Raw genomic sequence first — 72089 nt, forward strand, 5'->3', positions numbered from 1 at the left:
TTTAATCTCCAAAACCGCCATCACGTACATATTTAGCTATTAGTTTTACGCAGGAGCGAAACCAGTTTGTTCTTTTTTGAAAACGACCTCGAAAACCAGATGGCATAAATTTTGGCAAACCCTCCCAAAATTTGATACAAGGTTATTTTTACTCGTTGCGGTTTAGGTTTCAGGAGGGATCAAATATAACTTGGAGGGGGAAAAGCTTCGTTTATAAGGCACCAGCTTCGCTCCCGTCAGCATTTTCAACAAACTAGATTACCTTTGAGGGATCCGACAAAGGACTGCCAGAATTTCGCTTTTTTGGAAGCCGTCTCATTGCGGCCAATCATCTCTAAGTGGTTCTTGAACATTTTGAGTTCTGGGATTCGCTGCTACCTCTACTGCTGAAGCCTCGTCGTTCGTCTGCTGAAAAAAAACAAGGTTGAGTTGCGGGTCGAAAATTTCGAAAAGCCATACAGGGAACCGTCCAGGGTTAGCCGGTTTAGTAGTGTTAGTGGGGTTCGGTGATGGTTCGTTAGGTGATGACCGCGATGTAGACGATCACCAGTAGTAGTCCGCAGAAGCAAGTGAAAAGCTCCACCACTTGGTGAGCTTTGGAGTCCGTAAGCCACGCCATCCCGTACTAATTTGGCTAGAGGCCCAGGCCCATCCACTATCGCGTGTGCTGATTCTATTTTTGGCCGATGCATTCTTAAGCCATGGCCTCACCGTTTCGCAAACTATCCGTTTCACGGGTTTAATAATAAAGCCCGTGGGACATATTTGGCCCAAACGCCGCACGTGCGCCAAAATTGGCAAAACGTTGAACCCGATTTTTCTCCAAATTCGCGTTACGTAATGCTGCGTCCGTGCGCTTCCATTCGGGGCGTGTGCCCCGAAATAGCCCGCTGAATTTAGCACCGGAACGTCAAAACCGCTGAAAAATGCGGCAGTAACCAGGGGCAGCGGTGTTCGGCCCGGGGGCGTATTGTACTTACAGGGTTAGAGGGTTAGCACTAGAACTCACTGTACTGACCTAAGTGGCGTTAGTTAACGAGTCGTGGTGAGCGACTGGTGGCGTTCGACACTGACTGCAGGCTGGTGGTTCGCGCTCGGCGACGTCGTCCAGCACAGACGCCGACGTCACGACGCCGCCCCTCCACCGCGCCATTGAGGAGTATTTTGGAAAATCCGCGCGTTTCGGTGGTCGATTGTGTCGAGGTGTATTTATCGCGTTGGCCGTGTTTGTTTAGCCATACGCAGGAATGGCTGGAAATAGAACGCGCGGCCCACTTACATCCGAAAAGTAACAAGAGATTTGAGGGAAGGTCGTGGATTGCGGCGACGGTGACCGGGAGCGGGTCAAGGGTGCGGGATACACGTGACGGGGTTTTTTTACCTGCCGATTGTTACGTGCGGTTTTTTGGCAAGGAACGTCAAGGTTGGATGCGGGGAATGGGCGAGTTGATTTCGGGAGAAATGAGGCTTAAATTGTTGGTTTGGTGTGGGCGAATTTTTTGAAGGAATGACGATATATTCAGCGTGAAAGAAGGGAGGGACTGCTAGTTAAACCAATGTAGAACAGATGATTGTTTGATGTTGTTTCCTGGAGGGTTAGATCAATAATGTATTTAGAACCCGTCTGAAGAAGAGCATAAGCGAGGGCTCTGATGCTAACAGTACATTAAACAAATGAACGTAATAAGTGTTTCAATTGCCAGCATGGCGGTTACAAGTATAAAACAATCTAAAGGCATCGTAATTAAACTTTATTTGCTTTATTTAAAAATCGAATCTATTTATGTACCCTCTGAGATGGGCAAACTCAAAGATATATCTCTGACAAGTTATTTATAACCATTACATATTTTTTTATGTTCAAACCTGTAACAGTAATAATAGACTCATAGTTCACCAATTCAGTGACTATACACTCTAGTTAGGAGTTCACTGACAATTTTGTGCAACTTCAAATTGTAATACTGTTATTCTCATATAAATGACGTAATTATTAAGAAATATAGCTACCGTTTCTGTATTGGCTTCTTTTTTCACTATATGTATCATTCCGGATCGCTTGATCGAGAAATTCTAAGTTCAAAAGTACAGCTGTAGTATTTTTTCATAAACTGAAAAAGCATGTAGTTAATTAATTCTGCACTGTAATGTACGCTTCTTCGAAAATACGTTTTTTTTTATTGTTTTAATCGTTCACCGTTTTTAAAAATGTGTTTTTTTCAACTGATATTCAGATATTTTGTTATTATCATAAGTTATTATTGCAGTTTCTTCGAATGGTTTTTGTTAATATTTTTTAGTTTACAGAAAACTGGTTTAACTTTTTGACTTTACTTATGTACAACAGAGACGAAACACATTGAAAACGATTAATATTATTAATAGCCATTAGTTCATAAATATTAATCTATAAATGATAATCAATAATGATTTATACTAACTGGCATCATGAGTGGTAGAACGTTTAACCATCATAATTACCTGCAGTAATATGACAATGAAGTTACCAGTTTTCAATCCTTTAGAAAAAACCTGTGTTTGGCATATACAGGGTTTTCATAAATGATTCTAAGGGCGTAGTTGACCACGGATTTCCAAAATCTCGCTTCGTTGAAACATGGCCGACTAGTATAAAGATTATGGCCTGTCCAAAAGGTACCATACGTGCTGCCATCTATTAATAATTTAAAAACGATAAAAGAATTATTAACACTTTTTGAAAGGCACAAAGGCATTCATACCGAAACAAACGACCATTGCACGTTTTGAAGTCTCATAATATCAAATCAAATTAAAATTGTGCTAAATTATTAAGTGTTAATAGATGGCAACACGTATGATACCTCTTGGACAGGCCATAATCTTTATACTAGTCGGCGATGGTTGAAATTATGCCTCATTATGGCAGTTCTTACTTGTCATTAATGTCATTTGTTTGCTTAAAGTCATCGTTTTTATTGTTTTAAAGTTTTTCAAGTGTGAATTACAATAATTCTCAACAACAAAATAGTCGTTTTCAAAACTCTGGGTGCTTGTGTACGAAAATGTTTGTTTTTCTTTTCTAGGAAGCGAAGACCGTAAAAATGGTTTCTTCTGTTGAACAAGACACTTTCATTATTATCGCAATGAGACATTCGTAAACGGAGGGTGTATTCTGTAACCGCTTGTAATCAAAAATATCTGGCCAAATACCGTGATTTGATAATTCAAGAAACATCGTTAGAAGCTCACATTAGAGAGGTAATCAACAGATTTGTTCGAACTGGCAGTGTCGACAAAAGGAAATCTCCTGGAAGATCTTCAACATCCGAGGAAGTTGTTGATGATTTAAGACGACGTGAGCAGTATCCGCAAACATCTTTGAAAAGATTTATCATAGTGAAATTAAAACGTATTCTACGCATTACATCGAGCTCCAACAAATCTTATCATATTTATTACCGTATACCATCTTAATATAAAAGTGTGGTGTTTTTTTGAGGAGTGCTCAATGGGCCCATTATTTACCGAACCATTAATCCGGATCCTATCACGTAGAGTGCCTGGGAAGGTACTTACTTCTGGGAGAGGTCATAGGTCTGTTGATTATTATACCTTTTTTTGTTTACCTACCTACAACCTTGACAGTGTTTCTACACTTACGCGAATTATTTAGTATTTTTGCTTCCTTTGTCTTTCTGATACTTTACTAACCCTTCCGTAGCCACCTCAAGTTGTTATTGATGTCAGTCACCCTGATAGGCCGATGAAACGTGTGTCCCTGACTTTTTCCCACTAGAATTATGTCTGTATGTTTAAATTGTGGTAATAGTGTTACAAATGCACATTTACTGTGATGTTTAACCGCAACAAATGTATTTAATGCATTAGCGTTAGTATTATTTTTTAATAAGATATGAAGCATTTAGGCAACCAGTTATACGTGTGGTATTTGTCGTCTTTGGGCATTTAGTAAAGTCAAAAAACTAGAGGTGGCACGTTTTCATGACCTACTTCGACCCTATAATAATTTATAGACACCTGTACAAATTAGAAAGGTTTCAAAAATGTTTCATATAGCTAGGGACCTGTGAAATTTAAATATGTTCCAGATTTGCTAATGTTCATGACGGGAACACTTTTAAAGCATGCTATCAAAATAATTATGATATGTCAAAGTTAGTTTTTATTACTTTTATTTTGGTATAAAATTGTTTCGTAGTTTCTGTGTTTTTGAGAAAATTATCACTAGTTCTCATTGATTACAAATCAGTTTTTTTTAACTAAACTTGTGACATTAGACATTACGTTAACCCAAAGAATAATTTATTTTATCTGCTTGGAATTAAAACACTCCAGCTTACTCGAGTTGTGTTTTAACAATAACATTAGCCTATTTTGAAATAAAACACATTGATTTATCGCAGCGTCAATTGGTCGCAAGGTAAAATTCATCGGGAAGTATTTTCTTTAATTAAAACTAAATATTTTGTATTCTGAATTTTAAGTTGCAATAAATTTAGCAATCAGGTAAGGTGTAAATATCGAGTTAAAAACAATTTGAATATCGATAAGTGAGGAAGTTTGTAGTTGCACTTTCAAAATTAAAAAATACGAGCGTAAACACCTTGGTACATATTTTTTTTAAGAGATTGTTACTATTTATGTCGTTGCTTATTTTACCTATTATATTATAGGAACTAGCTTCATTATAATAAGCACTCAATATAAAAAAAATGCTTATTGTTCTTAACTAGATTTATTATACAATTATTTAAAAAATCATATTTTTAACAACCTTTAAATTTTAACACATTTTGATACAGAATTGCCTCTATTGTCTATTCTTGCCTGTATACATATCACCAAACAGTAAAATTTATGAACTAATAGTACATACATCTAGAGTATCCATATGCAGCGAATGTAAATTCTACTGGACGGATATAATACTTGTTTTAATCCCTTGTAAATTGCAGAGGATTTTTACAGGGTTTGAGAAAGGTTTACGTGTATTGTAAATATACATATATTGCAAAAACTTTTGTAAGAGCGTTAAGAATAATTTTGTGTTATCTAAGGGAAATTTAAGAAATGTAGGTACTTATGCAACTAAAAACTTACTTTTTAATTATTATTATGTGACTAGTATTGTACTGAAGAAAAATTCAGTAGTACCATATGTGGGTGTAAAAAATACATATACAGGGTTAGTCACGAGAAAATTACTTCTGAAAATTATTTTTACGCAACCCAAAATACGAATATCGTGTACCACTCCATACTAACTGAATTTAAAATGAAATGCTTAATCCATGATTGCTTTGAGTTTGGCAATGTCATTTTGACAATTCTGGAAATGGAGGTTACGTGAGTGCCCATGGTGGTACCGCAGCCAGTTGGAGATCTCCGCTGGCGCCACTTATTAGCGGCTGACAAACTTATTAGTTTGTCAGCGCTTGCTTCGAGTGCCTTTTGATCTTTTGCAATCGATTAATCACGAGAAAATTATTTCTAAAAATTCTTTTTACGAAATATTTCTGTGACGTATAAAACAACTCTTAGATCTAAAAACAAGGAAGAAATAATTGGTTCGCAGTTTTCCATTAATGACCCTGCTACGGGCTGCTACCTGATTTTATTATACTCCGCACTTTGCATACTACAAAAATTTACAACATGGGCTGGAGAAGATTAAAGCCGCAGTTTACATCTGCCCAACTACATCCGGCAGATTAAGCAAATAATTCTGAGTGAATAGTCGGCCTTCCGAGTGAAATGCTCCTCAATAAACTTTTCAAACTTCCCAAGCTAAAAATTAGTAACGCCATTGTGAATAACCACTACTCAGGGCGTCGTCATCCTGGTTGTTTCTACTTTTTAACGGTATTCACTGTTTGTACTACTTGTTACTCGTGATGTATTGATTGATTTAAATATTTTAAATAATATTAATTAATAGATAATATATGTAAATCTGTTATGTGCGTTGTTTTATTCAACAATTTTTATTCCATGAGCCGCTTCAAAAAAAAAAAAAAAACTGTACGTCACTGTCATCGGCAGTCTTATCTGGGTAATGAAGGGTACTGTTTATGACGGTTTGGCTCGAAACCATCATTTTAAGTCTGGCACTTCCTCCAGTACTAATGAGTATAATTTTTGCGGTCAAAACTAAGCTTTTTACGATCCTGTTTACACAAATCGCGTAAAAGTGGAGATTGGTATGCAGGTACTTAGCAAAGAGAATGATTTAAATTATTCATTCTTTCGTATCTACAAGCGCCTCATTAACAGTGTGAACGTTCAAAAAAGTTCTGAATGAAAAAACATCTTTGGTTTTATCATGGATTAAAGATAATCCAGAACTAATATGTAGTGACCAAAAAATTTTCTGCAAAGAATGCAGTAAACTCCAAGATTAATTGTTAATATATAAATTGAAATTTCTTTGCACCAAATTTATAAAAAGAAATATATACTTAATTTTTTAAACTATCAAACGTAATGAAAATATTACTTTTTCACTTAAAACTGTAACGAGAGTTTTTTCACGATTTCATTGATTATGATAAATCTATAAATTTTTAATTTGACAGTTACAATAATTTTAAAGCCATTTTTTATTAAAAAAAATGACATGTAACACGTTTTGAAAGCTATTTGTTTCACTCGTTTCGTTGACAAACTTTAAACTTGTGAGAAAAAAAGCATGAATCACTTACTTGAGTGTCTAATTAATAAGACGAATAATCCAAATGAACATTACAGTAGCATACCGACGAAATATGTGTCAGCATTAAAAACATTATTTTACAATATTTTCACTTTTTTGCAACTTTGGTGTAGTCGGAAATGAGCCTAATAGTTACTGTTTTTATGGAACTCGTATGTATTTATTTTGACAGTTTTTTAGAAATAAGGACATTTTTGAGAATATAGCACTTTATTTTATTTCCTGATTCATAACAATTACTTATTTTCTCTATAAACGCTGTAATTTTTCGCCTGCGATCAATTGTCGCATGCGACCTGTCGTACTTGCGACGAATTTTGTTGCGATGAATTGTGACTGCGACCAGTTGTCGTTGCTACCAGTTGTCGCTGCGACCAATTGACGCTGCCATCAGTTGTTTGCGATCAATTGTCGCACGACGAATTGTGCGCGACGAATTGACGCGGTACCCATATGATTGTATTACTCCAATAATCAACGCAATATTCCATAATATCGAAATAATTTAGAATGGCGAATTTTGATTAAAAATTTATCATACATACGATAACTTTAAAACGTCTGCACGATTTTTAAATTAATTTTGCCGTTCCTGATTTAGTTAATAAAATAAATGGCTCATTCAACAATTTTTTGAGTCACCCTGTACACACATTTAAAAAGATATGAACGCAGTGATAAATTACAAGTATAGACTCATCATATTTTGACGTCATCAATTGATTCACGATTTATCACGCTTGCAATAACCTTAAAACGAGTGCGATTTTAAAATATTCGGTTTTGAAGTTTCAAAGTTAAACTTTTTTAAAGATTTTAATTTTAATTTTTTTTTTCAAAAAATCTGGTCGTCTAGGCCATTGATTTAGGCTAAAAACCCAACACGGATTCATAAACTACACTTGTAGGAGTTATTTTATACAGTTTAAAACCTATTTACTGTGTACAATTTTAAGGTGACCTCATCACCATGGGGATGAGTAGGACAAATTTTGGTTGGCGTTTTACCGTCTAGTTAGTAGTTTCAGAAATTATCTGTCTAATAAAAACCCGGATAGTCTGCAGACAGACAGCCAGATCTATGTTTTCGTACTCTAGGGGTCATGAAACGTCGAGAAAATATGAAAGTAGCCAGTCGCCCTTAGATTACGGATGGCAAATAAAAAAATATTCATCAAATATTGTACGTAATAGAACTTATAGGTCTTACAAAAACTCAATGTCCATTTGCATTACGAGGGTTGAATTTTAAAATTTAACTGAATATTTGCAAAGGAGATCTAATAAATTACGATCTACTTCCTATGAAATATTTTCTATGTACTTACACAGTTATCACAATATTATTTGTACATTTTTTATCTAGAAGATAAACTAACATTATGTATTAATGCCTAAACAACATTAGTGCAGATACATGTGTACCCATTAAAACCTTGATATAATTTGTTGTGATCTTTGATGTGGCATTCTATTTGTTAATAGTGTTCGTAAACCTGATTAACCACATTTATTAGATACGAGATAAGGTAACAACAATAAAATTATTTATTGCTATTCTTTTGAAAAACTAGGCTTCTCAATACTTAATTTATTACAGTCGGCAAGTTATTTTACGATGAGTTTAAAAGATAGAAAGTGTTTTTTTCTCATATTAAGGTAACATTTTAATTACTTTTATTAAGTAAACCCTGAGAATTTCTTATAGTTGTCGCCTTTGCAACTTCTTCGCATTATTATTTAAACAACATTAAAAAAATTCTAATTTCGCTGTGATTTTATTAATCATACGGTATAATTATATTGATCGATTAAATCTTAATGTGTTATAAAAAATTCAGTAGTATATTAATTTTTAATTTGATTTCTATGAACAGGTTCAAAATGTCATAAACCATAACGCAGATGCCACTTCTTCTTCTAGTGGGAAAATGAAACCGCATCAACAAAAAAAAAAGTAAACCCAGGTATTGTACACGGTTTCCTTATGACTTTTGCTGCCTTTGAAAAACTTACTTACACACAGAAAATTTTTGCACACAATTTTGAAGGTACATAATATACATAGGTATAGGTATCTATTAAAAATAAAAATTTTAGAAATATTTTTGTACTTTTTATTATTGTCATCGATTTTGGCCTGTACTTCGTTTGATTGAGGTGTCACTTATTACTGACATTTTTAACAACGGCGACGTCCTAACAATTAATTCACCAAAACCGCTGCCAGTGAAAACACAACATTTTTTTTTTATAAATTAACTCATTCTTTTTATATGATTCTGATAACAGCGAATTGATTAAGGCTACCAATTACGAAGATCAGATTTGTAAAATTGAAGGAACATGGATAGGATTTTAGAAATTTAAAAATTGGAACTACATAGTTTGTTTGTGAAGAGATCTGACCTCTTCTTTAGTACAGTTTCGCTAGTTCCTGATGATTAATTTGTTTCCTCACAATGTAAAAACTTTAGTTCAACAAAACTTAATTAAAATGTTTACTTTTAATGAAAAAGCTGTTACACTGTTAATTTTATTATTATTATTGCAATAATTAAATAAACAAATGCGAAACTGCATGATACATTCTTCCTGATCAACTGACTAATTAAATTCAATTTGATTTTAGGTCTTTAAGAACTTTATATAGGTCCTTAATTTTAAAAACTTAAAAAATAAAATTTAATCATGTATACGAAGCTGTTACCAATTATTGCTAGGTGAGTATTTTTTAGTGATGATGATGAGTTTATAGTATTTTTACTTATAAATAATCTAATAAGTACGTCACTCTAAACGTAAATCCGGTTTCAAGGATTAATATCTTATGTTCGTCTGTTTATTTCAGTGTTTTCAACTTTTTATCCTTATTGTTACATTTTTAAAAATCGGTTACCTTTCGAAAGAAAACTGTTTCAACTACACCCCCCAGTGTATTTTAATCCGTAGTGACATTCAACAATAATAATAATAATAATAATCGTAATTTATTATCCAACAGACAAAGATCTATATGGATACTTGTACATAACTCCGGATAAGTATACACAAATACATATTACAAAAAAAAAAAATTGGTCTAAAGAGTTTAGACAGTACTTCCCTCGCTGTCGGAAACTTGACGACTGCATGCCTATTGTGTTTTTTTTTCTCATTACATTTTTGTAGTGGGAATTTAAAAAAAAATTGCGATGACGTCATCAACATTTTTGCAAGGACACGTATATCAGTTGGGATAGATGTAGTGTAATGCTAAGAATAAAATTATTGTATTCCCAAATTTTCGGGAAAATGAATTGGGTCGTTTTAATTATTGATTTCTTATAATCAATAAAATAACGAAACAATTTACTCACGTATACGGCGCCGGTGTGTAATATGTAGAGAGCGGATTTCTGTCGGGCTAGGCAAGACCAAACTCGGTACGGCTCGTACGGGATGCGAATTCATTGCGGTTACGGACTGCACTTCGTTGATTTGAGATTAGAATAACGCTGTTTCGTTGCACTCTGCAGTTAATTCCCGTTCTCATTTACTTAGCTGTTTGATTAATAAATCGTTAATTATATTTATGTAATTAGTACCGATTAAATTCAGTGATTATCTATCACCCGCTACTGAGTCCCGGCGATCCAGCGCCTCCCCACCTATAATCGTGACGTAGCCCGACAGAAATCCGCTGTCTAGTAATATGAGAGGCAACTGAAAATCGTTTATGTATAAACATTCTTAATTTAAGATGACAAGCGTAACAGCATACGTGAGAGTCAAACAGAGAAACTGTAAACAAAACGACCATCGGTTTTATTGCTTCGACTTCCGCTTATTATATAAAACATTGGGTTTTATTTTAATTCTTGACGGTGAAATTCACAATTGGTTGATTATAAACATGTCTATTTCACATTCGCGGAACCAAGTGAGCGTATAAAACAAATGCAGGTCTGTAATGTTAAAGTCGATGTAAATAAGCGTGCTACCCTTATGTTTCAACCGAGTTTTTCCTTTAACAAATTTTGTGTCTACCAAATTGGGTTGGTTGGGGTGTAATACTAATAATAAGTGTTGCCTTTAATTTAATCAATAAAATAAATTGACTTCATTAATTTTTTTGAACCACCTCTTAAGAAAATCTAAAAAATATGAATGGAATGATAAATCACAAGTACAGACTCATCATATTTTGTACATTTTAGATACGATTTATTCGGCAAACTTTTGAGCTGACGTCATCAGTTTTTTGTAGAAGATAACCAAATATATTTTGACTAAAAATTTATTATGCTCTTTATAACCTTAAAACATCTGCAAGATTTCAAAGCATTCGGTTTTGTAGTTCCTGATTAAATCAATAAAATAAATTTACGCATTCATTAATTTTTTTGAGTCACCCTGTATATGCAAATCGAAAAAATTTGAATGGAATGATAAATCACAAGAAGAGACTCACCATATTTTGTACATTTTAGATAGGATTTATTCAGCAAAATTTTGTGGTGACGTCATAATTTTTTTAGGGGGACGACCAAATACATTTTGATCAAAAATTTACCATGCTTATGATAATTTTAAAATATCTTCAAGATTTCGAAGCATTCGGTTTTGTAGTTCCTGAGTAAATCAGTAAAATAAATTTACGCTTTCATTTATTTTCTTGAATCACCCTGTACATGCAAATCCAAAAAATATGAATGGAGTGATAAATGAGAAGTACAGACTCATCATATTTTGTACATTTTAGATATGATTTATTCGGCAAACTTTCGAGCTGACGTCATCAAGTTTTTGGAGGGGATAAGCAAATATATTTTGACTAAACATTTATTATGCTCTTTATAACCTTAAAACATCTGCAAGATGTCAGAGCATTTCGTTTTGTAGTTCCTGATTAAATCAATAAAATATATTTACGCATTTATTAATTTTTTTGAGTCACTCTGTATATGCAAATCCAAAAAATATGAATGGAGTGATAAATGACAAGTACAGACTCATCATATTTTGTACATTTTAGATATGATTTATTCGGCAAACTTTCGAGCTGACGTCATCAAGTTTTTGGAGGGGATAAGCAAATATATTTTGACTAAACATTTATTATGCTCTTTATGACCTTAAAACATCTGCAAGATTTCAGAGCATTCGGTTTTGTAGTTCCTGATTAAATCAATAAAACATATTTACGCATTCATTATTTTTTTGAGTCACCCTGTATATGCAAATCCAAAAAATATGAATGGAGTGATAGATCACAAGTACAGACTCATCATATTTTGTACATTTTAGATATGATTTATTCCACAAACTTTTGAGCTGACATCATCAAGTTTTTGGAGGGGATAAGCAAATATTTTTTGACTAAAGATTTATGATGCTCTTTATAGCCTTAAAACATCTGCAACATTTCAAAGCATTCTAGTTAGCAGATTAAAAATTAAATTTCAAAATGTTGTTTGATAATTTTGATTTTTTTTCCAAAAATCTGGACGTTTCGGGTGAAAAGTCGATTCAGAGTTGTAAACTACATGTGTAGGACTATGTTATTTTATACAATTGAAAACCCATTTACTATGCACAATTTTGAAGTGACGTCATCGTATTAGTGGTGGGGATGATTAGACAAATTTTGGTTAGCGTTTTACCATCTACATGATATTCTTAATATAAGTACAAAATTTCACAACAATCGGTTGAGTACTTTCGGAGATTATCTGTCTAATAAAAATCCGGGACGGCAGACGGACAGACGGATAGACGGACGGACAGACGGACAGACGGACAGACAGACGGAAATGGGAGACCTATTTCTTCGTCTTCTAGGGGTCATGAAAGATCGAGAAAACGTAAAAGAAGAGAGTCGGCCGACGGACTCGATTACAATACTTCCTTTGCTTACGCTCGGGAAGTAAAAATGGAGTACGTAGTGTAATTTGGAAACCTTATCAGCAAATCTACATAAATCTCTTAGAGAATGTTTTACGCAAATTTTGCAAATACTCCTATTATAAGATGTTTGGTTCGTACCCGGTTAGACACTGTGAGCAGCGTGCTCTTCTCAGTATTGTTAATGAATACTCTATGTTGTCAAGAAGTAACTTAAGTTGCTTAATATTTTTTCAAAAAATTGGTCTAAAGAGTTTAGACAGTACTTCCCTCGCTGTCGGAAACTTGACGACTGCATGCCTATTGTGTTTTTTTCTCATTACATTTTTGTAGTGGGAATTTAAAAAAAAATTGCGATGACGTCATCAACATTTTTGCAAGGACACGTATATCACTTGGGATAGATGTAGTGTAATACTAAGAATAAAATTATTATATTCTCAAATTTTCGGGAAAATGAATTGGGTCGTTTTGAATATTGATTTGTAATAATCAATAAAATAACGAAACAATTTACTCACGTATACGTATCAGAGGCAACTGAAAATCGTGTATGTATAAACATTCTTAATTTAAGATGACAGGCGTAACAGCATACGTGAGAGTCAAACAGAGAAACTGTAAACAAAACGACCATCGGTTTTATTGCTTCGACTTCCGCTTATTATATAAAACATTGGGTTTTATTTTAATTCTTGACGGTGAAATTCACAATTGGTTGATTATAAACATGTCTATTTCACATTCGCGGAACCAAGTGAGCGCATAAAACAAATGCAGGTCTGTAATGTTAAAGTCGATGTAAATAAGCGTGCTACCCTTATGTTTCAACCGAGTTTTTCCTTTAACAAATTTTGTGTCTACCAAATTGGGTTGGTTGGGGTGTAATACTAATAATAAGTGTTGCCTTTAATTTAACAAGAAAATAAATTGACTTCATTAATTTTTTTGAACCACCTCTTAAGAAAATCTAAAAAATATGAATGGAATGATAAATCACAAGTACAAACTCATCATATTTTTTGCATTTTAGATAGGATTTATTCAGCAAAATTTAAGGGTGACGTCATAAATTTTTTTAGAAGGGATGAACAAATACATTTTGAACAAAAGTTTACCATGCTTATAATAACTTTAAAATATTCCCAAGATTTCAAAGCATTCGGTTATGTAATTCCTGATTAAATCGATAAAATAAATTCACGCCTTCATTAATTTTTTTGAGTCACCCTGCATATGCAAATCCAAAAATATGAATGGAATGATAAATCACAAGTACAGACTCATCATATTTTGTACATTTTAGATACGATTTATTCGGCAAACTTTTGAGCTGACGTCATGAGTTTTTTGTAGAAGATAACCAAATATATTTTGACTAAAAATTTATTATGCTCTTTATAACCTTAAAACATCTGCAAGATTTCAAAGCATTCGGTTTTGTAGTTCCTGATTAAATCAATAAAATAAATTTACGCATTCATTAATTTTTTTGAGTCACCCTGTATATGCAAATCGAAAAAATTTGAATGGAATGATATAAATCACAAGAAGAGACTCACCATATTTTGTACATTTTAGATAGGATTTATTCAGCAAAATTTTGTGGTGACGTCATAAATTTTTTAGGGGGGACGACCAAATACATTTTGATCAAAAATTTACCATGCTTATGATAATTTTAAAATATCTTCAAGATTTCGAAGCATTCGGTTTAGTAGTTCCTGAGTAAATCAGTAAAATAAATTTACGCTTTCATTTATTTTTTTGAATCACCCTGTATATGCAAATCCAAAAAATATGAACGGAGTGATAGATCACAAGTACAGACTGATCATATTTTGTACATTTTAGATATGATTTATTCGGCAAATTTTCGAGCTGACGTCATCAAGTTTTTGGAGGGGATAAGCAAATATATTTTGACTAAACATTTATCATGCTCTTTATAACCTTAAAACATCTGGAAGATGTCAGAGCATTCCGTTTTGTAGTTCCTGATTAAATCAATAAAATATATTTACGCATTCATTAATTTTTTTGGGTCACTCTATATATGCAAATCCAAATTAGTGGTGGGGATGATTAGACAAATTTTGGTTAGCGTTTTACCATCTACATGATATTCTTAATATAAGTACAAAATTTCACAACAATCGGTTGAGTACTTTCGGAGATTATCTGTCTAATAAAAATCCGGGACGGCAGACGGACAGACGGATAGACGGACGGACAGACGGACAGACGGACAGACAGACGGAAATGGGAGACCTATTTCTTCGTCTTCTAGTGGTCATGAAAGATCGAGAAAACGTAAAAGTAGAGAGTCGGCCAACGGACTCGATTACAATACTTCCTTTGCTTACGCTCGGGAAGTAAAATGCAGGTTTCGGTGTTTTTGTCGACGTTGCTCGTGTTTTACAAGGCCAGAAGGTAGAAAATTTGTAGTTAGATTCAACATTAGTTGCAAAATTCAAATTTGCGCCAACAACGAGTGTGGATGTTGAACGCACATTCTCCAATTTTAAACACATTTTAAATGATCGGCGAAAAAATTTTACAGTGGACAACTTGGAACATATTACAATCATAAATTGTTTTAAAGAAAACTGAAATACATGTGTAAAATATAAAGTCTAGGATTATTATAATAATATTTTATCCAAAGTTCTAAGAAGTGTTCTTTGATTTGTAATATGATTATGTTTTTAATGCTTTTTTGCTTAAAATAAAACTTTTTTAATGAAAGTGTTATGCTTATTTAATGCTTTTTTGCTGAACAATTCTGGGGTAGAATTGTGGGAGTGAGTAAAAAGCCAATAAAGCTTAATACTGATTTTATTCAAAACAACCTAACTTATTTATACAAAACTAACTATTTACAGCGTGTGAGTGGTTCTAAACTAAAGGTAATAAGACATATGAATTTATATTGCGTCCCAGTTTTTTGTATTTTCTTTTGTTCCATTACCGCTGTCTTCGTAACGCTGACGATGGTGCTCTTGCAGTGGTCAGCGTTTCGTAGTTCTGGTGCTTGCAATTCCATGTTTCAGCGTTCTACATTCGCGTCGTTGGTCTTGACCTCGTTATTGGTGACGTAAAGAGGAAATTTTAATTTTTAGAAATTATTGTTTAAATTTAGGATTTAAACATTTGCTTAAAATAAAACTTTTTTATTGAAAATGTTGTGCTTATTTAAGCGCTTATTCTTAATTTTTTTGTGCTTATAAATCCGCTCTCTATTAATGATTTAAGAATCTACTTTGATTAGGTACAATCGATAATTATATCAATATTGAGAATTGTCAATTGTTTGATTTACTCCCTAATCTTCAGTGAAAAATTAAAATCAAACATGAAGAACAATATGTGCTAAATATTATTTACCTACATATACAGCGTGTTATTGAAAGGTACGTACAAAATAAAATCGGCAATTGGTCTCGAAGTATGGGTGCTAAAATTAAAAAAAAGTTCAGAAGAGTGTTCTCCTTTTAGAAATAAAAATTATTAAAATTTATGTCCAAATTCGTAGTACGCCTCTGATAAAAATGTCATCTTTTGTTTCTATAGCAACAAAAGGGTCTCTTATTTTTTTATTATTGTTACAGTTGCTAGGATTTACTAAAATAAATTAATTTTACCTATTTATCCTTTAGTGGCTATCTGGATAGGGGTTAATTTTCCCCTTATAATTTTGATAACACAAAATAAGTTTTTCAGGCTTCTTAGACTTCGTGAAAGAACTGTCAATTTTGTTGTACGTACCTTTCAATAACACCCTGTATTATTCTACTTAATTAATTTCTACGAATATCAGAAGGACCGCATTATAAAACATTTTTCTTGTTATATAAAAAATAAATAACAGCAATAATTTTTCTCCCTTTTAAAATGGACCTTGGTTATTTTACTTGTTTTTAGAAAACATCTACAAAATATTGGTGTAGGGTTATTTAGACAAAACTTACCTTTTAGCTTAATTCTAAAATTCAGACAAATTCAGTGTCTTAGAAAAAAAAATGTCAACGACGGTGGGATTCCACGCGATATTCTTAAAATTTAAAATTTCACAATAATCGAGAAAATAGCTTCGAAGATTGTCGGTTTTTAATAAAAACCGACAAAGGCGGCGGACGGTAGACAGACAGAGATATGGAAACGGGAAAGATTAGGTTATAAACCTATAAATTAATTAAATAATCAGTTGTATACAACAACAACGTAATTAGAATTAAGTACGATCTTATTTATCTATAACTTAACATTCTTATAACCTTTACTTTAAATCGGATATCTAAGAAAATAAAACAAAACAAAACAATATTTCTTCTGCTTGTCATGCTGAACTAAAATTGTCGCCATTCCAACCGCTTACGTTAAATCATGCTAAAACGCCTAATTCCAAATGTGAGGTAAGTTACATCCGTCATAAAAACACACCAATAATAATTCTGAATATGATGGATATGTTTACACGTACATTATTTTATTGTTTATTTATAGTAATAATAATAATAATAATTAGGTTAGGTTAAACCCACTTACTGGGAAATTGTAATTTAAATAGCTGAAATATAGAAATTCTTCTTGTTTCGGAAAAATTACTACACTTATGTTTTATAAACTAACAATGGCATTTCTACAGATGTTTTGCTACAAAACATACAGTTAACCAGGAGCAACTTGAAACGTTCAAAGAGTTGTCTAAACAATGGTGGAATACGAATCACAAAGGAACCAGAATTTTACATTCTTTTAATGATTTAAGAGTACCTTGGATTACCGAACAACTAACTCAGACAGGCCTTCTTAAAAAGAGTGCTGACAAATCTACTCCCTTGGCAGGAATCTCATTTCTGGAAGTAGGCTGTGGAGGTAAAAAATATCTTAATTTCGAATAAAATTTGAACTACAAAGATCTGTTAAAAATGAATTGCAGGTGGAATTTTGACAGAACCTCTGAGTCGTTTAGGTGGAAATGTAACAGGTTTGGATTGTAACGAAGATATGTTTAAAACTGCAGTTGACCATAATACGGAAAATGATAATTTTCCTAATTTGCGTTACGTACTTTCGACCATTGAGGAGTACTCTGTGGGCAATAAAAACAAGTACGATGTTGTAATAGCGTCTGAAACAATAGAACATGTTGAAGAGCAAGATTTTTTTTTGAAATGTTGCATAGAATGCTTGAAGCCTGGCGGATCTATTTTTATAACTACGAACAGCAAATCGCTCTTTTCCAGATTGATTTTTATTAATCTCTTTGAAGATATTCTGCATTATATACCCAAAGGGGGACACAAATATGATATGTTTATTGATATTGAAGACATGAAGTCTATGTTTAAGAGGGGTATGTTGACGACTACAATATAATGTTTATAATTTTATTCTGTTTTCAGAAAATTGTAACATAGTTTTTAGTAGTGGAATGATATACAATATGTTTACGGTTAAGTGGTACTGGATTAAAAATCCCTACATTATGCATTATGCAATACATGCAGTGAAATCAAATGCTACCTTAACTTAAATAGTACTTGACATCCGAGTTGCTACCAAGACGGAGGCAAAATTTGCTGGAACGGCGTAAAATCTTTTTTTCTAAATAGTGTTTTTTAATTTTTTAGCATATTGCTGGAGCATTGTACTAATTGCCTGCCCAAAAATCTAGTTCCAGTTGGTGTGTGTGCGATTATAAAGGGTATTTTGTAGTTCAACAGGCCAATAAATTATTTACAACTGTTTGAATTTAGGTTTACTCTGATTCTGTAATCTAATAAACAAATTTATAAAATTCCTTAATAGTGAGTGTCTCAGGTCATAGCGATAACATTTTAAAATTTAATAGCAAAGAAATATAGCCAAGAATTGCTTGGACTACCGAATATAAATCGGAAATGAGAGGATGAAGGGCAATTAAAATAAAAATTTCTGCAAGTATAGAATTTACTCGTAAGTTGACTCGAAACGGTGAAGAAATATCAAATGTATTATGAAGATAAGAGCTTAGGCAGATTCACTGAGTATTTGTAATCATTATACCGATCGTCTGAAATTAGAGATGTAAGTTGTAGTTCGACTCGATAGTAGTTTCTTGAGAAGCTTGACTCCATTAAATTGACACTTAAATATTGAGTCGTAAAATAAGTTCTAATAGTAATCTTCAAGCTTTTCATCCGCAGGAAATGTTTCACTACTGGTCCGGTACTTCAGTTGTTGGTTAAGCCAAAAAATTATAGTTAACCAAAAAAGTTTTGGTTAAGCGTATTTGGTTAAGAATATTTGATGGTTAAATTTCTTGGTTAGCCAACCAACTCCAGCGAGGTAGGTTAACAATTATTTTCTTGTTAGCACATGCTTTTTAAGGACCTGATTGTATCTGACTAATTATGACGCACGTATTGGATGATATGATAAACTCCTGTTACCTAATCTGTTGATATTGCACGTGATAGGTTGTGTCTTTTAAATGCATATAGCTACATGTATAATGAAAGTTGTTCACAATGAATATAAGTAAGCGTACCTATTTTGAAAAAGAAATTTGCAGCTATAAATTTGAAGGAAAAAATAATCTTTGAGTAGGTATCTGCATTCTAGAAATTTTACGAATTCGTCCCAAGCGTACGACAAAATTAAAAATTCGTTTATCGTCTGAGGGGCCAATTCCAAGTTGGTGGCGCAAGTCACTGGTGCAGAGCAAAGTTTATAATGCTAATTTGGGTATCAAATGCTGGTTGCTAGGGGTGACGGAATCAACAAACGCAGTTGTGTCGAATTTTCCATTGAAATTTGCACCATGGAGTTGCGGCACCTCTAGTAGGCAGTGCAAGTTGGCGCAATTTATCTCGAAAAATTGCGCTTGTTTATTCCGTCACCCCTAGCAACCAGCATTTGATACCCAAATTAGAGGTCTATTTTGTAACTCTTAACGATCTCGCTAGAGCATCGTTAACTTACGATAATCGTTCCCATAACGATTTTGGGTATGATAGCGATTTTGTAACATCTATCGTCTCGTTACATAGCGATCGTATCGTTAGAATGTCATCGTTCCGGAACGATAGGTTTCAGCTCACCGTTAGAAGTGTCAGAACACGTTAGAAAAGTATTTATACAATGAAGAGGAACGTTTTGGTGCAAATATGGGTAGAGAAGGTAAATGTAAGTAATTAATGTATGTTTGGACTAGGTTGATAACTTATTATATATTTTTTTTACTGCAGAGACAGAATGAGAAATTTGTCTCGGGTCTTAAGAGATGTAAACGACCCCTTGATCGTTCGAGAAGAAACCTTTAGGAAGACCTACCAACTGTAATGGGAAGCGGCGAGAGATACATTTCCAGAAATACTGCCGCAGAGTTCTGTATTATTCACCAGAAGTTGCAGGAAAAATTATATACTCATGTGCTATTTCACACAACATCTTACGCATAAGAAATATCGAAAATGACGAGATCAATATTGTCTATGACAAGGAGAACGATAATAATGAAGAACTTGAATATGAAGAACACGTATTTATTATTTTTTTTACAACATAATGAAATTATTAAACAGTTCCTTTTTCATATAGTCTTAAATTTCTGGCCTTCTTTCAAACATTGAATTTCCAATCTACAAATCTCGGGAACACACAGTGACGTTTACTTACCAGGCAGTACATTGTAATTAGAGTGCCCTATGTTATATTCTTGGTGTACTAAAAAACACAGAGGTTATGGTTTATTGTGTAACAGTATTTATAAAGATTAAACATCTCAGTTCTCATAATTGATTGGTCATGACTAAACAAGATGTTCACTTTGTCTTAAACAAAGTGTTGATGTAAGCAGAATAATTGCTAATAGTTGTACGATAAATTATAGTGAAGTACACATTTTTAAAAAGAGTGTTCGGGCGATTAATTAATTACACATACCTCTCTGAACTGCTGAACACTTTTTTGTGGTCCTCCCACAGAATTTAGTTTTGCTACCAACCCTTCCCATATCTTTTCTAAAAGATCTGGCTTGTCCGCTACGAACTTTTGGGCCCTAAAATCTACATTACCTTCTAACTCCTCCACATACAACTCATGTTGCTGTTGGGTAATACGCTGGGCCCTTTTACGTTTTTCCATTGCTGCCATGAACGTATTGTAAACTGAATTTCGTGTTAGTGTGATTATTTTGATGTTTTTCTTTTATAATTATTGTTTACTTACATGTTATAAGTTCACAAATTTGTCCAAACTTCAATCAGTAGCAAAACAAATGTCACATGTCACAACAGAGGACAACGTAATCTAGACGCTACACAAATTTAAATACTACCCATTTTAAAAACATTAGATTCATCGTTCCGCTAACGATTTCAAAGCTTTACGATTACGATAGTGTTTATAAAATTGGAAATTTGTACAATCTCGCTAAACTGATTTTACGATTGCTTCTAACGATTATCGTTTGGGAACGAGATCGTTCCGGAGCGATAAATTACAAAATAGACCCCTTAGCATTATAAAGTTGCGCTGCACCAGTGACTTGCGCCACCAACTTGGAATTGGCCCCTTAGATCCCGATTTAAGTATAAATTATCCTTACGTCTGTATACCACTAAAGAATCAATTGCATCTTGGGCAGAAGAGAAAATTATCTTAAGAGGACGCACTTTATCTTGGTTATATTTACCCAAGCGTACACAAGAACGCATCTTGATGTTATTATTGCTACCATTGGGCACAACTATATTTTGACAACGGGACATATCATCTTCCTTACGGACCGCAAATGATTCTCCCTGAGATTCAGGCATATTGTATAGAATTAAATTATTAGCCCGATAATTTCGGTCCTCAATTTCAACGATTATTTCTTCATCAGACAGTTTCTTTTCCGAATCACGGTCAGCGACATTACTTCCACTCTTTTTTAGTTCAGCCAGCTCATCTTTTAAAACCTCAATTTCAGTTTTCATGTTGTGAATAATGGACACTATATCACATTTTTCGTGTGTATATATTTTCTGCAGATATCACATGTTACACAATCACCACTACGAGCTTTTTGTTGCACAAACTACACGTAGACATGGTGTACAATTAATAATGTAGAATACAACACTACTATATAAATAACGACAATCAAAGAACGGAGTTATTAAATATCACATCCGCCCACCTCAACGGAGCGATTTGTCTAATATACGTTTTTTCTCCGTGCAAAAGTATTGTTATATTTTAAGTGAATCATGTGAAAAGTAAGAAAATGGCAAATATTTACTTTTCTAGTGATAGAGACTCATTACTCCACAACAACAAAATATATCTTATTTGGTCAGGACTGAATATAAACATCGTAAAGAGCAAGGAGAGTCTGATATTTATTTAAGATACAAAAATGGCATACCAAAAATTATTAAAAAAGAAGAAAAAAACGCTTAATATTCCAACAGACAAATAAATACGAAGCCCTTGCATTAAAAGAAATAAAAATATATTACCAAAATAGTAGAGGGTTAAATACCAAAGTAAATCATTTTTATTCTAATGTTTTTGTCAATAACTCTGATATACTCGCATTAACTGAAACCTGGTTGAAGGATGATGTACTAAGTTCCGAATATTTTAGTTCAATGTTTAATGTCTTCAGAGCAAATAAAAAGGGCAGAGGAAGAGGAGTTTTGTTAGCGGTTAAATCTCATTTGTCTAGTAAACAATTAAAACTAACTTCGCCTGTTACGGATGCTGATTTAATTGGAGTCAAGGTGCAGTTAAATGAAAACGTCAGTTTAAATATAATAAATTTATACATTTCACCAGCTTCACCCAGTATTTGTTACGAAGATATCTTTGAGTATTTGGAGCATGAGAGTCTTATATCTGAAAAAACCTTAATAGTAGGTGACTTTAACATCCCTGAATATTATAATCAGATAATGCAAAACGAGAATGTTGGACATTTAACAGGGTCGAATATTCCACTGTGTGATTTTATTAATTTTAATGATTTACAGCAGCAGAACTTAGTAACTAATGCTAAAGGTAGACTTTTAGATTTAATCCTTTGTTCTACGGATTTGAAATGTACCGTAATGCAGTCCAATACTCCAGTAGTTGATCAAGATGTTCACTATCCTGCGTTATCTATCATTCTACAAGTTCGTGCAGCTAATTTGAAAGAGTCGAATTTCAACTTTTCGAGAATTAAGACCAAATATAATTTTCGTAAAGGAAATTATATAGAGCTATACAGATACCTAAATAACACAGACTGGTCTCAACTACTAGTTATTAAAGATGTCGATGTTGCTTGCGATTATTTCTATTCCATTATTTATGACCTTTTAGATAGATTTATTCCCAAGACTCCAATTAATACTACGACATATTATCCTGTTTGGTATACACCATCTATCATAGGCTATATTAAACGTAAGCGTCAGTTATGGAAGAGTTATAAAAAAAATAAATTTGAAAGAGTATTATCACAAGTTAATGATCTTAGGAGACTCATTAAGAAAGAAATCAAAGTGGCATACATCAACTTTATAGTATCGGCGGAAACGAACATCAAGCAAGATCCAAAAAATTTATGGGCATATATTAATCAAAAGAAAAGTGTCTCGAGTATCCCAGGTCATGTGTTCAATAAAGGTATTGAACCAACTGATCCACAAGAAATTGTCAATCATTTCGCGATTCATTTCAGTGACATCTTTAGTAGTGATAATATCTGTGATAGTTTCCCAGTCTGTGATAGAGAAAGTGATATGGTGAGCGTCTTACACAATTTCGTAATAAATACCTGTGATATTTTGGATGCCGTCAAAAAAGTCAATTCTAATTTTACTATGGGTCCTGACAATGTGCCTGCTTTCCTTGTAAAAGACTGTATTTCTTGTTTATGTGAACCCCTTTGCTACTTGTTTAATTTAATTATTGCTGAGGCTGCATATCCTAATAAGTGGAAGTCTACTAAAGTTATCCCGGTCTTCAAATCTGGTGTACGTAATAACATCGAGAATTGTAGGCCCATTGCAATAGTTTCAAATTTTAGTAAGATATTTGACAGAATTGTAGCTAATAATTTATATAGTCATGTATCTAATCAACTTAGCCCCAGTCAACATGGTTTTATATAAGGAAAGTCAACTTCAACAAATCTGTGTGAATACATCCAATACATATCTGATTCTCTTGAAAGTAAAAAACAAGTTGATGTTATTTACACAGATTTATCTAAAGCTTTCGATGTGGTTAATCACTTGATTTTGCTTGATAACTTGAGCAAATTTGGTCTGTGTAGTAATTTAATAAAGTTATTTCAATCCTTTTTGTGTAATCGCATTCAGTATGTTGAGTACCGTGGTTTTCGCTCTCAAACTTATGTAACTATGAGTGGTGTAACGCAAGGGTCAAACCTTGGACCTATTTTATTTATTATATACTTCAATGACGCACTTTTAGAATTTAAATGTCCTATCTTTGTGTACGCTGATGACCTGAAGGTGGCTAAAACTATTACCACGCTTGATGATTGTTACTCGCTTCAAAATGATCTTAATAATTTTATTATATGGTGTCACAATAATAAACAAAATACTAATGTAGCCAAATGGAAAGTAATAACCTTTTCTAGATCACCTGATACTACACAATATAAGTATGAATTAAACGATACAGAAATAGACAGAGTATTCCAAATTAAAGACTTTGGTCTTGTGGTTGATTCACAATTGTCATTTATACCTCATTTTCAACATATTTGTGATCATGCTAATAGAATGTTGGGGTTTATTATAAGAAATACTGTCGGTTTTACCAATGTTGATTCATTGCTTGTATTATATTATTCATTTATTCGTTCTAAACTGGAATATTCATCCGTCGTATGGGATCCATACTACAAAATTCATATATCTTCAATAGAGCGTATTCAAAGAAAATTTTGTAAACAATTGTTTTATGTTAAATTTGGCAGATATCCCGTAAGAACTTGCTCGAGCGTAGTTCTTTTCAATGAATTTAATCTATACTCGTTGAAGGATAGAAGAACGGTGGCAAATATTGTATTTTTACATAAGCTGATTCATGGGAAAATTTTTCCACAAAATCTGCTTAGTAATCTTAAGTTTCACATACCGCGCTTAAATTGTAGATATACTGGAACATTTGCAATAGATTGGTGTAGAACTAATCAACATTTCTATTCGCCGATATATAATACTAGCTGACCCCGTGAACTTCGTTTCACCTACAATTTAATTTTGAATTTGCAAAATCGAATGCTTTGAAATCCTGCAGATGTTTTAAATATACGATAAGCATAATAAATTTTTATTCAAAATATATTTACTTATCCCCTCCAAAAAATTGATGACGTTAGCCCAGAATTTTGCCAAATGAATCCTATCTAAAATGTCCAAAATAGGATGAGACTATACTTGTGATTTATCATTCCATTCATATTTTTTAGTTTTGCTTATAGGGGGTGTCTCAAAAAAATTAATCACTGAGTCAATTTATTTTATTGATTGAATCAAGAATTGCAAAACTGAATTTTGAAATATTGCAGACGTTTTGAAGTTACTGTTTGACATGGTAGGTTTTCAATCAAAATATATCTGTTTATTAAGCCCAAAAACTTGAAGACTTGAATATTTTTTAGATTTGGTTTTACAGTGACTCAAAAAAATACATGGATCAGTCAATTTATTTTAGTGAATAACTCAAGAGTTGCAAAAATGAATACTTTGAGATCTTGCAGATGTTTTAAAGTTATTGTAAGCATGGTAAATTGTTAAGAATATTTATTTATTCCCCCCAAAAAATTGATGGAATGGCTCACTCGATTTTCGCAGATAATTTTGGGAATACAATACAGTTATTTTTAGTATTACACTGCACCAATCCAAGGTGGTATACGTGTTGATAGTAAATGTTGATTAGGTTATCACAAAATTGTGTGAAGAAAAGACTCAACTCGAAAATGCTGAATATGTTTCATTATACTTTTGGTGCGAAGGAAGTTCTGTCGAAACAACGTTCGATCAATTTTTTGACAATGGTTGATATAAATAAAACTCAGTAGATGCTCATACTCGAAATACGAAGTATCTACTCGAATATCAAATCAAAATATTTCTAGTATTTCTAGATGATACTAATACTTCAGTAAGTAACAGTTGATGCTCAAGTAGCATCTCGATACAACAAAAAAGGACAACAGTGACACTGTTCAACCATCAAGGCAAAAATCGAGTCACCAAAATATAAGTTAGTATGGGGTAGACACCTTGAGATGGGAATCTCTATGGCCAGTGTTACAAAAAACGCACTGCACAATTTATGCATAAATAAAAGTTAATTACATGAAAAGTTTTCGATATTCCTGCTCCTAATGTGTTTTTCAAACTGAATGCACCTTTTGACGACGTTCCACGTTCATGAAAGTCACTATGTTTAGTTAAAATTCACTCTTACAACGATCCTACTCGTTTTCTAAGCTGCTTTACAGACAGCTCAGTTATTTGCTACGCCGATGCTCATTTCTAAATTAAATGCTCACAAAACGCGTAGATGTTCAGTTTCAGTGTCTGGGGAGATACAATGTTTCCAAGTAGGTACTCAGTACATAGAGTAGATGCTCAGGTATGTAAGAGTAATAATGAAGTAGGTACTTCGTACTTCGAATATGAGTATCTACTCAGTTTTATTCATACCACCCAATGTCTCGCTTCAATGTTTGATTATGTTGATTATGAGCACAACGCTGATCAACTTCCATATCCGAATTACCCATGAAATAAATCATTGTGGTTTGCACCTGAGGTAGTTCGTCGCACATTTGATTGACTTCGTGGACCTATGTGAGCTTGTCGTCTTCTCGGCATTTTAATGAACTTCATAAAACGACACAGAATTATTTTCACAGTCAATCAAATCTGTAAATTTTGTCTTGAGAATTTTAAAATATTGAAAACTTCAAATTAAATCCTCGAATAATGGTAAAGTTTGAGGTTTTGTCGAAACCAACAAAGTGAATATAGGTAAATAGAATGTCAGATCAAAATGAATAAGAAACTTTCGCAATGTGTAATTAAATTCACTTTAACCAAGACTTTTTTTTAAATAAACGACGTTTTTTTTTTACGAAAAAACAAAGAACGATTTGAAATGCAATATACTTTTCACAATCGCACGGAAGAATTAGTTTTGTATGACACGTCGGTGAGACGACAGGTCCGTCAGAAACGCCAACTATTGAAATTAATTCGAAGTGGCGATTCCCATACAAAATTTTTAGAATTTTTTTTATTTTTTAACTGTTCTTTTAAGTTGTCCTTATTTTTTTTTATTTATAAACCATCCCCGTAATATAAAAAATGTTTCAAATCGGTCAAGCCGTTTTTGAGTCTTAGCGAGACTAACATGAACAGAAATTGATTTTTATTTTATAGACGACTAGCTGTTACCCGCAGCTCCGCTTGCGTGTATTTCGCAATTAGGGCACATTATTTTTCATCCCCTGATTTATTTTTTTATTTCAATTTTATTACTTTTTAAGTTTGTGCAGTCTTCATTAATAACAATATATAAAAGTGTTTGTCCTCCGCTTGACAAATCAACATAACTACTGGAGCTATAGAAACACGAAATTTGGACAGAAGGTTCCTTTCGTAATGTAAGCATCCATTACCCCTAGGTGTATGAAATAAGGACTGAAAGTTTGGAGTTAGAGTCCCGTGAATTTTTAAATACGACGGAGGGGGGGGGGGGGTGAAACAAAGTTATTCTATAACATAGGAGTATAATACAATACATCTTTTTTTTATAAGTGGCCATAAGGATTCCCATGTTAAATTTTATACCCCATGTTAACATATGTTTGAGTAAAGATTTAAAATATTTGGATATTTTTGTCGCTAATAGCTGTAGGCAGCTATGTAAAAACAAACATTTACCTGACCTATCTAACTTGGTTGTAAATTTGATATTATTCTGTACTTAATAAAGTTTCGTTGTGCCTATAAAAGTATGTCATAGCTAATCTCTCTGAGATAGTCTCTGTTTTGTATGACTTCTTCACGTCTTACAGGCAAACCATAGTACTCTCAACATTGTCTTCCTAAAGACAGCACCGTGTCTTTAATGGAAATCAGACACTTGTTGTACACTTCATTTATAATCTGAACACTCTCTTGACAGTCTGACTTAACTTGACAAACCCAAAGCTTTGCATAATGACTGGTATGTGAAATAAACGACACTACCAACAGTTTTTAAATCCGAGAATTATGTTGGCCCTCTCATCGCATGAAGAAGAGGATCAAGGTAGAAACATTCCGCGTTATTAGGGTGAACGGTGTACACTCCGGTCAAAGCTTGATCTCTTTTGACTCCCGGCGAACCATCAACATTGTTTCCACTTTTTCATCTCTCAAATTTGGTACTTTTCCACACATAGTATTAAGGTACTTCAACATAAAGAAAGATTTTTGCAAAAGTATCCACTTTGCAAAGCTCAAAAAATGATAGAGGAGTAGTTTTCTGTGAATTATTTACCTTTTCAGTTACATTATTAAAGTCGTTAGGATTAAAATAGACAGCAGGCCATTTTCCAAGTGCACTGCGAGATGAAAAACCGCTGGAAATTGTTCATGTATAGGAAAGGCCAAGATTCTCCAGCTGCTAATATATCGACCACTTTCATATAATTTGACCTCATCAATGTGATTTTCAAGAGCAAATAATCCTGGTTGGATCCTTTATTAACACATTTGCATATATATTTATTAGATTTTTTCTTTCAGGAGAATTCAAGGATATTTTTTGGTATAGTTACCTCATTTTATACACGGAAACACAAAATTAGAATACTTATATGAGAAATACTCTTACAATTCGTGACATAAAACACAACCGTCAATGCCGTTTTGGCCTCACGCGTCCGACCGCAGACCGCGTTCGCTTCGCAGTCGCTTACTCGGTGACGTCGCGCCCTCCCTATTTCCATACAACTTCTTAAATTTCAAACGCTTAGGACTGATTTTTCCAATAATCCTACTGCCTCTAATATGCGAAAAACATATTTAACTATTTTAAACTTTGATTTTTAACCACTTTTGGATTAATACTTAACTTCTCCTGTTTCTCACATTTCCACCCAAATTATATTCCGTTGGGGATGAATATCAAAAAAAAAAAATTTAAAGACAGTCAAGACAAACAATTTTACATGATTACAAAATTTCAAGTAACAAATGTGTTGGAGGGTATTAATACAACATTTCAAGTAAACATCGCCATACAAATATTTTTTCTCATATAAACTTTGTCACCTCATTTGATCTTCTTAGGGGTAGAATCGCAAAAACAGCTGAAATACGCATTACATTGTTTGTGTTGAAAAGCATTAATATTAAGTTCCAAGCAAAAATTTACAATAGAAATATTTTTCCCATACACAATTAGTTACCACTTTTTACCCCCTTAGGGGTTGAATCTCGGAAAATGCTGAAATACGTGTGTCATTATATGTGTTGAAGAGCACTAATACCAAGTTACACGTGAAAATGTGCAACAGAAGTAGTTTTCCCGTACAAACTTATCCACCACTTTTTACCCCCTTAGGGGTTGAATTTCGAAAAATGGTGAAATACGTGTTTCGTTATTTGTGTTGAAAAGCATTAATACCAAGTTTCACGTAAATATTTACAACAGAAATGGTTAGGAAATAGTCTTCCTGTACAAACTTTACCACCTCTTTTCACCCTTTTAGGGGTGGAATTTCCCAAGTTCCTTTCTTAGTGGGTGTTTACATCACAAAAGCAAACTATTGTCCAAATTTCATGTTTCTAGCTGCAGTAGTTTAGGCTCTGCGTTGATGAATCAGTCAGTCAGGACAAACAATTTTATATGTATAGATTAAAAAATGGGGGTTGGTGGTAGAAAGGTGAAAATTTAGGGTTATGTGTATTTTTTGATGCCAAATCTTAAAAAAATAAAAATAAAAAATTTTGTCCAAAAAATAGACAAACATTTTTTAGGGTGGGCCACCCTTATCACTTAGGGGTCTAAAAAATAGTTTAGAACCTATTGTCAGACCGACCGAATATACATAAAAAATTTCATACAAATCCGTCAACCCATTTCGGAGAAGTTCGGCTACAAACACTGTGACGCGAGAATTTTATACATAATGCATTATTATTTTAGAACAAATTTAATTACCATAAAAAAGGTTATACTGACTCGACCTTAAAAGATAGACATATGCTGTCGCGGACTTTTCTTTAGAACTTCTAGAGAGGAACAATTTCGTCATTCATGATTTTTACGTAACTTTAACCGTTTAAGCAGCGTAAGCAACGGAAGCTGTCAAAGGAGGAATACTTTTCCCGTTTTTCCGAATTTTTCATTGCTACTTCGCTCCTAATGATCGTAGCGTGATGTTATATAGCCTATATGTAGATATGATACATGGACTATCGAACACAAAAAGATTTTTTGAATTTGAACCAGTAGTTTCTGAGATTAACGTGTTCAAATAAATAAAAGCTTCAGCTTTATTATATAAGTATAGAAGTATAGATGTGCAGAAGTTACAATAATATTGCTCCACTTGCAGACATCTTTTTACAGAATATCAAACATTTCACTTATCTGTGTAAAAATGCAGTTCTTACGCCACTGTAGTTGACGTTCCTGCATGTCGAGTTATATCATTTTTAGTGATTAGTGTTTAGTTATATAATTGTTTTGTATTGATTTTTTTTTTTGTTATATGTATTTGTGTATACTTATCCGGAGTTATGTACAAGTATACACATAGATCTTTGTCTGTTGGATAAAAAAAAAAAGTGAGGTTAAAAATAGTCGACAATCCGTATCATGTCCGTATATGCCGTTTAATCGTTCAAAATATGAAATATTATAGGAGTATCTAGACTCTTACGCATGCTCCTTTGAACTGGTAAGACCAATAATGCAACAATGCTACCAACTTAAGAAAAATGTTGGTTAGATAACCAAGATATAGTTAATCAAAGTTTCGCTACTGAAATACCGGTTCTTGGTTAAAGTTTTGGTAAAAGCGTAACCATGGTTTGTTAACTATGATTTTAACCAACAACTACAACTGAAATACCGGTCCATTATGAGTTGATAGTTGTTGGAAGCTATGTCGTAATATTCAACTCATATAACTCACGTGATGATAGTACGGCTTCTGCGTTCTTGATAACTCCTTAATTAACGAAAATTCATGTATAATCGAAACCTTGGTGAATTACGAAAATTTGTCATTAATCTTCTTTCTTCTCTCTTGACGACTGAGAATTGAACTTTGGAAAAAGCACTCCTTGGTTTATTGGCAAGGAGCTGGATTTATATGTATTTATTACAATTTACCATTTGGCACCGATTTTCCAAATATGATCTGGTTAATTTATAGCTGGTGGGATGAATATTATAGTGCTTTAACTTTTCTAATAACACCTTAAGTGATATGCAGTTAAAATAATTGGATAGGTCTATGAATGCTGCCGCTACCGCCGCTGAGTAAGTGAATGAGTGAGCGAGTGAGTGAGTGAGTGAGTGAGTGAGTGAGTGAGTGAGTGAGTGAGTGCGTGAGTAATACATTACGTATTGACGTAGTAGTAAAGCTACCCGTATGTGATACGAACTAGGAAATGTAACGTTTATTGAAGTTTTACAGCATTTTGTCATTTAGGAATTCATCGTAGATGTAATATGCTTTCGATATTAGCAGCTTTTTTATAATGTTCTGATATTGTTTTATTGGCGACTCTTTGGTATATCCCGAAATTTTATTATAAAATTTTATTGTGAAGTAATTAATAATGCATTTTGTGATTTTTTTAATCTTACTTCTGTCAGGCTTAAATGTGCTTGTAACATTGTTCATTAAGCTTTCAGATTTTTTTAGGGTAAACTTGATTTTTGTAGTTTTGTCGAAGTTTAACTTTAGATTGTTAACCGAAAACCACTCCAAGGCTTCGGATTGTTCTAGCTCATAATAATAATATATACAATATATATATTTTATTGTCCAACAGGATTAATTTCCCAATTACAGGACAACAATAACTAATTGTACACTACATTAATAAATATATAAATATGTAAACAAAATAACAATACTATAGTAGTTACAATTTAACAAAATGTATCTTCTAAACAATTATTTCCACAACAACTCATTGTGTAAATCGGTGCACGACGTAAAACGTTGGTACGAGCTCTAGGGATCTTGAATGTTTGTACAAATCTAGAAGATAGCCGTGGAACATTGAAGCTTATGTTACTAGGAGGATCTATACAATCTATTTCGTTAGAAACCAGTTTTGCAAGAAAACGGGCACAGTAAAAATCTCTTCTAGAAGAAAGTGACGACATTTGATGCCGTTGAAGGAGAAGTGACATATCCGTACCCCGTTCAGGGTACGTTCCATCACCTTTAAATGATAGAAACTTCAAGAATTTCTTCAGAATTCTATCTAGGACCATGTGCTGCGTGATGTATATCGGATACCAAATTAAAGATGCGTATTCTAACTTCCTTAAAACAAAGGCATAAAACAGAATTTTGATCAGGTTGACATTACGGCAATACTTTGATACCCTCATGATAAAACCTAAGGACTTGTTAGCTGAGTTCGCTATGTGTTCAATGTGTAAGTTAAATGTTAAGCGTTCATCAAATATTACACCAAGATCCTTCATTGACTCTTTTTTAGTAATAGAAAATCCATCAATTGAATATGAAAACTCAGTAAGGGTGTTTTTACGGGAGAATGATATAAAGAAGCATTTTGTTTTATTAATTTTAAAAATATTATTATTACATTATCTTGTGGATCAGTATATTCATTGTGCTCCTCATCGATCATGTAGCTAGGAATTCTAGACGTTCCTTTTTTGACGTTTATGAAATTCCATAATCCAGAAGGATTTGATTGTAAGTTAATCTCCACTTGGTTGATGTAATCAACTGATTTTTCACGAGAGATCTTAGCCTTTTGTATTCATTATAGAAGACATTATTTTTGGTTCTCAACCACTTACGTCTGAAATTTTCTTTGGTTTTAATATTATTTTTTATTTCATTCGTGACCCAATATGGAAACTTAGAAGATGAACAACCGGAAACTTTTGGAACATTTTGGTCTAGAACCGTATATAGATATTCATAGAAATTGTCCAGTGCAATATTTACGTCATCGAAATTGTCTAGAAATGTCCAGTCTGCTTTCAATAAATCTTCGTAAAATTTAGGAAAGTTGGCTTTTCTAAAGTTGTAGCGTACATTATTGGCTGCGGGAAACTTATGGGTATCAGTTGATGCTAAGAATTCTAAATTTACGGCAAGTGAGGGGTGGTGAGCATCTTCAGGTACAAGAGCTGGCACATAATGTTCAAGATACATTGTAAAATTTTGGTTGTTTACAAGAACTAGGTCAAGTAACTGCTGATTACATTTGCGTATTATATTATGCTGAACGGGAAGAAGGGAATCACAAAACTGTTGAAAGAGTGGAATTTTAGGATAATTAGGCGGATTAACATCACAAAAGTGAGAGCCGTTGAAATCACCAACTAGAATAACATCCTCCTTAAGTAAATGTACTTCTAGTGCATTTAAAAATAGATCTAATTCAGTGGAGGTAACGTCAGGGGGTATATACCTATGTAACAAAAAATATGAATTTGATTCTACCAAATACACACCGACACAAGATAACATCAATTAATGAAACTAAGTTTGAGAGATGCTTGGTATCAAGAACAGTATATTTAACAGAATTTGTTTAGGACATTTTTTATATTTTGTCGGTGCGGCCTCCACGTGTTGGCGGTGTCTTTGTAAGGCAGCTGCACGTGTGCGGATCTTCAACCTTCTAAGGCGGCCGCCGTCTGAAGTGCGGCTCGCACCACCTCTGGCGGCGGGGTTTGGACGGGCTATTTCCCCCCTAATATCATGACATTTTTTGTATGGACATTAGTAGTGTAAGTCGGATCGTTGCAATGTAACCATCGGAGGTAGTAAAATAAAAACAAGTAAAAATACAGTCCATTTATTTAATTTCAACTAATAAAAATCCAACATTTTTGGTCCTTCGAGCCGGATCGTTTTAAAACTCACGACGTGGTGGTGTTTCCTCACTGGAACTGCTGCCCACTGCTTCCGTCGTTGTACGTGGTGGTGTTTCCTTACTGGAATGGAACTGCTGCCCACTGCTTCCGTCGTTGTTTTTGTACCAGCAGTAGTGGTGTTTCCTTACCGGAACTGCTGCCCACCCTTAATATTAGGTACACTGGCACGTTTTTTAAATTACGCTAGTTCGCGATCCGGGTCGAATGACCAAAAATGTTGGATTTTTATTAGTTGAAATTAAATAAATGGACTGTATTTTTACTTGTTTTTATTTTACTACCTCCGATGGTTACATTGCAACGATCCGACTTACACTACTAATGTCCATACAAAAAATGTCATGATATTAGGGGGGAAATAGCCCGTCCAAACCCCGCCGCCAGAGGTGGTGCGAGCCGCACTTCAGACGGCGGCCGCCTTAGAAGGTTGAAGATCCGCACACGTGCAGCTGCCTTACAAAGACACCGCCAACACGTGGAGGCCGCACCGACAAAATATAAAAAATGTCCTAAACAGAATTAGAAAATGCAACGTGAACAGCACCACCTTTAGTGCGACCTGCAATTGAAAAATTTCACAACACTGTATAGATCAGGAAATAATTCAGAATCAGAGACAGAATCGTTTAACCATGTGTCAGTGAGCGCTATTATATTAAAAGACATGTCACAATAGTTTGAAAAAAACGTGTGGGTTTTGGAGTTGAGACCACGAACATTCTGGTAGTATATGCTGACATTAGTAGAATTCCTGTTGGAGCTCTTTAATTTTCCGAAGATACAATTGTGGGTATACCACCACGATATAAAATTTTCAAATTTTTCTCACCACTGTCAGTTCAGCTCATGATATGATGATGACAGTGTAGGGTCTATTTTATTTAATAAGCTGGTATCATCCGCATATAAGATTGAGCGGCATTTAATAGACGATGGAACATCGTTTACGAAGATTACGAAAACTATAAGAAAGCTTACGATTCTGTCCCTCATTCCTGGCTATACAAAATTCTGAAATTATACAAAATTGATACTAAAATCTGCACTTTTCTCAAATGTTCCATGTAATTTTGGAAGACCACCCTCTAAATAACCTTAAATGAACAAACAATTCAGTCAGATCCAATAATGATCCGAAGAGGAATTTTTCAAGGCAATTCTCTTAGCCCTTTATGGTTCTGCTTAGCAATAAATCCCCTCTCCGATATATTGAACAGCTGCAATTATGGGTTCAATATAAGAATTACCTAACAAACCAAGAGAAAACAGAATAAGTCACTTGCTGTATTGTATATGGATGACATAAAAATATATGCAAGTAAGTACACAAAATCAGTTAACAAACCTATTAAATCTGACTGAACAGTTTTTTGGTGATATTGGTATGTATTTTGGTATTGAGAAATGTAAGACCCAAGCAATCAGAAAAGGCGTCCAACATCAAGTACTACATATAACCCAAAATAACGAAATAATCGAAACCCAAGAACGAAATGATACATACAAATATCTGGGTTTCTGTCAATTCTCCCACATCAATCATACCAAAACGAAAACACAGTTGAAAGATTAAAATGTATGTCTAGCGAGATTAAAATTAATATTGAAGACACAGTTAAATGGAAAAAATTTAATGAAAAGCAGTAAATACATTCTGCGTTCCACTGCTAACATATTTTTTTGGAGTCATTAAATGGTCCAAAACTGATCTTGAAAATTTAAACATCGCAACAAGGAAAATCTTCACACAGTATAGAAGGCATCATCCAAAATCGTCCATTGAAAGATTCTCATTACCAAGACAAAATGGAGGAAGGGGTTTCCAGAACCTAGAAAACTTATATCAGAGACAAATCTCAGATCTGAAGAAGTATTTCTTGAAACGAGCAGAAAGAAATGAAATGTTTCGCACCATCACAAGGGTAGATTTGAACCACACACCCTTAAATCTGTAGAACACCGAAGAAATCCACACCCCCCACACAATAGACAAAATAATAAGTGGGCTAAAACAAAAACAACTACATGGAAAATTCTACAAAGACTTAGAAGAAACTCATGTCAACAAGAAGATGTCATTGATTTTGTTAAAAAAATCAAGTTTGTATGCCGAAACAGAAGGATTTGTGTTTGCTATTCAAGACCAAGTAATCAATACCAAGAATTACAGAAAATACATCATCAAAGATCCGAATATAAGAAACGACTGCTGTCGCCTCTGCAAAGCAAAACCTGAAACGATCCAGCACATAATCTCCTCCTGCAGCATCCTGGCACAAACTGACTACAAAGCTAGAGACGACAACGTCGCCAAAATCATTCACAAAGAATTAGCAACACTTATGAACTTAATGGAAGATACGACACCCAATTACACTTACATTCCATCTCCGTTCCTTGAAAATAACAAATACAAATTATACTGGGATCGCACAATACTTACTTAGAGACTTAAACATTACAGCTAACAGACCAGACATCATACTTATCAAAAAACACACGAACGAAGCCAAAATTTCAATTTTACCCTTAGTTATCTCTAATGTAAATGTAGTCCCAAATAGCTTAGTTGAGAATTTAAAGTCTTTGCATTTGAATGATTCAATAATTGTCAAACTTTAAAAAGCTGTTTTGTTAGGAACAATGTCATATTGTTCGTAAGTTTCTCGAACAGTCTGATCATATCAGTCAGATTAGATTAGCACCAGTAAGTCAGAGTAGTGTAGGTCACTTTCCAAGTGATGCGCGGATAAATGGTCGGTAGTTACCCTAGACTTTTGGGGATGGGGTGAGATTAGAGAATAATAGCAGACTAATTGGTATGCTGTAATTCTAGAATCTCGAAATTTGTTTTGTTAATCTAATCAATGCATATCATTACTTGGTCTTAGTACCCGTAATGATAGAATTCTTGCCTGAATGCTGGTCATTTCCGGGTCAGTGGTGGGTCTTAATAATAATAAGTTTATTTGCCCCACAGAAACAAGTTCCAATTATAGGACAAAAATACATAAATAAATAAATATACATTCTAATACTAATTCTAATGCAGATGACAAATTATACTAGAGTAAAGTTAGAATTCTATGAAGCAATAAACGGCAAAAATTAAGAAGCAATAAATAACCAAAGACATATATGTATATGCATGTGTTGTTCAATAACCTAACCACTCTTACCAGACAATCATAACTAACTAAGAGTAATACTCACTCCAACTAAGAAAATCGCTCACTAATACAAAGTTTAAATTGATTTAGTCTACAAGAAAATAAATCACAATCGCAATACCTTTCCAAAATATTTAAATAAAAATGTATTACATATAGGGGCGCTTTCCTATCTATGTTCGTGCGAGGAGATTTACTATATAAGGAAGTAGAGTATCTATTATTTATTCTAGGTACATGAAAGTTGACAAGAGCAAGAATGTCACTATTATCAATTATTTTATGTATAATTTTGTAAATAAATATTAGTGCATTAGCTACACGTCTGGAATGTAGGGTACTAAATTTGTATCTTTTCAATAACTCAAAATGAGAATAGTTTCTGTAAGGCCATCTTCCTTCTTCTTTAAAGTACAAAAATTTTAAAAATTTCCGCTGTACATTTTCAATTTGATGCGTCTGATTATAATAATAAGGAAACCATGCCAGGGAGCAATACTCTAACCTAGATCTCACAAGCGCGTTATAGAGTACCGTTAATGCAGAAATGTTATTAAAATCCTTGCAGTTCCTAAGCATAAATCCTAAAATTTTTCCCGCACTCAACACGATGTTATTCACATGTGCTCTATAACTGTACTCGGAATCATAGTACACACCAAGATCCTTTACAGATCGTAGTCTTTCAAGAGGATAGTTCTCAAGATAGTAAACATATTGACAGAGATTTTGACATAAAGAGTACTTAACCACTTTACATTTTTTATGGTTTAAAAGTAAACAATTTGCCATACACCATTGTTGGATATTCTCCAGGTCCATCTGCAATAAGAGGCAATCGTCCGGAAAGTTAACATAAGAGGTATTTTTCACTCCAAGAATAATGTGCAGTGCTGGATGCTATTTATTTTCGATTACTATGGGGCATGAGTCGTGAGTAACAATGCAGCTATTTAGTGAACAAAAGACTAAATCTAGAAAAAGACCATCAGAGTTAGGGACAGTATTAACTTGCGTTAAATTTAGTAGTGACATCATATTCTTTATTGAAAGAGTTTTCGCATCATTAGCGTTAGTAAAGAAGTTGGGCACATTGAAGAATCCAATTAAGAGTAAATTGGGATAGTGTAAAGCGTAATTTTCAAGACATTCCACGAAATATTCAAAGTCTGTCACGGGTATATCCGGAGGTACATACCTGGTCAAAATGTATATACTCGTAGAATGACAATTAATTTTACAAGCCACCACATCTACTAAAGATGGAAATTTGGGTTTAGACAATTCTATGCTTACTACTTTAAATTTATTATGAACTGCAAGCAGCACACCACCTCAACGTTTGCGTCTTGTAGCAATAAAATCCCGATCGGCCCTAAAGACATGAAATTTTTTAGGGATAAGTTCCGAGTTAGAGAAAGAGGAATCTAACCATGTTTCCGACAAACAAATAATATAACGTTCACAATCAGACAACCCAGCATAAACATTGTTAACCACAGATCTCACACTCCTTACATTTTGATAATATATGTATATCTATCTCATTGACATTGTTGTTTTGATAATCAAAAAAGAGACTCCGATGATTATGGATAGAAGTATTTAAGGTGTTATTACTGAAAGAAGAGGAATTGACAACAGATTGAAGGGGAGAAAATTGTGACAATGATTGCTATATAGTGAAACCAAAAAGGTCATGTTTGATTTTATCCATCGTCTTCTTGAAACACATAGGTACAGGATTTACAGTCCCAAACCGCATGATCAGTGCTGATATCAAGGTTAACAATTTCATTATCTTTTAACGTTTTCATGTAGTTAACACAGTTGCTACATTTGAGATCATCAGTCTTACTCTCAGCAACATTATGTTCACCCGCACATTTAGGACAACAAGTTTTATTTTTGCACCCTCTTGATGAGTGTCCGTACATCAAGGCCAATTAGACAATGGCCTACATTCAAAGCCCTTTTATAGGTAGGTAGATCAACTTCAAATAGAGCCTGATAGATTTTATTTTTTTTTTTTCGTTGCATGAAGTTTAAGCAATTTAATATCCGAATCTTCACCAAAAATTATTTCATTTTTTTTCTTAAGTATGTTACAATACTATCTTCTTCTGTATCATCGGAAAATCCAACTATTCTAATGCTTGGTCGTATACTTCTGACTTCTCTTATTTCATATTGTTCAGAACATTTTTCCTTTGCAATTTGGTTGAACGTTTTAGTATTTTCACATCCGACTAACAATCCATCATCCTTAAGTGTTTTTACCTTGCCGATATTCAACGATCAATTAAGAGGGTCAACTGCATTTAGCACATCTGACTTGGTTTTCGAAACCGATTGAGTTCTGTCTTTTGGTTGTACAATTATTGTTTTTTGCGAGTTTTTCACCACGGTTTCAGCATACGACGTTTTTGCACTCAATTCATTACTATTAAGTTCGACGAATGTTTTAGGCTCAGAAGATTTATCGGATTTTAAATTTGAGCCAATCTTTTGAATTTCCAGCCGTAAAGCAATATTCTCGGTGGTTAAATTTTGAATTTCACTACGAAATTCCGTTATTTGGTTTGACAGTGTACTAACTTGTTCTCTAACGGCTGAATTGATCAATGCTGTGAGTTGGTGGACAGAAATATAAGTATTTAAGATAGGATTTTGAAGAGTGGCAGTACTTTTACTAGTATTGGCGATATTTACATCCGAAAATTTGAGAGAACAGAAGCCACAGGTCCAAGTCTCACTTTTATTAGAATCTTTTAACTTATCAAAAGCATCATCAGTAATACCAGCACAAATTAGATGATAGTGAGATTTGCATGTGTTGGCACATGTAATGTAGTTTTCAGTACGCGTATTAATTGAACGATTGCATTTCCCACATTTAGGTGCCATAATAAAAATTAAATTACAGAATAGGAATTGATAACTACGATAAAAGACAGTTGCTGCCAAAAAGCCACACGGCTCCCGTATAGGGAATGGTGCGAGCAAAAGAAACAACTAACTTAAAAAGAATCAAAGTGATACTGATAAGATAACGATATCCCATTAACACTGGATAACTCAACGAATAATGAGAAAAGTAAAATAATAATAATAATAATAATTACAGTAGAAAACCTCTGTTACAGGCACCAAGAGCCACCACACACCGTAACACACCGCACGTGTTTTCATTATCATATAATACTCACCCTGTACATGAATTTTTTCCAATTTATTATAAAGTCTGTCGTTTCGCTCGCCTGCTGCATCATATCAGTTATATGACTCAAGTTACAAATGTAGCTATAAGATAAGAACTTTTGTCAAATATTTCTTCTTTCCAAAAATAATTTCAAATTATAATCTACAACTTCATAGACGATCGACTTCAAAATCAGTAGTAATGAGAAATAACGTGGACTGAAAATTTTAGGCACGTCATAAGGCAAATAAATAGGGGCCGGTTGCATAAACGCAAATCAAATTTAATCTCTGATTAACTCCATAGTAACGATTTAATATAAAATGCATTGCTTCTGTGTTTTAAACGCTGCCAACTAAAAGTAGAACACATAATATGCGTAAAACTAACCAGAACTAATAAGCACAAACTTATCTTCAACCTGGTATTGAAAATCCAAGCATTCGAAGAGAGTTTTAGATTTCATATCGGCCTCCTGAGCAGAGACTTTTTTAATTTTATTAACTAGATACCACGCAAACTCGTTAAATGCGTGATTAACTTAACTCAGTTAAAATATTAGATGAACTTATATTTTACTTTATGTTTGATGATGGATCATGAAATGAATCAAAAATACTGTGAGTTCTCACTGGGACTTAGGGGTTTATGGTAACATTCATACAAAAAAATTTGTCCCTTTAGATTTCATGGTTTAAAGGTACGTGTCCACTGGAGAGTGACTTGGCGAGAATTCGCGAGAGTTACTTTCAAGGGCTTGTCGATTTGAGAGGATATTTTGGCAAATTTTGCTCGCCGATAGATGTCGATCAGACAAAGCTCTCAAAACCCTGTCCACTACACAGTTGCACTTGCGAGGAAAATGGACCCTCTTTACTCGAACCGACAAAGAATTTATGATTTTACGAGCCTTTTGTTAATTTATTTTTCACGAAATACGGTAAAATATTGCAGCTGTGAAAACAGGTAGTAAGAGGACATAAATTATTATCTGGACCTAAAATTGTGCTAAGAAATACGCAAATGCACGATGCTATTTCTATTCATGAAAGAGTAATAGTAACATTACGATTTTTTTGTATCAGGTACATATGTAAAAGTATTATGTAAATCATTGAACAAAATAAGGTGTTCTCCATAGGTTATGTCACGTACATTTTGGGGTTTTTGGACCTTTCTTTTCTGTGTCACAGGTTGTCACATTCATATGATCCCACCCTCTATTATAATGTCATATAATTTTAATGTAGAGTTGATTTTGATTAAATCAACATTGCAATTATTACTCTTATTTAATATTATGTAAAATCTTCTTTCCACATATCTCTTAAAAATGTAAAAAATTGGTCGAAAGTTGTTTCGACAGAACTTCCCTCGCACCGAAAGAACTATGAAACATATCTAACATTTTCGAGTTGAGTTTTTTCTTTACACAATTTTGTGATGACGTCATCAACATTTTTGCAAGGTCACGTATATCAACTTGGATTGGTGCAGTATATTACTAAAAATAACAGTAGATGAATATGAATGCAGTGATAAATCACAATTAAAAACTCAACATATTTTGCACACTTTGGATAGAATTTATTCTGAAAAATTTTGAGATGACGTCATCAAGTTTTTGTTGGGAATAAACATATATGTTTTGATTAACAATTTACCACGCTTACAATAACCTTAAAACGTCTGGAAGATTTCAAAGTACCTATTCAGTTTTGCAATTCTTGTGTTATTCAGGAAACTAAAATCACGCATTCACAATAATAAATTACAAGTATTATACTGATCATATATATTTTGCACATTTCGGGTGGAAATTATTCGGCAAAATTTTGAACTGACGTTATCAATTTTTTGGAGGGGATAAGCAAATATATTTTGATTAAAAGTTTATTATGCTTATCAAACTTTAAAACAGCTGTAAGAATCAAAATTAAATTGTAAAATGTTGTTTTATGTTTTCTTTTCCAAAAATCTGGAATCGACCCAGTACTTTTGGAGATTATCTGTCTAATAAAAATCGGGACGGCAGACAGACGGACAGACAGACAGACGGAAACTAGAGACTTATTTTTTCGTACTCTAGGGGTCATGAAAGGTCGAGAAAACGTAAAAGTAGAGAATGGGCTGACGGAAATAACGATGTTTGAAAATTGTTAATATTTTAGTTTTGTTTTTATAAACACTCAGCATATTAGAAATTAATTTAATTGATACCATAGCAAATCACGTACTTTTGTTTACCTCCCCATAAAATATTATAACACAGATCTTAAAATTAATACGATTGCGATTTTTTTGTGAACCGCTTCATTACAAAAATTTTTTAGAAAATTAGAATTAGGCATTCTATTTAAAAAAGTACGTTGAATATTACGCCTCAAAAACAGAACACTCTGTATAGTTGAAAATAATTTTAGTGTATGCTACGCGATTTCTATAGTCCTTTTTTTCCATATCGTGCAATTAGTTCTGCAGTTTGGTCTTTTGACCATCCAAATTTGGCCATGGCAAAGCTCACCACTCGCGGACAGAACTGTAGGAATTCGAAACGTGTTCGTATTGTGAAAGTACCTCCAGAGAGGCACAGCTTTGGTTTCCAACTAGAGCCCAAGTTCTAGCAAATTTGCTACCCTGTCCACTGCTCGGGTACACTAGCGAGAGAAACGAGCGATTTGTACTCGACCGACAAATAATTTATGATTTTATGAGCTTTTTGTTAATCCTCTTTCAAGAAATTCAACTGAAATGTAAATGCTGGGAAAACAGGTAGCAAAAAGGGTATAGGTAAATTGTCTCCCGGGTTAGATTGGTAAGAGCGCTTAATACGACCGGCACCTGAAGATTATCATCCCGGCAGGTTATGATTCATCAAAGGACAATTACATGCAATGTTGTAGTGTGTAAAAACATCTATAAAATTATTGTCCCTAATAATTATATTTTCAGGTGAGGCAGGTATCAATTTATAAAAGCACTTGTGGATAAACACCGAAAATAAATATAAATATTAATTTTTGAATACTCATGCTACTTAACAATACATTTGTAGTACCTAATATGTAAATTATTATTAAAAATTCATTTAAAAACGTTATTTGAATAATAAAAAATGAATTTACTTCGTTGTGCATAGTTTAATCTCGTACTACAACAAAATAATAATAATAATAATGAAGTATAATCAGAATCACTTATACAAACTATGATGTTTAATTATAAATTAAAAAAGTTAATCTAGTCTACTTTTCACATTACTTGCTTCAGATTTACGACAAATGAGCATAATTTAGTCATTTATTTTCGTTTTACATTTTTTTTAGTATTTAATAATTTCATAAAAATGTGTTACCTATCTCAAAACGCTGTATAAATGTTGAAGTCAGGTAAACGATCAGATTTGGCCGAATTGCGTAGTCCTTTTCACGACTGTTTGCATAGAATCATAAACGTGTAAAATAAGTCGGCTTTACTCGAGAAATAATTTATGATGAACTGCTTACTCTCGGGGAATACTTCCCCAATTCGAAGCTTCTTCACACGGACAGTATCTCTCGCAAGTAAACGCAGTTTGGCTTGTCCACTGGAGAGAATATCGTTCGCGGCGAGATCAGCCGATCAGTGTTTCGTCTTTACTCGACTGGACTCGGAGCTCTCCAGGGCTGATTTTGAGGCGATTTCTCGCAAGTGGACACTTACCTTAAGTTTAACTTATACACTATACTTGTTCTGCTGTAATTTGTCATGTCTTCCATATTAGTGTTATGCTTCTGTTTAGATTTACCTAACTTATTACAATTTTCAAATCTATCAACCGTTAACGGTGTAATAAGGCTGTTGGTAGGTTGCCTAGTTTTTTGAGTTTCTTTTCCATATTTGTTGTTTCTCATACGAGTATTTTGTGCCATTTGGGCTATCCCTTGAATCTCTTCATCAATTTTTTAATCGCTTTCTTCCTTGGGGTCTGCTCTTTGTACACCTGTTTGTTATTCTCTCCTCCCATATTCGTTTAATATCTGTATCACTTTAGTTAACTTCCTTCTCCTTTGTTCTTCGTTGGTTTTGTTTTAAAGTTCTCTGTATACGTACGTATGGTTTACCTTCGATTCTTCAGAGAATTTTTCTTGTGTCCATCAGGGATACTCTGTTGAATATTCTCCTACTGACATTCGGACAGTCATTTCATTGTTAAATTTTTAATTTTTACTTCCTGCGCGTAAGCTACTAATAAGGTTCATCCGACGAATTGCTGCTTTCAGGTTTTCTCGACGTTTCATGACCCCTAAAGTACGAAAAAAATGATGTTCTGTTTCCGTCTGTCTGTCTGTCTGGCGTCTGTGTCAATTTTTATTAGTCTTAGTACACGTACTTGTCAAATAAATTGGCGAAGAGATTATAGACAAACGGAAATAGTAGATCTACTTTTTGGTGTTCTAGAAGCTCTAAAACATCGAAATTCTAGCTTTCGTCCGACACAAGTGTTCGATTCCTAGCTCCGATCCAAAGTTACCTGAACACAAATGTAAGTTTATTTGCTAAGAAAACGATTGATAGGATGGACATCAGCCACACCTTATTTAGAGACTCTAACACCGCAACTATAATAGCTTTCGTTTCCCAAAATGCAAAAGCTGTGTGGGACGTTGTTATAACTGATTATGTTATTAAATTTTCGCAATAAAGTGTTCTTTTACTCAAGGTCTCTGTTGTGAATGTGGAAATTACGTGCCAAGAAATTAAAACTGTTCTACGTTTTAAAAGCGGTCCATAATATTTTTTGGAATTAGGGTTATAGTTAATATTTTGTCTAGTAAATTAATATTTCAAACATCTAATGAATTATAATTTAAAAAAAGTACGTAAAATCACACCATGTCAAACGTCTCTGGAAAATTCCTAGGTTGAAAATTCCTTTTGTTTCAGTCTTGTTCACAAATGCGTTTAATCTTTAACTTTTGTAGCTCCTGACTTTGTAGTTTGCTATTAAAAGTTAGTTTTGTAGTGAAACTAGCACGCAACTCTCGCCTACATCAACACGCACATAAATATTTACGATTTCTGTCTTTGTTGTTTAATAGTTTCTCTTTTCATCTTACTGTGTTTAAATATATGCAAATAATATTAGATCAAAGATTTCGAATCATTGAGACGAAATTTTTAGAACAGAACACAAATACTATAGCTGCGTAAAACGGTGAATTACCTACAATTAAGTATAAAAACATGAAGCAACGTAACAATTCCCTTTGTTATCTAGCACGTAATCAGAATTAATAACAATAGAGTGGCTTGAACTAAAATTAGCAAATATTTGGTGAAAGTAGGTGACCTATAAAAAAATAAAAATAAACCAAAATGTGTGTAAAAGCTAGAATTTAAACTCTCAAGTATCGCCAACAGGGAAGAAGCCAATAAAGTTCGTGTTGATTTCCGCCGGTAATTACTTGAATAAATACCAAAACGTCCATTTTTTATCGTATGTAATTTAGGCTTATAAAGATATAGAATAAACACACTAATCAAACGAAAAAATACCACCAAGTGTCCCTGAACAACGCTTGAAACACGTTTGTGTGCAAATACATTATGTACACTCCTAAATTTTTCAAGCTATTTTATGTCTGCCAACAAAATTATTTCGACTGATTACAACACTGGATTTGTTTATGTGTTAGCATAAAAATAGCACCACTGCATTATGTAGCAGACAGGTTTAAAATGATCTTTTTAGAGTTTTATCGTAACATAAAGAAATAATTCTTTTGTTATTTAAAAATCAAATCAGAAAAATTTAACCTAAATATTTCACTACACTATATTTAAGTTTTCATTTAGACATTCGTGAGAGTCTAAATTTTCATAAATCGGGTCACTTTAAGTATGTTAAATAGGTTTTTATTGGGTTTTTCTATTTCCATGGCGATCCACTTGACTCACGTAATACTTGAATTAAAGTTAAGTCGGTAATAAGTAACGAAATATTAATACTCTAAGATAAAAATATATTTGGCGACGAAAATAGAGATGTGGTTGGCTAAAATAAGAAGTGATTAAAATGTAATAATTATAGACCAAATTATGTTTTCATGTGTAAATTTGGGTGTGAAACAGAAAAATGTTAGTGTTAGTTGAAAGTTATTATCTCTCTAGTTTTGTGGTGTTTTGCTTGAAATTTATTTTGTTTAGAAAAAGTTGGTTGAAATCTGAAAATAAGCACATTTGTAAATATCGTCTTTTTGTGCTATACCTGGTTATAGTACCTACCAGACTTCCGCAGATTTACTATAGTGTAGTTATTACTTACGGCGTGGTATGTGCTAAAAGAAAACTAAATTTAAAGACAGTTTGGTGCTATTAATAACTAGAATCAGAGGTGTAATGGAACTTAACACTAATATAAATCAAGATATCGATTAAATGGCATTACCTATAAAACATCTAGGTACACAAATGAACAGATATGTATTTGTATCTATTACATACCTATCTGTACATACCTTTTAAGTTAAAAAATTTGTATAAATAAAATATATTAAAACCACTAATTTCATTACATCTCGAAGCCTGGTTTTTAAGAAAAATGTGTCTAATAAAATCTTTCCGATGTCCAGATTAATTTCTTGAGAGGAATGAATAAACAGATTTTAATCTGTTATTATAAACAGATACATTTTGAATAAAAATTTACCATGCTTAGAATAACTTCAAAACATCAGCAAGATTTCAAAGCATTCGATTTTGCAGTTCCTGATGTAATCAATAAAATAAGTTAACTCATTATTTTTTTTTTTATTCACCCTGTATAAGAAAATCTAAAAAAGATAAATGGAATGATAACTCACAAAGACTCATCATATTTTGCACATTTTAGATAGGATTTATTCGGCAAAATTTTGAGGTGACGTCATCCATTTTTTGAGGGGGATAAGCAAATATATTTTAATTAAAAATTTGCCATCTTATGATAACTTTAAAACGTCATATTATTGGTGCAGATGAGTAGACAAATTTTGGTCAACGTTTTACCATCTACATTATATTCCTAATGTAAATACAAAATTTGACAACAATCGGCCCAGTACTTTCGGACATTACCTGTCTAATAAAAACCGGGATGACAGACAAACATACAGACGGACGGACAGACAGACGGAAACGAGAGACCTATTTCTTCGTACTATAGGGCTCATGAAAGGTCGAGAAAACGTAAAAGTATAGAGTCGGCCGAAGGACTCGATTGCAATACTTCCTTCGCTTACCTTCGCTTACGCTCGGGAAGTAAAAAATGAAATGGAAGATCGAAAGAAAAACACTAACACAAGAAAAGTGCAAAATCGACAACAAAAACTTAATTTTGGACACCTCACCATTTCCGTACGTTCTATGGCTACCTTTTTCTAAATTTTTTGACATAAAATTTTTGTTTGATGTTCAAAAAGATTCTGGCAAAAAGAACATGAAATAATTTTGTGGTAATTCCAAGGACTTCAGGAGCTGGCATCACGTAAATATTTACGTCGCATACGATGAAATAAAATGAATTCGTTTTACTGATTTATTATTCTAACTACTCACCATACCGTTCGGGACTTAAGAGTCCTTTCCATTAGCGACCATAATTTAGCCCTAATTTGTTCACTAAAGCGACGAAAAGTGAAACAATTTACGAACCACAAAACCTGTGCTTATTTGATTCACAATGATGGAAGAAAAACTAAAATCAAATAAAGTTTTAAACTCTACTCGAGTTATTACATCGATGAATTTACATAGCGAAATTGCATGTTATTACAAAGTTGCAAACTACCAATGGTAATTTCAGCACGTTGTTCAGTGACGTAAACATTTCTAAATTTAAAAGTTGATTGTTTTGAGAACCTTCAAAGAACGCGATAATTTTCTTTAAGCCAACATTAAACACATTTCTTAGAAGACATGAGAATAAACCGACACTTTATATGATTGCTGGATCTTAAATCAAAAATAACTGTGTAAGTATGTTACTAAGGCATGATGCACATTAATTTGTTAGAAAACACGGTTCTGTCTCAGTAAGGTAGTTCGTGATAATAAATTCATGCATGCGGGGGTTTGTGAAGCAACCAACCGAAATCAAATCCGGAGTTGGACAAAGTTCCGGTTCGCGACAATTCATGCTTGCAAACGTTCGTCCTGGCATTCATCTTCGGATAAGATCAGTGGGTCGTTTTCGAAATAAAAATATTTTTTGCAAAATCAACACGTGCAGGAATTTTTGAAACGTCTTCAAATTAGTCGTGCCAAAAAAATTTATTATCTTCATTAACGTCTAAACACCAGTCGTGGACGAAGTACACCTACAAGTTGAAATTTCGTATATACACTACGAACTTGACTTTGACTTTAAACAAAGGCATGGATAACTTTATAATTTGGTAATATTTATTTGTGTTTTATTTTTTGTGTTTATTATACTACGACTGATATCTGAAAGACATTTTGGATTTTTGTGTACGTAATACATAATTAATAAAATTTAATATTATCGTACATTTTTACGATTATTATTAAATTGTGATCACAAAAATAAGCATTTGCTTTTCTTGCCGTGTGTATAAAAACTGGTGCCTTTTATCAGAATTTGTCAGTATTCCTGTTAAAAATTTACCAATGTATGTTTGAAAGAATTACTGACTAAACACAGCGAAAACCGCAAAAGAATTGAAGGGATTAGAGTAAACGTAGTACAAGCGACATTTTAATTACAAAAATACCTAGGTGTCGAAACATTGTTCTGAATAGGTATGTATAAAAATCACCATTTGATCGTTGACTAGGCAACATTAATTATCAAGATAGCAATGACGTTTTTCTATTATTGTTGAATAATGTATGAATTATTAAACAGTTTTTAGTTGGCAAAGGCATTTATTCCTCACGGGTGACGACAGCAGTGGGTAATAATTTTGAAAGCTTCCTATTGGTTCTTGCCAGTGAGTAATTATTTATTACTTACGGGGGGCGTGGCCAAATCATTATTTTCGAAGTTTCAAACTAAGTACGCGATTAATTGCACGACCACGGCAACGCGGCATCGCGATGCGGCAAACCACCGCCATTCCGTTCCGATAATAAGTCAACGGCAGCCTTGCGAAGTCGAACTTCAGAAATTGTTTGTAAATTTGATGAGTTATTGTCGTAGAAAAAGTATAGTATTCTACTCGCGGGTAATGGCGATTACTCATTCAGATGAATTACACACTCGCCATTCGGCTCGTGTGTAAACTCATGTTCGTGAGTAATCTTCATTATTACATGCTCATTGAATAATATACTAATTTTCTAATAGTTTTGAATGTCAGTTCCATTTTTGTATATTCATACAATAAAGTTATAATAACAGTAAGCTCTACTTTAAATTATCACGGAATTCAATGGTTTAAGTCGAGGTTTAAGTGCACTTTTTCTTTGAAATATCAAATAGTCCGTGAATACAACAATTTTACCATGACCTTAGAAAAATTTGATAAAATGGAGATAGCGCGGTAGTTCTGCAGGTTATTGGGATCTCCTTTTTTAAAGGTTGGCGTTACTCGAGCTCTTTTCCATTGGTTAGGAAAAAATCCTAATTTTAAGGATAAATTGATTATTAGGGCTAGGGGTTTAGCAAATACAGTCTTGCAGTCATGCACTAGGAGACTTGGTATTAGATCATCACCAGCTGTTAACTTGAGTGGAAACTTTGACTTGATCACAAAAGCATTAATAATGTTACGAAATACACCCTTACGCCGCCCCAGTACGACGCCTATGGCGGTCGAGAGCCTTCTGGACGTACGCACGGCGCTGATGGGTGAATCATCGCTGTTGACGGCCGAGAGGCGGGCGCATAAAGACAGATCTGGAGCCGTCTCGAAGCAGCGTCCAGGGGAATCGCGAAGCGGAGTCGCGATGGATGTTCGTGAAGGATCTCGATCAAAGAATATGAGTTTAAATAGAGGCGACCGTAGGTAATGGATTCATTTCATCCAGTGAAGACAGTCGAGAGCGCCGGAATAATTTCTGTACATATTCGTCGCAATAGATAGTGTTGTAATTCGACCTGAAGAAATAAATTTTTTGAGTTTTACCAACACCCGATTTATTATTCGTCCGTCAATCGTAACACTGGTGTCAGGAGTGGGATTAATTGTGAAATAAATCGGGATTCGAATTTGGTTGGTGCTACTAGGGGAGACCGGAACAAAGTGAACTTTCGAGAAAATTCTCTCCCGCGGTAAGAGTGGAATAACGGAATTAGACTTTCATCACCTGACATTGGCTTCGAGAATTGACATCTGCCAAGGCTCTAGAAGTTTCTAGAAGAAAAATTTTATGCCGACTACCACAAGAGCGCAAACAGCCAACATGGAGGAACAACTGACAAAAATGATGAAAATGTTGAGCGAAAATCAAAGAATAATGGAAGAAAGTAGAAAAGAAGATCGAAGAATAATGGAAGAAAATAGAAAAGAAGATCGCAGAATAATGGAAGAAAATCAAAGAATAATGGAAGAAAATTTAAAAGCTATGCAAACTACACTTTTGAACAGCCGAAGCGAAATCCTCCAAGTCGTGCGAAATGAAGTGGACGAGATGAGAAATGAAATGGAAAACAAGATCAAGGAGCTCGAAGAAAGGTTGCAAACACCACGACCTACAATTGCGACCCCTGCAGAATTCAGTCCGGTGAGAGTTCAACCCCCTATTTTCGATGGGCAGACGTCGTGGACTACTTATAAGAAGCAATTTGAAGCTGCGGCCTTGTCGAATAGCTGGAATGACCAACAGAAAGCGACCGCTTTGGTAGTAGCACTACGAGGTGCGGCCCTGGAGATTCTACAGACATTATCAGAAGAGAACCAGAAGGACTATACCGCTTTGACGACCGCCCTCGAACTCAGATTTGGAGATGAACACCTCCGGCAAGTTTTCGTAGCGCAGCTTAAATCTAGGATTCAGAAGAGTAGTGAATCTCTTCAGGAGTTTGCGGCTGATGTTAAACGTTTGGTACACCTCGCCTATCCTGAAGCTCCGCAAGACTTCCAAGACAGACTGGCAGCAGAAACCTTCGTAAACGGCGTAAGAGATAGTGAGGTAAGAAGAGTCCTGCAAATCTCCGGGTTCAAGAAACCATCCGAGGCGCTGATTCGAGCGTTAGAAGTGGACGCCGCATACAACAGCTCACCTCGTTCCAACGTTAAGATACGAGGCATTGGGGTTGAGGGCGAAGTAAACCCTATTCAAGAGAGTCTCGACAAAATGAGCGAGAACTTTGAGAAACTCGCCCGCGAAATAATTGCCGAAATCAAGACGGGCAGTTCTAGACAACATGGAGGGCGCCTAGAATGTTACAGGTGTGGGCGTCAAGGGCATGTTAGGAGGGATTGCCGTGTTAGATCGCCAGCGCCGATGAGGAGATCGCAGCCGCGACCTCCTCTACATCAGGAGCAGGAAAACTAAAGGCAGTCGGTATCTCGGGGCGCGTACTGGCTGCTAAAAGAGAAGCCCCAACAACTGTAATGGTTAGAAGTATCGCGGGGAGCGTCGACAGTCCGACAATCAGCGGAAAAATCAATGGACGGGAATCGAAGATCATCATCGACACAGGAGCCGAAGTGTCCCTTGCACGCAGATCCAGGTTACAAAATTGCCAAATTAAATCAGTACGTACCGCCACGAATGTGAAGACGGTCACGGGAGAAACAACACCGGTTCTGGGTACAGCGGTGGTGAATGTAGAGCTCGGTCGACTCCGAATAAAGCATGAAGTTCTGGTGGCGGAAATCGCTGACGATTTCATTCTGGGTATGGACCTAATCAGCCGGTATGGTTTAATGATCGACCCAGAACAGAAAATTCTGCGTTTCGGAGCCGAAGAATTTGTGTTGGGACGTCCGAATGTGGAAGCTGCAACGGTCAGACTAGTGGTCTGTCAGACAACGAAGGTAGATGGTAATGCAGAAGTCATCGTCCCCGCCAGAGTAGAGACGAACCCCGGATACAGTTTGGGGATGGTGCAGCCGGCACATGACTCGACCCACAAGCTCCTGATCGCGAGCACCCTAGTCAAAACCGATCGTGACATACCCTTACGTGTGGCAAACGTGTTTCCCAATGCAGTCAATATTAGAAAAGGGGAGATTATCGGAATGTGTGAGCCAGTCGCCCGAGTATTGAACTGCGAGGAAGAAGACGTTGAGAATGAGTCTAAGGAAGGGGATACCAAAGGCTTGGAGGTCAACTGGGACCAGCTGTCTGCTCGTGAGAGAAAACTGGCCAAAGGACTCATTCGTAGGCACCGTAATGTCTTCGCCTCAGAGGAGGAACCATTCGGGAAGACCAACATCGTAGAACACCGAATAAACACTGGTGACACGCAACCGATCCGTCAGGCTCCTCGAAGACTACCCCTAGCCAAACAAGAAGAAGCTACAAGACTCGTGGACAACATGTTGAGAGATGGGGTAATTGAAGAATCCAACAGCGCGTGGTCATCTCCAGTAGTCTTGGTTACCAAGAAGGACGGGACTACCCGATTTTGCGTCGATTACAGGAAACTGAACGACGTCACGAAGAAAGACAGTTACCCCCTTCCTCGAATAGACGATACCTTGACGACCTTATCCGGCTCGGCGTGGTTTTCGACCTTGGACTTGAAGAGTGGCTACTGGCAAGTAGGTTTGCACCCGGACGACAAAGAAAAGACTGCGTTCTCCACCGGAAGTGGCCTCTATCACTTCACCGTTATGCCCTTCGGATTATGTAATGCGCCAGCAACATTCGAGCGGCTGATGGAGATGGTGCTGAAAGGATTGACATGGAAGACCTGTCTGGTATACCTCGACGACGTCATGATTATGGGCAAAACGTTTGACGACCATCTGAAGAATCTCGAGGAGGTGCTAGAACGAATGGAGAAGGCTCGTTTGAAACTAAATCCCAAGAAATGCTCGCTCTTCCAGAAAAGAGTCGAATTCCTGGGCCATATCGTGTCGGAGAAAGGAATAGAAACCAACCCGACGAAAGTTCTTGCTATCCGGGATTGGCCCATACCAAGAGACAAGCATGAACTACGAAGCTTCTTGGGACTCTGCACATATTACCGACGATTTGTAGAAGGGTATGCCGACATCGCAGCACCGTTACACCAACTGACGGAGCAGAAGGCGACTTTCAAGTGGAGCAGTACATGTGAGATGGCCTTTAAGAGACTGAAGACGGCTTTGTGCACCAGCCCCATTTTGGCTTACCCCAGGGACAAAGGAATGTTCGTCCTCGATACCGATGCGAGTAACTCGGGAATTGGGGCCGTATTGTCGCAGATACAAGATGGGGAGGAAAGGGTTATCGAATATTTTAGCAAATTACATTCCAAACCAGAGAGAAATTACTGTGCCACAAGGAAGGAACTACTAGCCATTGTCAAAGCCGTCAACCACTTCCACAAGTATCTATACGGACAGGAGTTTCTGATCAGGACCGACCACGCTGCCCTCTCGTGGCTACTGCGGATAAAGAATCCCGAGGGCCAAGTAGCGCGTTGGCTGGAACGACTACAGCAGTACCACTTTAGGATCAAACACCGAGCGGGTCGACTTCACAACAACGCTGACGCTTTGTCAAGGCGTCCGTGTGGAGAGTGCAAGCACTGCGACAGGATCGACGCGGAAGAAGGGAACCTGCCCGTTCGTCGGACGATTTTTGAGCAAGATGAAGAATGGACAACGGCGCGGTTAAAGCGTGAGCAAGAAGCAGACGACATAATCGGACCAATACTAAAGTGGAAGGAGGAAGGAGTCGAACGACCCGGCTGGGCAGAATTGTCCGACCAATCCCCCAGTTTGAAGGCATTATGGGCCCAATGGGATTCCTTGGTCATGGAAAATGGGCTCTTGAAGCGAAAGTGGGAGAGTCCTGATGGGCGTACCTCTAAGACGATGCTGGTCCTCCCCAAGGTAAAGGTTTCCAAGGTCTTAGAGGAAGTTCATGCCGGAACATCTGGAGCCCACTTCGGAGTGAACAAAACTTTGTCGAAAATCCGGGAGAGGTTTTATTGGGTAGGTCATCGTGACGATGTCGAAAGTTGGTGTCGCAAATGTACGACGTGTGCGGCCAGCCAAGGTCCTCATACCAGGGCGAGGGGAAAGATGAAGAAATATAATGTTGGGGCACCTTTCGAAAGAATCGCCATCGATGTGGCCGGTCCGTTCCCTGTAACAAACGACGGCAACAAGTTTATCCTGGTGGCTAGCGACTACTTCAGCAAGTGGCCAGATGCCTATGCCATTCCAAATCAGGAAGCCGTCACGGTCGCGAAAGTACTGGTTGACAATTGGATCAGTAGGTTTGGCGTCCCCTTGGAACTTCACTCAGACCAGGGACGCAATTTCGAATCCAACGTCTTCCAAAGAGTGATGCAGCTACTGGGAATACGTAAGACAAGGACAACGCCACTACACCCACAGTCCGACGGCATGGTGGAAAGGTTCAATCGGACTATGGAGCAACACCTTTCGAAAGTGGTAGAAGAGCACCAAAGGGATTGGGACCAGCACCTTCCACTATTCCTGCTGGCCTACCGCGCAGCTATCCACGACACCACGGGCCAAACACCTGCTCACGTTGTATTTGGGAAGGAACTGCGGCTGCCCTGTGACCTAGTCTTTGGATTGCCATCCGAAGAACCAATGGAAGTACGTGACTACGTGGACGAACTGAAAGAGAAGTTGGTCAACGTGCATGAACTAGTGAGGGGCCGGATCAAGATTGCCAGTGACCGAATGAAGACCCGTTATGATGTGAAGGCCAACTGTGGCGGATTCCAGGAAGATGACTTAGTGTGGCTGTATAACCCCCGACGGAAGAAGGGACGTTGCCCAAAACTGGCTCCTGACTGGGAAGGTCCATACACTATCGTCACTAGAATAAATGACGTAGTTTATCGGATCCAACGTGGACCAAAGACGAGGATGAAGATCGTTCATCTCGATCGACTAAAACGGTACGAAGGAAACAACGAAGACGCTTCCGATCGGGACGATCGGATTTGAAGAGGGGGGCAGTGTTACGAAATACACCCTTACGCCGCCCCAGTACGACGCCTATGGCGGTCGAGAGCCTTCTGGACGTACGCACGGCGCTGATGGGTGAATCATCGCTGTTGACGGCCGAGAGGCGGGCGCATAAAGACAGATCTGGAGCCGTCTCGAAGCAGCGTCCAGGGGAATCGCGAAGCGGAGTCGCGATGGATGTTCGTGAAGGATCTCGATCAAAGAATATGAGTTTAAATAGAGGCGACCGTAGGTAATGGATTCATTTCATCCAGTGAAGACAGTCGAGAGCGCCGGAATAATTTCTGTACATATTCGTCGCAATAGATAGTGTTGTAATTCGACCTGAAGAAATAAATTTTTTGAGTTTTACCAACACCCGATTTATTATTCGTCCGTCAATCGTAACAATAATTTCTTGTGGATCGGAATTTTCATTATTATCGCCATCTGTTAAACGAGTACGAATTCTAGATGTACTTTTCTTGTGGCGCAAAAAACTCCATAAATCCGAAGGACTGGACTTAACATGTTGTTCAATATACACAATATAATTTTTATATGCACTAGATATTTGCAATTTGGTTAGGGATCTTAACCTTTTAAATTCGATGAGGTACACAATATTTCTTGATTTCACCCATTTTTGCCTATAACAATTTTTTAACCCAATATTATGCTTAATATCAGACGAAAACCACGGTGGAAATTTAAAAGAGCGAAGTGTTATTTTTGGAAAAGTTGAATCAAGTACTTCCTATAAACATTTGTAAAGCAATCGAGAGCCAAAGTGATATCGTTAAAATGTCCCAGGAATGGCCAATCAAGGCTAAATAGTTTATTATTAGATTTGGAAAATTATCACGTCGAAAATCATATCTTTGTTTTTTGATATCGGAAAACGGGGAGCTAAATTGGGAACTGGGGTGAATTCTAAGTTTAAAAGAAGCGGAGGATGATGTTTATCGTCAAGAACCAGTCCAGGGGTAACACATTCAATTAAAACATTAATGTCAAAGTTGACAAAAACAAGATCTGAAAGGTTTCCATTACTGTTAAATACACTATTCATTTGCTTAAGTTCAGTAGAAAGGCAGAATTGTTTCAAAGATGAAGACTTTGACCAACTGATAGTTGTAGTAGAAAATGAATGACTAAATGACTGATAAAACAAAAAAAATATTCTTTTTAAGCGTACGCAATAAATATTGCACAATTTGCGACACATCAAACAGCGAAGCGATGGCCCAAGTATTTGCAGCAAAAAAGAAAAGATTTTTTAGTCTTGAATAACTATGCTACAGTAAAATGTTTATTTTTTAAATTTAATACCACAATCCCTTCTTCTGCACCTGTGGAACGGGTGTTTAGTAGCGAAAACCAAATTGTGACACCAAGAAGCAATAATTTAGGTGACAATACGTTCGAAATGTTGTTAATTTTAAAAAATTCATTCAACAATACATAAAAAAATACATAAACATGTTTTCAGTTATTTTATTCGCCAAAGCTTCAAAAAGTATCTGTCTTCTTATATCTGTATCTAGATACATTTCGAAAAAATCGAAAACAACCTGTATCTAGATACTTTTAAAAGTATCTGTCCCCAACACTGATTGCAACTATGAACATTTATAAATATGTTTTTCTTCTTTAATTTACATCGTTCTTGCAAAACCAAACACACAGGAAGTTTAATTAAATTTATTTAACTTTAACTCGTCGAATGCTGTAGAAAGGAAAACCACAGCAAGTTCTTTCCTTGTATTTTCCAAAATATTTTGTCTTTTTAACTCCAACCTGACAAAACATTATGCTCAGCTTTTCGATCGTTTAAATGTTGTGATAAAAAATGTTTACTTGTCAGTTAAAATTGTGCTATATGGTCAGTGTAAAAAAATATTTAACCAGTTTGACAGTTTTTGTTTATACTATTTGTAAATTCCAGTAAAATGATAATAAAGTTATTTTCGGAATTAATCGCAAATTTATAAAGATAAACAGCAGCACCACCAACGGACAACATTAAACATTTTTAGTGATGGGTTTCTAACAAGTAGTAGTCTACTTTATTCTTTTATTTTAGCTTTCACACACACGTAAAAAGTAGCTATTCTTTTTCTTGAAGACACATTAAGCTGGTTATCCCCATGATATAATTATTGTATCATGGGTTATCCCCTGTTGTGCACAGAAACTCCTCCCATTAAAAGGTTATCGACATCTGGTTATTGTAATGTACAGTTATCATTTCTTTCATCTGAACGAGTTCAGTCTTGTTTCTCTGCGTGTATTAGCAACATGAAAATCGTATTTCTACTTTGGGCGCTCTTCACAACAATTAGTAAAATTTCGTGTAGTTGTCGAAAGTCATACGCTACTATCTGTGATTCCATCAATGACTATACAAAATACGACCACGCGAAATCTACAGAAGTTATCATCGATGCTTCTTCTCTACCTAGTTCTATACGAAGACCAGTGCACATGTCAGTATTTAGTGATGTAATAAGTTTGACAATTATCGGACATTTAAACGGTATACAACCAGAAAAAGAATGTTTTGGAGGTTCTGTACTCAAATTTGTAAATCTCTACGGGAATGATTTGAAGATACTTAAAGTTGGTTCTTTTCCAAGAATGTCAAAAATTTACAAACTAAATTTAGTCGAGAACAATATAGAGTCCATACAAGCAGAAACTTTCGCACTTTGTCAACCTGAGATCATCGACCTTTCGGATAACAAAATTGAGGTTATAGAAACATATACGTTCACAAGTCCGATAACCCAAAATCTGACCAAGGTGATAATTTTAGAAAATAATAAAATAACAACAGTGGACAGGTACTCTTTGTCACCAGAACTACGACTACTTAATTTAAATAAAAACAGTCTCAGCTTTATAGAAAAAGAAGTGTTTGAACATCTAACTAAGCTCGAAACGTTAGTTCTGAGCAGAAATAAATTTTCAACTTTTTCTATAGCTGAATTTCCTCAAAATCTGAAACTGCTAGATGTCTCTTACAACCGAATCACCCGATTGTTAGGTGGATCTTCTGAAAAAAAGAAAAACTTAGAATATTTGAACCTAAGTCACAACAAAATTTCAATAATCCAGAGCAATGCATTTGTTGGTTTCGAAAAATTGGCATCGTTGGATTTAAGCTACAATCGAATTCAAAACGTAAACTTCTTAGCTCCTATTCATAAAAACTGGATACAAGTGTCATTAGCTTTCAATCTGTTAAAAGAAATTCACTTTGATATTGCTCCACGTGAGAAACTTTCCCATGTGTCGATTGCTTTATATGGAAACCCTTGGAGGTGTACTGACTGGATTTACATCCAAAGATATCTTATTGAGAAAAAAGTTAAACATCTTAGTTGCGACTTGAAACACTTCAGTGATGGACAAGTGCCTTTTTGTTTGTGTCACGTTGCAGACTGTACTTTTTTCCCAAAAATTTATTCAAAAGATCACAGTGATTTCAGTATGTCAGAACACTATGTAGTGGCAGAGTTTTTGAATGTAGTAAACAGTAACAAAAATTTGAAAACATGTGAATTTTTTTCAAAGAGAGAGTCCCTCAAATATTTCATTCACGATCCAATTTTATCGCTTAACATGTGTGAATAAATAAATAAATGCTTTATCAAATATGTTTTAGTTTTGATTAGCAGAAATGCTTGTTATAATGTGCCCAAAAGTTATTTATCATTTTGTACTTACAAAAATGTTCGATTTATCAAAAGTGGCATGAGTTTTAAACTTGGAATCGGAGTAGACACAGTGTAGGTAATTTTGTCTTGAAATCAATTTTATTTTGTAACTTCAAAGAGAATAATAAACTCATTTCATAGACGACTTTAACAAATCTATTGGCATAAAGTATTTACCCCATGTGCCGTAATTCATTTATACAAGTCAAATGGATGGTTTAGTTTTGCAATATTTTTTATTATTTAAAAGTTATTGTTTGTTCTGTTCATTACGTTTTATTTATAAACTGTTTTCTATTTGCCTAGCTTTATTGTTAATTTAAATAAAAAATTATATCAGATGTGTATGTAACAATTAAACCGCATTTTTTGTGCCCACATACAAACGGGTACAGAATTTCTTTATTATTAATATTATTATTATTAACTTTCACATTCGTGTAAAATACCACTAAAAGTGGTTATTTTTCTTACTTAGAAGACAAATTTAGCTAGGTAATCGCGTATTATGGACCACAACTGCTCGATTTAAAAGGTTATCAATATCATGTTATTGCATTATTATCACATATTTTATATTATAAACCAATGTTAAACATTCCTACATTAAAAATTGCTTCAGTTTTGTTAATATGCGTACAATGATCGTATTTCCACTATGACACACAAAACAAAACAATTTATTATTTGTTTCATAACCGCACATTCGCAAAAATTTACCATGCTTGTTATATCTATTAAAATATCTATGAAAGTCTCTCGTTTTTTCATGAACATTTTTTTTATTGATAAATCGGGGGTGACTCTCCCTAAATTTTTCACTAAAATTTTACCGTCGTAAGACAGAGGACGATTTTTTAATAAATATTCAACTGAATTCATTATTTTTCTTCAAAATCAAACAATTTGCCTAGCACAGAATCGAAATGAAATCCCGCAACTCATGTGAGATACTGGTAGTCGTCACTGTTCGAGCAGGACCCGATTCCTGCTAAATACCGCGACTAGACGCACGGTTTCCATGGCAACGGTGTAAACAAAACGTCTAAATAAGGCATGATTGGGTCTCCGCTTTTATCAGCACTTCAGCAACGTATCATATATCCAAGACACAACATATTTAGATGTAAGTTTTAATACATTTTATATAAATGGAGTGAGATAAAAAAATTTGTTTCGATAATTATAACAGAAATTTCCGGATAATTTTTTAAATATTGAAAATTACTATTTTGCTATGTCGAGTGTGTTTGTAGACGTTGTAATTTTGGGGGGGCACGTGCCCTTGTGTCCCCTGGCACTAGCCGCCCCTATAGAATAACAAGAAGATCGTTATTTATACGTACTTTGGGTTGTGTTTACCAAATCTATAAAATTTCTGGTGGTTGTCATGAATCATACGCCAGTATGTGATTCCATCGGTGAGACAAAAGATATGATGCGAAGTTTGCTGAAGTTATCACTGATGCTTCTGCTCTTTCGAATTCTTCACGAAAATCAGTAAATATAGTATTATCTAGTGAAGTGATAAGCTTAAATAAGTGTTAGTGAATAGTTGAACGGATCACTACCAAAACAAGATTGTTTTGGACTAAAAATCGGTTTTTTTCCATGGATATCAAAATTTGCAAATTAAACTTAGTCAAGAACAGTATAAAGATCACAAGCAAGAACTTTGGCGGATTGACGATCAATTTAGTAAGGGGATTACTGTGTAAACAATTTTTTGCCGAAAGTCATTGCATGAACAAAAATGCGGAAAAATAAGCAGCTTTCGAAGCTCCTTCTGCCTTGTTACCCTCCAAGCACAAAAAAGCTTACGATGCGTCTACTACCTGGATGTCCTCAAAGAAACCAGAAGAAGAAATAATGCTCGCCTATTTTTATGAAAGAATAAGTTCCTTCCTAATACAATCTTCGAAACTTATGCATGTAATTATAGGTTGAAAAAGATAAAATCGTCCACACTCCGGTATGCAATGTTAAAAACTAACTTAAAAGTCAGAGAAAACCTGAACATGAGAAAAGCCTAGAAACCGTTCTCCGGAAGTTTCGGTGGCGCGCTCCAGAACGAGCTCAAAGCAGCGATCGTGCACTCTTCAGAAGGAACGTGTGGCTATTTACCTAAATAAAGACCACTACCGGGAGCGGGCAGTCCACTCATTCAATGAGAATTATAAAAGTCAACTTGAGAGGGAATTTTTCCCCGTACTTTAACGCTGTATAGTTAGTTTTGTAGTTGTGTATTACTAACAAATAAATTGTTAATTTTTACCCACGATGATTTAATTTCCGTATATCGTAGCACTATGTTTCAACAAAAACTCACAGACATTCTTTCATTCAAAACTTTAAACAATTAAAAATACTAGTAAACACCAGCCTACGTTAAATATTTACTTTCAAAATACATATAATAATATAATCTTGGCTTGTAGGTACAATTATAGGTACAATTAAAGAATTGTATGATTTATGAAATTATATTTAGGTACATTCTTTGTAGTCTGTCGAACAATGTTGATTCAATTTTATTTTATTAAAAGAATAGAATGATAAGGTAAATCCCTGCACATGCATGTAAAACAGTATAAACTAAGTTAAAAAAACATACACATATTATATTATAGGTAAACATTAATTTCGAAAAGAGATTTTTCGTAATTTTAGTTTCGCATAATCCTTTAATTTTATAAGTTCTGGTCATGGTATATATGTACAAAAATTATTATAGTTTAAGTTTAAGTTGATGTATCTATTTGGAAATAAATATTGCTAAGATTATTAAAAATAAAAAATAAAGTAAAGATATAAAAATTGGTTTAAAGCTATTTAATCATAACTTCCGTCGCCCCTGAAGCATAGTACAGCATATCCAGCTTTTTCTAAAATTTATAAAATTTGATTTTGCGAATTTTATTCTTTATGAAATTCCTTAAATGTGTATGTAGTAAAGAAAAAAAACATGCTGTGCGTCTGTTTCTAGTGAGTTTTTTCATTGCAACTCAATAAAATGATCAATAAAATAAATTGCCTCATCCATTAATTTTTTTTAATCACCTTGCACAAATAAGCAATTCTAAGAAAAAATTACTGATAAACCACAAGCACAGACTCATAACATTTTGCACATTTTAGATATGATTTAATAAGCAGACAGATAAATTTTGATTAAGAATTTACCAAGTTTAGGATAATTTTAAAACGTTTGCAAGATTTCGGAGCTCTCGGTTTTGCTATTTCAAAATTAAATTGTAAAATGTTTGTTTTTTTTTTTTTCTAAAAATTTGGACGTCTGGAGTCAAGAAATCATAAACTACACGTTTAGAGTATATTATTTATAAAATCTAATTAATATTATAATGTGTAATACAATTTTGAGGTGATGTCATTACATTGTTGGTGGGAATGATTAGACAAATTTTGGTAAGCGTTCTCGTTCTACCTTCTAATGAACATAAAAAATATTCTTAAGATACTTATAAAATTTGACACAGACAGATGATAGACAGAGTACAGACCAACAGAAACGAGAGATCTATTTTTCGTCTTTGGGAGTCAAGAAACGTCGAGAAAACATTAAAGTAGCCAGTCATCGGATGGTTCCTCTCAAAACACTTCCAAGTGTAACCTAAAAAAGTAACGGTCTTCCGATTAGATATTTGAAATTATGAAATATATAAATAAAATTTGAAGTTACAATAACTTTCATTTCATCTAAAGTATAAAGATAAACTAACGGCTATTTCTAACAATTTTGTATGTGTTTTAAGGTGATTATTGTAATTATTAATGTTATATTAAGATCCTAATAGACGTAGCCTGTTGGAACTAAAACAATATTGTTATTATTATTATTACAATATTTATAGAATACGCAAAATTTTAAAGAAACTAATCAAAGCAAAAAGTAATTCAAAACGTTGCCCTCACAGGAATCTAAATGTTGCAGAACCGTACGTAGTAGCAGAAGTCAGTGAATATAGTCAAAAGTATGTAAGAAAAATTTAAAAATGTGTACCTAAATTTTTTTCGAAAAAAAAACTCCACAAATGTTTAATGCATGCTCCACTTTGTTGGTGTCCATGAGCGAATAAATAAACGCTTTATCAAACATATTTTACGATTTTGCTTGTTACGACGTACCTAAAAAATATTTACTACAAGCTCTTTACATCAGTTTGACGTATGATATCCTGCTGGTCGACGTCAGGTTTCTTTTTATAGATCGCGATTTTCTGCTTACATAAAAGATCGATTTATCAAAACTGGCATCAGCGCTATAACTTGTTAACAAAGACTGTAGTAATAGTTTGTCTTACACAAACGGACGTCGCTAGACCGATAAAAATAAAATGACTAGAAACTAAATTTTTCGTTTAATCAAACTACGAGAACTACCACGAATCTCGCTCTTCCAGTGTATATTTAAACATGCCATTAGATGTATTTAAACCAGTTCATGTATTTATTTTTCAAATCTATTTATCACGAAACGCAACGGAACGAGACATGTGGTAGGACTGCCGAATTTAATAATAGAACTAATAATAATTTTGTTGCGAAAGTTTTAAAAGTTCCTGGAAATATTCAAAGTAAAATTACTTAAGTTATTTATTTTATTCGTTTAGAAAAAAATATGCAAATATACCGAAACCAGTGATTTTGTTTTTAGTCAGTAATTATGGTACAGTTTGTATATACTGCCGGATTTTAATGAACAAATTTCGTACTAACAATGCTTATTACATTATACATACGATCAAACTGATCACGCTTCATTTTGATAGCAAACTGATTGTAATCCCTTGTGTGTATAATTGTTTTAAAAAATCAGTTATTTTACTGTTACCACTCATACTGGTATCAATGTTATTAGCAACTGGAAAAATCCCTTGAAAATCATTCTATGGCATAGTCTGCAATGAAAATTTGAGTTGCATACTACCTTAATTGTGGTTAAACGTGAAAATAAACTTTAAATATTGATCAAATGTATGATTGTTAATATTAATAATATGGCAACATTAACAACAATAAAAAGTGTAAATCTCAATTTGCTACCTGCAAGCATCAGTTTTAGAGTAGAGTTAATAAAAATGGCCAACATCTGATAGTGTTGGTGGTCAAAGGTACATTCAATTTTCTTGTTTATTTTATAATAAAATTAGTTTAACAAAAATCGTATCAGTAGGTCCCTAGTTACGTCGTATAGTAAGTAGCAAATGATGATTACGATGATTCTGGTTTTCAGAAATTCTTAATAGGTACGCAGTTAGTTTAATGATACTCTGTGTATACTAGAATTAGTACGTTTATCTCTAGTGACAATAAATTGTCCCCTCTGAAAAAAATAATTTTATGGAAAATCGCCTTCACTTAAAATCGACCAATAACATTATTAGGATTTTGCCTTAACAACCAATCAGAATTTGATTTAAGTGAAAAATATACGTCGCCAAGGGTAACGGCCGATTTCCGGAATTTGCGCTACTTGTTCAGGCGATTTTCTAGCCGAATACCCCTTCTGCTCGGTATTTTTCCGAAAATTTGCCCTCAATGTCAAGAACGCGTGCTTTCTGAATCGAAAACTGACAAAAAGCACTTGATATTTCGCTGCAAATTTTCGGAAAAATACCTTGCACTCGGGATATTACATTTGAAAAAATCTCCTAGCATGCAACCAATCTTCTGCATTTCACAGATGAAGGAATTTTTGTGTAAATAACTTTAAAGATTTTATATTAGGTGTTCTCATTATATATTTATTATATTATATAATTTACTTCGTCTTCGGGATGAGTAAGGTGGGTACATTTATATCTATCATTTGTTGAATGTTTTAAAACCAATGGAAAACATCTGTTATCATGTCGGCAATTAAAATATGAACATTTTTAAAATTAATAAAACAATTAAAAAAATGTACAAGTAAAGAAAAAATCCACAATTTTCTCTGATGAAGTAAGTAGGTAGTTAGGATGTTACATGGTCAGAGAGCTAGGCAACACATAATACTTCATTACTGAGAAGCATGCTGAACCTATTGAAACATTCCTAAATATCACATGAACAGCATCTATTCCAAAAAAAAACTTGGTTTGCCATAAAACCATTTAACCGTGTTCAGACTTTGATACGTGAATTATTTATAGAGGTTACATGCTATGTATTTATTATATAATACTTAAATAATAAATTAATGAATGACTACAATGACCATGATGAAGTTAGTATCAACTTTAGTGCTTTTATGTGTAGACATTTTTTCTGTGCACAATAATTAAAGATTACAATTAATACCTACTTAAGTATGTGTATTTAGAGTTGTTGCTAATTTAGCCTTGAGATCTGCAACATGTGGTGTCACGTTTTTTGATTCTTCAAGTTGCTAATCAAAACTAACATTCTACAGTTTAAAATCCGTTAATGTCTTGGACTTTCTTCTTCGTGTCATTGCTGTGTCGCCCCGATCGACTTTTTGGGTACCACTGCTTTGTCTATATTTTTCAGATCTTCTTTTTTTGTCCATCTGCCTTACTTATTCATATCTTAAGATTGCTGGGCCCAAAGATGTTTAGGCCAGTGGCGGCTCGTCAGGGGAGGCAGGGGAGGCAGTGCCTCCCCTGGAAAAATTGACTATTAGTTTTTGTTTTAATATCTGTTAATTTCAAATATATTTTAAAGATATAGCAAATAACTTTTATAGAACACTGTGATTTATTAAAACGCATCTTGGTAACAAATTTGAAGTACGCGCTTTCGACAGGAATAAGCGCTGATCATCATCGTGTAGGCCAGCTTCAGACAGAGGCATGCCTCAGATAGACGGATATCTTCAGTACGATTAGTCAGTGGTGCTAATATGTTTTTGAGAAAGACAATAGTCATCAGTGCTTTATCAAAGCGCCAGCGGAGGCACCAACGCCTACCGTCCTTAAGCCAATCAGATCGAATTTTTTAATCTCACGGTGAAACTGCACAATGCTGAACAGGGATGCTGAATGCATTTAGTGTGCATTTAGTTGTGCATGAATTAGACGCGAGGAAAGGTGTCCACTGCCAAGGTTATGTATTAAAACTTTTAAGTTAACTTAAAAACAGTAGGACAATGAAAATGTCAGTTTTGCAATGCTGATAGGAACATAAGAATCTCTAATCTCCAGAATTTATTATAAAGTTTAAATATTTAAGCACGGTTTTCTTACGACGAACAATTGTATGTCAAAGATTTAGAACCTCTCATCCATATTTGAGCAGAACTTTATTAATTAATTGATTAATATATTTAAATCAGCCCTAGATCACATGAATTAATCTTAATGCTAATAAAGCAAATTCTGTAGTCTTTACACCTTCTCGTTGATTTGTGTAAAGCAATTAAATGTTTTTTATTCGAGAAGTGTACCCATATCGAGATATGTTCCTGACTCAGAGTTATTTGTATTGTTTTCATAAAAATGAATAAACAATCTGTCTTTTAACAAAAGTAATTGCGAACATGTTAATTAATACCTGCTCATTTTGAAACGAAAATGTTGCCTCACCTAGCGAAAAGACCACGAGCCGCTACTGGTTTAGGCTTCAATTATCCTCAGGTTAGTTTTTTTACTAAGTCAAAATAGTCTTTAATATTCATTACTTAATGAGATCAAGGTACCGACGCGACGGTCTATCTTAACAAATTGCTTGAATTCCTGTCCTTGATTCTGTATTATTCGTCTAATTCTGCCTCAAGATGGTAAACCTGACATTTTGTCTGATTTGGTGAACATATTTTGTTTATCGTAGTCAGGTATATAAACAAATATCAGAGACGCTAAATGGCTTTCCCTATTTCACCAGTCGTATATATTTTCTTTAAATCCTATGAACACATCACGTTAGACCCATCAAAATTTTTTAAAACCCAAGTTATGGCTTCGATACGTGCAAATTTATCGTTATTTGGCCCAGTGGCAAAAATACACTTCCAATCTTTTCAAATCACCCCCGAAGACAGCATCCCAATGTGAGATTCACCGTGGAAATTGAAAACAAAGGATCTCTTCCCTTTCTTGATGCGAACGTTTACCCCGGTTTACCCATTGGTCGTCTAGGTCATTCTGTTTGTCAAAAAGCTTCATGCTAAATCTTATCACTATCTGCCCTAAAAATCTTCTGTCATAAATTCTCTCATTTATTCTCATATAACAAAAATAATACATTTATTTATTTACATTTTTCAGAACGTAAATGAAAACATATCAAACAAAAACAATGCTTTAATACTCAGCTAACTTAACAAGTTTGTTGCATGTCTACCATAAAGATAAAGTACTTACTCTTTCGCCTTATGGAATATAAGGCGAAAGAGTACTAAAACATTAAAAAATCCTTTAAATATAAAATAAATTACAAAGTAAAAGAATGTCAACGTAATGTATATGCTTGTTTATCAGAAAATAGTTTTTCAAACCTGGCCTATGTATTTGAAACACACACAATATCTTTGAGAAAAAAATATGTTCAAGGTTATGTTGACAGAACTTCTCTCCCCCTCTGGAGTACAATAAAATATATCCAGCTTTTTCCAAAAATGATAAAGTTTGATTTTGTGAATTTTATCATTTTTATGAGAACCCCTATAAGTTATAATAAATATATGTATGTAATGTTAAAATAAATTTCACGAAGCGTGCTATGCGTTTGTCTCAAATGAGTTTTTCCTTTATAAAATTTTGTGATGAAGTCATCAACATTTTTGTAAGGACATGTATATCAGTGTGGATAAGTGCAGTGCAAAAATAATAATGACATTATGTACATGAGGGCCAAACTGTTGAGCGATTTATGGCATTTTTTGATGTTAGTTCTGGACGATCTGCGAAAGAATTGTCTCAGCTTTTAGTAACTAAATTTGACAAATTCGATCTCAACACTAAATTAGTAGTAATGGACCACAATCAAAAATTAAATAGGTAGGTCGCACTACAAGCATTGTTCACCCCTTGTTATGCACATGCTTTTAATTTCGTTTTAACTGGAGCCTGTAGTTCAATACAGTCAGTTAGAGTTTTCATTGCAACTTTGTCAGGTTTTTTCTCCTATTTTTCAAAATCTACCAAGGGCAACCATGTTTTTGACGAAATTTGTGACCGGCGCATGTCCTCTAGTGTAGCAATTCGTTGGAATTTCACTTCTCCTGTCTTTTAGCTGTTCACAATAATAAGTTGTTGGAGATTTTTTATTTTATTATAAACACCCGTTAATTTGACGACGCTTCTACAGGAGAAGCGGTGGGTTTAAAAAGACTTCTTGAAAATTACCAAAATGTATTTTTTTAGACACCTTTATACTTATTAATTTTTCAACAGACCGATACCATCTTTTCTATTTTACAAAGAAAATTTACAGATTCTTAAAGCCAAGAATATGTTGCTAACAATTTTAAGTAAATAATAATAATAATTAATCAAACACAAATTAGATTTTCTGACATAGAAATATTATATTTCCTTGACTTGCTTAATGTTTTTAAATTTTCATTTTTTGCTAACCAATTTTTAGATGAACTTCTATAAACGCTTGCACAACAGTATCTTTTTTTTCAATATGAGTCAATTAAAAAATTAATTAGTTGCTTTATACAATAATAATATTGTAAAAAATTGTATCACTCCTTCTGAAATGTTAGCTTTTTCCGCGAGGATAACCTACAGTCCTATATTCCACAACTTTTCAAAATTATTTTGTGTCGCTGTTGTATTGCTACTTGCTAGTAACACCTGCTTCCACAGAAATGAGTTTCTCGGCATTAAAAAGGATAAAACTTATGTCAGAAATATCACTGGGCAGGAGAGATTAAGTAACATCGCCAAAATTCCGATTGAAACGGAGAGGATATGCACTCTTCCATGAAGGCTAAAATTTTCGTATATTTTGAAAGCTTTTGCTATTATGTCGCTAATATGATGCACAAATGTAAATTTACAGTCAAAAGTTATTCTAATCTTTCAATGACGACACCGTCAATGTTATAATCGTATTGAATAATCAGTTGCTTTATAGAATATAACACAATATTACATTTTGAAATATTCAGCATGAACCGATTTTGTTTACACCAAGTATACAAAAAATGTAAGCAAAATTGCAAGAAGGCACCGCCCTCTATCGATTCGATTTCAGTATAATTATATACTGATATATACTCATATTAATGAAATCATCTACAAACAGTAGCTTTTTGATCATTGATGAACAGGAGAATAAATGTAGAGGGTCTCAATTAGAACCCTGAGGTACATCTGAAGATGGAAAAAGGGATTTGGAGATAAAATTTCTATATTGATCAACGTGTTCTCTCTCGTGTTAATATGACTGGAACAGTTTGATTAAGGAATTAGAGAAACCTAGACGATTTAATTTTTCAAGTAGTATAAGCTGATCGATTTGGTCGAATGCCTTGGTGAAGTCTGTTTATATTACATTTACAACACACTATTTTCTGTTATCAAGGATTTCACATGCATATTGCGAGAACGAAGTTCGATTTATGATGGTAGACTTTCTTTGTTGAAAACCGTGTTGATAAGGAGATGTCATATGCTTGGTTGAGTTGTAAATGTCACAATACAGAATCATTTCCAGAACTTTTGCAAAATTGCATAACAGTGAGATGCCTCTATAATTGGTAATAACGTTCTATCTTCCTTTCTTTAAAATTGGACAAACGTATCTACGCTTATTTCCATAAAGGTGGAAATACCGAACGTTTTAAAATTAAATTGAACAATGTACAAAGCGATTGTGCAAAGGCACGTGTACAATCTTTAATTAAGAAACAAGAAACACCATCGATGCCCATGGTGAAGGAATCCTTGCATCGCTTTAAACATTTTAAAACGTCATACACTGTGATATCCGGCATTTCAATTTTCATACTGAACATGGATTTTAGAGATAACTGAGAAAAGTCTGCTGGACTCGGCTTGATAAACACGCTGTTTAAATATTCAGCAAATGCATTTACAATATCCGGTGGGGATGAAAGTTGTTCGTTATTATACTGGAATTCTCATGTACCCTTTTTCGCTTGAATGAAACTGCAGAACTTTTTTGGATCACTAGATATATAGATGTCTCAATACTAACCAGGTATTTTTTATATGCTTCCTTGATTAGACGTTTTACATTGAGAAGGATGCTGTTTGAATAAGTTATAATAATAATAATAATGAGTTTTATGTTTTTCATACAACGAATAGACTGATGCCTTATTGCGAATACTTTGTTTTATTTCAGTCGTGAACCATGGAGGGTAATACTGACGATGACTAGATGAAGACGAAAATTTTGGTATAACCAGATCAAATAACAAGCACCTTCGACGTTGTCGATGTGTTCCAAGAAAGTCTAGTCAGCAGCTAACAGTAGATCATATAACAAAAGACATCTGATGACGTTGAAGAAGGATTGTCATATCTGTCCCTCGTTTTGGATATGTTCCATCACATTTGAACGAAAGGAATTTTAGGAACTTTCTTTGAATTTTGTCTAATACCATATTGTGTTTTAAATACAAAGGATACCAAATCAAACATGCGTATTCCAGTTTACTTAAAACGAGGACATAAAACAGTCTTGATTAGATCATTAAAAGACAAACTGAAATTAATATTGATGGCAGAATGATGAGAGTCTTCATCTACTAACTAACAACCTGCTTTATCAACGGTACAATTAAAGTTAGAGTAAATAAGATCAAGAATGCGGTGATTAGCGTTAAAAATGGTATTTTGTTATAGTAAATTATAAAATTGGCTAAAGTTTTTTAAAATTATGGAAAATTTATCATCAGTAACCGATAAGAAATTTGGAACTTTGAAGTCACCAATAACAAAAATCTGATCATTGTTATGCAGTATGTCTAGTAGCTATACTGAACGCGTCTAAAAAAGATTCATAATTAAGATACGAGGTTTGGGGAGGTATATATCATATAAAAATAAATAATTTACGATTGCTGCAACCGATAACCTTGACACCAACCATGTCACTTGAAGGAACAGCATAGAAGATAAATCTACATCTATGCAGTTGAACGAGTTTTTCACTGCCAAAATTATTCAACCACTTCTAGTTAACCCTGTACATTCAGAACGTCGATACTTTCGAAAAACAATAAAGTTATCAGTTATAATATATTAAGTGCATCGCAATGTTATCGATAATTTTGAGCAACAATAACTCGAATGCTTGTTGCATTGAAAACGCACGAGTGCTTTAGCACGAGTGCATTTTTCTTAGGCAACAAGCATGAGAGATTATTGTTGTTCAAAATTATCGATTTCATTGTGATGCACGCAATATATTCAACAGATTATTGCAAGAACAAACATTTTAAAAATAATTTTATAATGATTTACGAAGTAGTTTGGTGTGCGATACTATGGCGACGCAAGTAAATAAGAACAGCCATTTTGCAAAATTTGTGTGGGTTTAAAAAACCATGTCCAATTTTCGTTTTGGTCGTAACACGCCAAAAGAAATTGATGATTCTATTACAAACATTACGCCGCTAAATACGAAGAACTCACGAAATTCAATCTGGAGGCAATTTGAGAAGTTTTGCGGTGAACGCAAATATGTTTTTGATGGAAACACTTCCACGGAAAAACTAGCATTCATCCTCAAAGATTGGGGGTACAATATGAAAAAAGTCGATGGTAATGACTACAAAGAAGCAGTAATAAAAACGATGTGGAATGTAACGGCAAAGCAGTTGCAAGAACTGTATTTCAATAAATTTGGTATAAAGTTTGATCCTTTTGTTGACCTGGAATTCAAGGGTAGTAGAAATGCACGCGACGCAAAACGCCGGAACCTACAAATACAACCGGAAAAACGCAAAACTAGTTCCTCAATTTTGACTCTAGAAGAATACAACAAGATTCTAAAGATTTATAACGAAGACACGCCAGATGGTTTACAGAAAATGTTTTTTTATGTGGCTGGATTAGAATTAGCTTGGAGGGGATGTGAAGGTGTTAACGTTACTATCAAACATTTTAAGGAAGAAAGTGATAATTGTGGTTTGCCTACGGGGCGAATAGAATACAATTGTATTTTTTCCAAAACAGCTCAAGGAGGTAGCCATAAATTAAC

At 34.4% G+C, this 72089-nt stretch overlaps 3 protein-coding genes across 13 annotated transcripts in view; 2 read left to right on the forward strand and 1 right to left on the reverse strand.

Annotated features, from left to right (window-relative positions):
• LOC135137225 (uncharacterized) overlaps positions 1 to 1128 on the reverse strand; it is a 12649-nt gene extending 11521 nt beyond the window's left edge. For 2 of the 7 annotated variants that reach the window (XM_064066828.1, XM_064066822.1), the window contains exons 1-2: positions 1019 to 1128; positions 263 to 405 (exon numbers count right to left, since the gene is read on the reverse strand). In XM_064066828.1, coding sequence (XP_063922898.1) covers positions 263 to 353 — 91 coding nt within the window. In that variant the 5' untranslated portion in view covers positions 354 to 405; positions 1019 to 1128. Of the gene's footprint in view, positions 1 to 262; positions 409 to 459; positions 614 to 980 lie in introns of those variants that run through there. The other 5 variants (XM_064066824.1, XM_064066823.1, XM_064066827.1 and 2 more) reach the window with 5 other exon arrangements.
• A 7008-nt stretch (positions 1129 to 8136) lies between these two features.
• Positions 8137 to 20141, forward strand: LOC135137468 (ubiquinone biosynthesis O-methyltransferase, mitochondrial-like). 5 transcript variants are annotated; one of them, XM_064067131.1, is made up of 6 exons: positions 8137 to 8244; positions 8593 to 8682; positions 9348 to 9438; positions 17250 to 17479; positions 17544 to 17960; positions 18010 to 18407. In XM_064067131.1, exons 3-6 carry the CDS (start codon positions 9407 to 9409, stop codon positions 18138 to 18140), a joined length of 810 nt encoding a protein of 269 aa, XP_063923201.1. In that variant the 5' UTR covers positions 8137 to 8244; positions 8593 to 8682; positions 9348 to 9406; the 3' UTR covers positions 18141 to 18407. The 5 variants fall into 5 exon arrangements, 3 of the variants coding, with proteins under 3 accessions (XP_063923201.1, XP_063923200.1, XP_063923203.1); XR_010281815.1 differs by lacking the exons at positions 8137 to 8244; positions 9348 to 9438 and adding exons at positions 8301 to 8374; positions 19837 to 20141 and having other exon boundaries at positions 18010 to 19774; XM_064067130.1 differs by lacking the exon at positions 8137 to 8244 and adding an exon at positions 8301 to 8374.
• A 2054-nt stretch (positions 20142 to 22195) lies between these two features.
• On the forward strand, positions 22196 to 26237 carry LOC135137301 (uncharacterized). Its single transcript, XM_064066923.1, has 3 exons — positions 22196 to 22200; positions 22245 to 23598; positions 26112 to 26237. Exons 1-3 carry the CDS (start codon positions 22196 to 22198, stop codon positions 26235 to 26237), a joined length of 1485 nt encoding a protein of 494 aa, XP_063922993.1.
• Positions 26238 to 72089: the final 45852 nt, after the last annotated feature.

The sequence above is a fragment of the Zophobas morio genome, unplaced genomic scaffold, assembly GCF_036711695.1.
Source record: "Zophobas morio isolate AGI-343-1 ecotype UQ-CSIRO unplaced genomic scaffold, CSIRO_AGI_Zmor_V1 ptg000029l, whole genome shotgun sequence".
NCBI lineage: Eukaryota > Metazoa > Arthropoda > Insecta > Coleoptera > Tenebrionidae > Zophobas > Zophobas morio.

Bases quoted from the DNA above. Each gene is read 5' to 3' on its own strand.
- LOC135137468 (XM_064067131.1), top strand. From the start codon at position 9,407: ATGTATACGAAGCTGTTACCAATTATTGCTAG. The intron at 17,480-17,543 runs GTAAAAAATATC...AATGAATTGCAG, and splicing joins TCTGGAAGTAGGCTGTGGAG to GTGGAATTTTGACAGAACCT. The intron at 17,961-18,009 runs GTATGTTGACGA...TTCTGTTTTCAG, and splicing joins GAAGTCTATGTTTAAGAGGG to AAAATTGTAACATAGTTTTT.
- LOC135137301 (XM_064066923.1), top strand. The intron at 23,599-26,111 runs GTACGTAATAAC...GCTGCTTTACAG, and splicing joins TCCCGGTCTTCAAATCTGGT to ACAGCTCAGTTATTTGCTAC.